Here is a 72,089-nt window from a genome sequence, read left to right on the forward strand (position 1 = left end):
TGTTGCATAGAAGAATCCATAAATCTCCTAGGAAGATACTTCTGTGGAGCGCACAGAGTACTACGCTCATGAGTCAAGAGATATCGGTTCAAATCAGAATTCTTGAGGTAGCTTAGCTATATGATCATAATTAAATCTCTTATCTCTGAGGCTCAGTCTCCACATCTACAAGAACGGGAGAATAAGACTCACATTTTCTACTTCATAGAAGCTTTCTATACATATGTGAAAGTGAGATGGCGCAAATCCTTGCTAAGAATGACAATTGATATCCAGCAGAGAGTTTTGAAAGCATGTTAAAATTCTGTACACACTATATATTATAGGTGTTAAATAAAAGCAGAGTCATTAAATTTTACTTAGGGACCCTTATATGTAGCATATTGATTTAGAAAACCACATATTAATTTTATTTTGTTCTATTTTATTTAGGTGGTACAGTGGAAAGAGCACTAGGTTTAGAGTCAGAAAGAACTGAGTTCAAATCCAGCCTCATACATTTAACTAGCTGAGTAAGCCTGTGCAAGTCACTTAAACCTGTTTGCTTCAGTTTCCTCACCTGTAAAATGAACTTGAGAAAGAAAGACAAACTGTTCTAGTATCTTTTCCACGCAAACCCCAAATTATGGAGAATTAAACATGACTGAAACAACTGAACAACAAAAACAATTTCTTACTTTTATTTATTTCATATATCCCCCAAAATTTTAATTTAGTTTCTACTGCACTCAGGAAAATGAAGATGATAAGGTCACATGTTTGACACTCCACTTTGCATTATGTATAGTCAATAAGTAAGGGATAATATTTATATCTGGATTGTTTACCAACCTGGGCCAAATGTTCAAGTATAATTGTTTCTTTGACCAAAAGTTGAAAGGCATGCATAGTAGAAAAAGTGCTGACTTTGGACTCAAAAAAGCTGGTTTTAAAATCCATCTCAGATGTTTGTTACCTGTATATGATCTTGAGCAAATCAATTTGGTTTTATGAACCTCAGTTTCCTCATTTGTAAAATGAAGGGTCAAGATCAGGAGATAAGATTTGAGGCCTCCTTTCAATTCTCTTTATCTATGATCCATGATTCTATGCTCCCTTGAAAGAATAGGGGCTGTTCATTCTAGAGCTGCTTGGTGATGCCATAGTGCATAAAGTTTGGGTCCTGGAGCCTTGGAGATACATCTTCCTGAGTTCCAATCCTATCTCAAACACTTATTGGCTCTGTTATCCTGGACAAGTCACTTAACCCTGTTTCTCTCAGTTTCCTCAAATATAAAATGACCTGGAGAAGGAAATTGTAAACCCTTCCAAGATCTTTGCATGAAAACCCCAAATGGGTTTAAAAAGAACTAGACATGACTGAAAAGTAAGATATTCATTCCATTAGAATTCTGCCTCTGAGTGCTGAGAATTGGTCAGGTCTATTGTAAGAATACCATGGAGTTTGAGAGGATGGAGTGAAATAAAATGGAACTGAACTTTCTTGAAATAGTGTTATAGAAGAGACAGAGTCCAGAGAGGGAAGAACTATTCATTTACAAATTTCTAAGTTCTATTCTATATTCTATATCTCTACCCTGTTGTGGTACCATACTGGAATATAATTTTCTGAAAAGTTTTATTCTGCATTTCTATATCACTAACCTGTTGTGGTATCAAAGCAGAATATAATTTGCTGAAAATTAAGGTTTCAGACCATCAGTCATTTACTAAGTACCTATTATATACCAGGCATTACAGAAGCAAAGGAGGGCAAACGATAATACCTACTCTTATGGAATTTACAGTATTATGGGGGGAGTCAGCATGCAAACAAATATGGATATATAAGATAGAAACAGGGTAAATAGGAAATAATCTAAAAATAAGGGCACAAAAATTAAAGGGGGGATCTGGGGGGAAAAAACTTCTTGTATAAGGTAGGATTTTAGCTGGTATTTCAAAGAAATCAAGAGATGGAAAAAAGGAAGGAAAACATTTCAAGAACGGGAGACAGAAATCAAAAATTTCCAGAGAGAGGAACTGTAATGTCAAATCAAAAAATTTCAAGGACATCAATGGATCAGAGTACATGAGGAAAGGGATGATGTAAAAAGACTGGAAATATGGGAGATTATAATATAGCTTGTGACTAATGAAATAAAAAAGAATTATCAAATATATTAAATCTACCATACACTGGTATTTTCCCATACGTCCCCTCAGATTCTGATAGACCTTAGCCAGTTTATAGGCATGGACCAAATCATCTTTTTTTTTTTCTGTTCCTAAACTAGACATTTACATTTTGACCTTCCCATCTGTGGTTCCCACTAGAAGATAGATAATAAACATCTGTAGGTGCTCTTGTAGAGTTAACAAGTCTAGTGCTGGACTTAGCATAGATTCTCTTGTCAAATTTTAAAGCCATGATCTTCTGGAGAGTCAAAGTCCAGCTAATTGTGTGATTCAGGTTCTAGGTAACCCAAATGATCTCTCTTTCTCAAGGTCTTAAGGGTAGGTACCAGCCTCAATTTGGTTGCTGATTTCCCTCTGAGTTAGTTCCATCTCCTGACTGTCCTGCTTCAGTTTTGCCTCCAGTCTGTCATCCCTCTTTGTCTACTTCATAAGATTGCTATCACCTATCATAGTCTCATTACAGGAAGAAAAAATACAGTAGGTTCAAGAAGCAGGTTTTCTATGTGATCAGAGAATTGTGAATTCTCTTTACTATTGCTTGTTTTTAAGTCCATGCACTAGTCCTTGACTAGCTCATTTCCACTCCACTCCTCTGGTTCTTTTCACATTAGCCAAAACTTGTTGGGTTCATCTACCTTAAGAAGTTTTATGAGTGTTTGCTGAGATATAGATAAAATCTCTACCATGGAAGCTCAGCATGCTATGTGGAAAGTGGAAAGAATTGCAGTTTGGAGTTGGATACAGGAAGGTCTGGATTTAAATCCAACCTCAGACTCTAAATGTGCAAGTTGATTAAACTCCCTGTGCCTCTGTTTTTTCATCTGTAAAATGACAGTATATTTGATAGTTCCTAATATTCCTTCTACCTCTAAATATAAATCCTAAAGAGTAGATGAAGAATCAGGAGGATCTAGTCCTAATCCCAAATCTTCAACTTAACTATTCATATATGATCTTGTATATTTAATCTTTATGAGTCTCAGTTTCCTCCTTTATCAAAGGAGAGTTAAAATAAATGATTGCATACCAAGTTTTATGAGCTTTATGGTATATATTTGAGCACTACACCTGCATTTAGGAAATGCTGCTTTGGACCAGTATTTATCAGTATTCTACAAGATGCTGTATATATCAATTCATTTTAATAACCACAATTCATTAGGGATATACAACATTCAAGGCAACGTGTTTGGCATTGACCTTAAATTTGGCCATATGGTCTAAATAAATAAACACATTTTTGTCCTTCACTTTTTAATAGGTTTTTCATTACAATATTGAAAAAATTAAAAACAATAGTAATCTTATCCAGCAAGGTTCAAAGAAATAAATAACTAGTTACAATAACAATATTCTCCATCACAGTTAAAATTAGAGTTTAACTCATACATTTTTACCCTTTCCTTCATTCTGATTTATATCTTCAAGGAGAGAAATCTTTACTTAGTTGTTTCATGTAGAAACACTCTGAGTTTGTCCATGACTTAATGGCTTGAGGTCATCACTTTGAACTAAGAGTTTGAAAGCTTCCTTTCACAGATCTGACTTTTGCCTAATCTTTCAGTCTCAATCTCCCCATTAGTCCTTCACCAAAATCAGTGTAGAAGAATCAGATTGTACTTTTTTTATAGATCCCTATTCCCTTCAATTCATATATCAAAAACTGAAAAAGAAAAAAGAAATTCCATATATACTGTCTCTCATTTTAACCCAATAGATATTTGTTATCTGAATATGAGATATAAGATACTTTGTGGCAAGTTAGGAATGTGCTAATATGTAAAACATAGATTGTATTCTCATTTAACTTTCTAATTGAAAAGCTGACTAAACTCTTCTATTAAAATCTTTTTTTATTTTTTTTTTATTTAATAGCCTTTTATTTACAGGATATATGCATGGGTAACTTTACAGCATTAACAATTGCCAAACCTCTTGTTCCAATTTTTCACCTCTTACCCCCCACCCGCTCCCCCAGATGGCAGGATGACCAGTAGATGTTAAGTACATTAAAATATAAATTAGATACACAATAAGTATACATGACCAAAACGTTATTTTGCTGTACAAAAAGAATCAGACTCTGAAATATTGTACAATTAGCTAGTGAAGGAAATCAAAAATGCAGGTGGGCATAAATATAGGGATTGGGAATTCAATGTAATGGTTTTTAGTCATTTCCCAGAGTTCTTTCTCTGGGCATTATTAAAATCTTCTTTGAGAAGGTCACCACTATGTGGAAGCTACCCTAGTAGTGTACCAGTAATTGTTTAATAGCAAGATCCCTGGCCTCCTTTAAGTCCAAATTAAACTCTTCCTATACAATATAGGAAGACTATCTCAACCCCTCTTAAATCTCATACCTTCACTCTTTTAATTACTTACTATTTATTACTTAATTACTAAATAAGTTTTTACATATTTGTTTGCTTATTGCTTGCTCTATTAGACTGGGATGAGCTCCTAGAAGTCAAAGGAAGTCATCATCATTGTAGTTTTTTCTTTCTTCTTCTTTCTTCTTCTTCTTCTTCTTTCTTCTTCTTCCTTTTCTTCTTCTTTCTTCCTCTTCCTTCTTCTTTTCTTCTTCCTTTTTCCTTTTTGTTCTTGTTCTTCTTTGTCTTCCTCTTCTTCCTTCTTCTCTTCTTTTCTTCTTCCTTCTTTTCTTCTTGCACTTCTTTCTTCTTTTTCTTCTCTCCTCCTCCTTCTCTTCTTCTTCTTCTTCTTCTTCTTCTTCTTCTTCTTCTGCTTCTGCTTCTTCTTCTGCTTCTCTTCCTCTTCCCTCGCTCCCTCTCCTTCCATTTCTCCCTCCTCCTTTCCTCCTCTTCCCCTTTCTTACTCTCCTTCCCCTTCTCTTCCTCTGCTTCTTTCCTTTATCCTCTTTTCCTCTTCATTCCCCTCTTCTCATTCTCTTCCCTCTTCTTCTCCTTCTCCCTTTCCCCCTCCCTTTTCTCCTTTATCCTCCTTCTATTTTCTATTGTTCTTAGCCCAGCTGCTAGCATTTGGTGCTCAACCAATGTTTATTGACTGACTGAAAAAATAAGTGTATTCAAGATATATTTTTCAATTAAATCTATATTATTTTATTCTTCATCACTTTTTAAGGTCTAGATACTTAAAAATCGTAAGTAAAGCTGTGATCTTTATTTTTTCCTACTTCTGAAGTGTAAATGATCACATGAAAATTTAACAATCAGATTTCATGATCTGATTTGAGCTGGCTCCAGCATACCCCTATCCTGAGTTGTCAAAGCTTGTGCCAACAAAATCACAAATTTATTTTAAAGTATTACATTTTGGAGTGTCAGAATTGTGTATAGTGACTGGAATCTAGCCTTTGATTCAAAGGATCCAAGTTTAATCCCTTCCTCATATACATTAGATTTGTGGCCATGGGCAACTCATTTTCTCTCTCAATTTCTTAAGACTGCACAGTGAAGATATCAATCTAGATGAGGAAGGTAAAATTATCCGTACTAACAAAATTCATTATTGAAATTCCTCCTCCAAATATGAAAAGCATCCTCTCAATTAAAAAAAAAAAAACAACACTTATACTTGAAGTAAATTCTTTTCATTTGTAAAATCAATATACTGAGACTAGAAGAGATTTTACAAGTCCCATTCAGCTTCAAATCTATATTTCTATAGCCCTAAAAAGTCCTATAATCTATAATAATAAAATTGATATTTACATAGAATTTTATAATATGATCTCATTATTTCATCAAAATAACACTTGTGAGATAGGAACTATTTTCTTCACAGATATGGAAAATGAGATTGAAAGAAATTAAGTGATTTGACAAGGGTTATATAGTTGGTATGCAAGATTCAAGGTCAGGTCATCCTGGTTCCAAATCCAATGTTCTGTTTACTCATTCACATTCAATTGAGATTTCAGTAGGATTTTTCTTTTGGTTCTATTCTATGAAATATTATATATATATATATATATAGGTATATGTATATATTTATATAGTTCTCTCCCTCTCTCTCCCCCTATCTCTCTCTGTGTCTCTCTCTGTCTCTATCTCTGTTTGTCTGTCACTGTCTGTCTGTCTGAATATATACAACTAACATTAAGCAAGCACTGACAACAAAAGAAAAAGCAGAAAAAATCCCAGTGGATCAAAAATGAAAAACACTAAAACCAGTCTGGCAAACTATTTAATGTTCCATATCTTTTGTTCCCAGCCATACCTAAGCAAAGAAGAAGGTTTATTGTCTGAACTTCTCTCTAGGGCTCTGCTTGGCCTTGATAATTGCATGATGCTTGGTTTTCTTTTTGTTATTCTTCCATATGTATGATAAAATTTTTTCATTGTGCATCTGTTTTTTTGTTTCTGCTCATTTCCTTTTTCATCAGTTCACATAAATTCTCTTGTATTTCTTTGGACTATTTATAATTGTTAGTATTTCTTGAGTCTATTATAAAATGGGGGCTTCAGGGATAAAAGATAAGTCAGTCTCTACTCTCAAAAAGCTCATAAAGACATCAGGTCTCAGTTTCTTGCATAAAATGAGGATAATATTTTTTGTACTAATTCTTACATAGAATTGGGAAGAAAATGCTTTTTTTAAACCTTAAAAGATTATGTAAAAAAAAAAAAAAGGGCTAGGTGGCAATATCACCCCTTAAAGGATATGGGTATTCTGAGAGTTTTATTGGAATCTCTTCCCTATTGCCATTGGTTAAAGCTCCAGTTATTAGGGAGCCAAAAAGTAATACTCCATTATAAGTTAACCTCTTAGCATTAATTAGCTTTTACAAAAATATATTTACTTCAAATGTATAGTGAGAACAAAGTGCAGATATTTATCTAATACTTTGAAGACTTAATCTCTTCTATGCCCCCTCATTTCAGATAATACAGTCTTATGCCTTAATTTGGATCCTATAGAACACTGGTAACACTAAGGTCAGGTCTAGATGTGTCCTAATTTCTGAATGAGGTATCCCATTGGGTCAAGATTCTAAAGGTCCCACCTGATAATTATTCCTTGTTCTTTAGAATATTGATATATTGCTACTTGCAAAACTTAAGCTGGATTCTAACTTCTAGATTTCTACAGCTTGTTCTTCTAAATTTTGATATTCCCAAGTAAGATTTGTTCACTGAAATGAACAAATGAAAAGACCCAAGGTAAAATAATTGTTTTTTGGGGGGTCATATGACTTATTTGGGGAGAAATTCCATATTACCATTTTGGTCTAACTATCTTTCTTATTACAGCCTGCTCTCTAATCAGACTTACCTGAGCAAAGGAACTACCAAACAATAATAGCTTAATAAGTGAATGAGACTAAAGAAGCACATAAAAACCAGTAAAGTGTTTTGAATAACTCAGAAGTCAAACAAAAAGCCTTCTTTTCAATATGTGGTTTAGTGATCAGAACCATTTACAAATATCCACAAATGTATCATAATTTTTCCAAGGCACTTCCTTAGAGTCCTCCAACTAGAGAGGTTGTATCGGCCAAGTAAACCCATGAACATGTACCTGGAGCCCAGGGTATGTTATATACATGTGAGCTGTTATTCTTATGAACATTTTTCATCAATTTATATTTAAGAGAGCTGAGTAGAAGTTGTCAAACATTTATTAAATTATGTATGTATGTATTATGTTCTAGTTATGTTAAAGGAGCATCCACATGGTTGGCAGGATACGGTCAGATTGTAAATAAAATTCTCTTTTTGAAACTTGAAAGCACATATAAGATTAATGAATGAATAATATATGAGATAATACATAATTGAGTTGATTAAGAAAAAAATCCTTACTAGAGCTAGTTTCACCACAAAAAAAGTCATCAAACATATATCACTGACATCACCCTACTTAACTCTTGGCTATATTTGGGATAGCTATGATTGCTGGGTAGGTGTTATCTGTATATATGTTTTTCTGAAGACTAGGTTATTTTTACAGTGGTGTGATATAGAGGAGAATAAGACCTATGAATGCAGAGTAGTTAGGGAAAAGTTTAGGTAGGAAGGGGTCTTTCCCTAGGACTTCCGGAAAAAAAAATACACATTAGTATTTGGAGACATAGAAGAGAAACAGGGATATATCCTGGGAAGGTGAAAGAATCTGATTGAATGCTCATCTCAAACATTATCCACTAAAAAGAGATGTTGCTCCCCCCCAGCTCTATCCAGTGCTCTGTTTTCAACTTTTAATATACTTCTTATGAAATATGTATTTTAGTTATATGGTATTGTCATAATGCCTTACTACTAGATTATAAGCTCTGTGGAGTCAACAATTTTATAATTTAAACTTATGTGCTGTTGGTATTTAATAAATATTTGTTAAAATATAAAGAATTATAATTACAGTTCTTTACATTTCTAAGATATAGACCTTTTTATATCATTATCATAGTACTCATTTCATACCTTATTTAAAACTCTTCAAATATGATAACATATTCATATTTTCTTGAAATGTACTTGAAATGATAGAGGTCTTATAACATGCTCTTTATGGTGCTTTTTGGAATTTCCTTGGGTTCAAAAACTAGATACCAATTTGATTATTTTACCTACCTCAGGTGAGGATCAGGTAACCAACTCCTATCTGCAGTTACCTTACTGGAAAGCTGTCATGTCATTCATTTATCATCTGCCATCTATTATCTGATTTAAAATAAAACAAACAAATACACAAAAAAAAGGCTTATCCACATCACCATTTTGGTCTATCTGCCTGTACTTCCTCCAGGGCTAGCTGGATTAGCTTCTTCTCAGCCTTGCATTAATTTGAGCCATTCTTTTCAAACATGTGTATAACACTCCCCAAAGTATTATTGGTTTATAAATTACACTTGTTGTTTCAGGGCGATAAACGGAATGATGAATGCGTGCTTTGTTCAATCACCTTTTTATTCATGAAAGGCAAAACCAAGGATTCTAAAAACATTTATCTACATCAGGAATAAGCCATAAACCTTTCAAAAACACTTCAAGTAATCCAGGAAGGAACTACTGATTACTGTCATAACAAAGAAGAATCAATGATGCTAATGATTCATGGAATCCCAAATGTGAGAGCTGAAAACGACCTTAGAGATCCTCTGGTCCATCCTCCTTGTTTAACAGATGAGCAAATGAAAGCACAGAGATGAAATGACTGGGTCTAGATCCCATAAGTGGCTGGCTTCCATCTAAATCAAAACCCAGGTCTCCAAATTCCTAGACTAATTTACATTTGCACAATCTTTAATAAATGGATAGTAGCTACTAAATATAAGAACAATTTACCCTTTCATTAATAGTGAATACAACTCTCTAGTGAAAACAAAAACTAGTCCTTGGAATTCTCATGCTCAGGAGGATTTGGTTGAAAGAGCAAATAGTACAGAGTACGAATGATGAGTGCAATCGCTCTAGTAGAGTTTCCTCCTCCAAAAATTCTTGAGTTAGCCTCTGTTCTTGCAACATGGCTAATGATCACCAAGTCTTCCCAGTTAGGTCACTATGCTAGGTGCTGGGGATATTAAATATTAAAATCCTCCCAAAATATCTCTGTTCTGAAGGAGTGTACATTCTTCCTACATTCAGGAAATGTAATGTGCTATAATGGAAAGTATCATAGTCAGATTCAGGAAACCTGAATTCAAATACCTTCTCTATCTCTTACAAGATCTACAAATTATCTAACCTTATTGATTTTACTTCTTTGTCTATAAAATAATGTTTGTTTTGGATACCTCAAAAAGATGTTGAGAGAAAAGCAAAAATCGTTATTATTCATTTAATTTCTGTAATCTCATATTCTTTATGAAGGCTTCCCTAAGGAATTAGAAAGCAGTAGTTAATACCTCTAGAATTCTCACCCTATATGAAATGGAAAACATAGTAATTACCTTACAGGATATATATATATATATATATATATACATATACATACACCCTTATATTTAGATACAAAATGGATAAAATGGATGGAGAATAAGGACCATCAACTTAGCCTGAGGTGTACACCTGAGATCTTTCTGGGAGGTCTTTAAGAAGACACATGCTATCTGTTTAATAGTATATGAGGACACCAGAATAACCTCACTCTGTACAAAAATACATTTTTCTTTAGCCTGATTTAGTGTTTAAAATTCCATTTTAGCATAATTCCCTTTGTTTAGGGCTGTGACTCTGTTAGCTTACAACTGCCCTTAAGAAGAATAATATCTGAGTGAGAATTACTCTATTAGGGTCTTTTTGAGAGAAAGGAGAGGAGCCTTTCTAAGGGAAAGGAAGAGAAGAATGAGATAAAGAGATTGAGAAGGAAGTAGGTCTGAAGCAAAGGCCAAATCAAAGTGTGAGAAGACTGGAACCTGACTTATAGCTCCTGACACTCCATAAAGGCTTTTAATGATGGTGATTTTGTTGCAGGAACAATTTCACTCTTTCATTTATAGACTGTGCCTTGAAAGGTGAGGGCACAATAATAAATGGAAAAGTTTCATGAATAAAACTATCTTTGGAATTGCCTACTTTGTCCATGTGAATACACTCAGTGAAATTATGATGATTAATGGTATTATGATGAAAGCCAAAGCGCATAATAATGATTTGCTACCTATTATAAAGTATTGCCAATATTTTGTACACCCAAGCGGCACAATATGCAAGAAATCCAATGAAACTCTCTTAAACAAACCATAGGGAAATGGATGCATGAATCAGGCCAACAACATACACCATCCCTGAGGAGAGAAAGAGGCTGAGGACCTGGAATCTCCATTTTATCACAAATATGCTGACTTAGCACCCATGAAAGGTAATGGGGCATAGACAGTACTGTGTGCATAGACACAGCTGTCTGGAAGCAGAGAATGCATGCATGCATGAATAAATGAATGAATGAATGAAAGAAACAGAAAATCACTTTAAGTGCTTATTATGTGCCATGGACTATGCTAAGTCCTGTGGATATAAACAGAAAAAGTGAAGCCATCCTTACTCTCAAGGTTACAAAGTGTTAGAGAGACAACACATTAAATATAGTTCAGCTACATGGCAGAAGAAAGGTCTAGGGTGTTTTCATAAAGTGGGAAATAAGGTCCATAGGTTCTTAGGTTATATAAACAGAACAAATGACAATGTTTTTGGATGACAATTTAAATGATAATATATGGACTGCAATGGTTCTCCATCTTATCAGAAGGAAAGAAAAATTCTTAACTTGCACCAGCTAAGTGGTAATAGAGCTAAGGGCCTGAAGACAGGAAGACCTGAATTCAGTCCTAGCCTCAGACATTTATTTACTATGTGATCCTCAGCAAATCAATTAACCTCTCTTTGCTCCAGTTTCCTCATCTGTAAAATGGTGAATAATAATAGCATCTACCTTGCAGTGTTTTGTGAGGATCAGATGAAATAATAATTGTAAAGTGTTTAGCACTTTGCCTGGCACAAAGTAAGTCTCCATAACTTTTAGCTACTATTATTATCAATTATTATTGCTTCATCAGCACTTAAGGAGCCTGAGTTTAGAGGGAAGAGATGGTGCTGAAAACTCCCAACAATACAAATGAATCTTCTTTCTACTCTCTCAAGCCCAATATGGGTTCTGAGATACCTAGAAAAAAAGAGGAAAGGATGAGAGAAGAGATTGTCCTAAGGAGTAGACAAGTCAAATACAAACTACATTGGTGAATAAAGATAGTTACTGATAGAGAGAACTATCAATTTGTTCTCTCCCTCTCTCTTTCTCTTCTATCTGTTTGTCTGTCTGTCTCTCTTTGTCTGTCAATCTGTCTCTATCTCTCTGTCTCTGTCTCTCTCTCTCCCTCTTTCTGTCTCTGTTTCACTCTTCTCTCTCTGTCTTTCTGTCTCTCTGTCTAGCTCTGTCTCTTTCCCTCTCTCCCTCTCCCTCTCTCTCTCTCTGTGTCTGTCTCTGTATCTCTGCCTCTGTCTCTGTCTTTCTGTCTCTGTCTGTCTGTCTGTCTGTCTCTGTCTCTCTCCCCATTCTTTCAGTTACTAAAAACATCATTCCGCATTTAACTAGTTTTGAACTAAAGCTAGAAACCAATAAGGCATTTTGAAGCAATTAGAAAAAAATTCTTGCTTAATAAAGGTTTATTAAATTGAATTCTTTGGATCACAAGGCAAAAACCAAGGTATTATCTTTTTACCATTCTTACTCTAAATAGATTAATCTCCTCACTCATACATTTTGCTCTTCCACCTCTACTCTTTTGCATATTCCTTAGAGCAATGAATTGACCTTTTGAATCTTCTTTACCAGGGTTTCTCAAAAAATTAACCTCATCCAGTCAGTCTTCCCTAAATTCATGTACTATGATAGCTTTCTTTAGTATTCTTTAGTTACTATGTATGCTTTCGTATTGTTCAGTGTGATGGAGGATGATCCCCATCCCTTCTTTTTGTTTTTTATTTAATTAATAGTAAAATGAAGAAATTGAACTACCCAATCCCTAATGTTCCTCCCAGATCTATTATTCTAGAATAATGGAATTATTTCATGTAATTATTTCACTTCCTCAGTTTGAAGATATATTACTTAAAGGCACATAATATGTATTACCTACAATGCCTAGTATAGTGAGTAATAGGTCTTCCCTTGACATATAACAGATACCGATGACTGGCTCTGGCTGCCTATTTGGGGGTGGGATATATAAGACATAATGCTGGTAACTGAATAATAAGATGGGATTGAATGCCAACAAAAGGGAAGTGACTGTCAGCTAGTTAAAAAAAAAAAAAAAAAAAAAAGCAAGATCAAGGTCATGACCATCTCATCAAGCCAACAAATTCCGCCCTTTCTTCTAAATTCACACCCCAAACTGCCCTTCTAATGCAGGCAGAATGATTTCTCTCAGGCTTCTATTCCCTTGGGAAGTCTCTGGTATTGGCACATAAAGGATGTACTTTATAAGTGCTTATTGAGTGATTAAGCAATGAAGACTGGAAATATCATGAGATTTGTTCCTCTTAAAGCCATTCCCTGAAAAGTATTTATTGCCTGTAACAAATTCATGTTTGAAGTGCTTCCCTTGAGAGTCTTGCATTCTTTAAATGAGGTCAGTTATGATTTATTTATTACTCACAATAGAGTAGGTACTGTGCATATACCTATTTAAATAAAGCTAGTTCTTAGTAATATTATGAAGGAAGCAAAATTTGACTTTGATTCTCAACCAGGTTGTATAACAGATGATTACAAGGGCAAGTAATAGAGGACAAGAGTCACATTGTCAATTAAAGATAGGATATCCAAAAAGCTAATAACCTAGCTAAAATATTAATTTTAAAGAGGTTTTTTTTTAAGTTTAGTTGGGATCAAGAAATAGATCAACAAATGGATAATCTTTTTAGCATGGTTAAGAAGAGGATAATAGAGAAGGAAGAATTACTCAATTCTATTTTCTTGAAACTTTCTGTGTACAGTTTAATGATGCTCAAAACAAGAAAGGTAAAACAAAACTTTTTGATAGGTAATTGAAACCCAAATTAAATGAATAAGAAAGAGCACCTAACTGGTGTGGAATTCAAGTCATCTGATTTTTTTTTTTATTTACTACATAGTAAAGTAGTATACAGACATTACTCATGAAACATAAAAGATAACCTTTAAAGAACAGTAGAAAACAGAAAAAATATCATTGGATTAGAAACAGTCAGATTGAAACTGATTTTTGAAGAGTAGAAAAAGGTAAATACTTTTGACTAGAAGTAGTAAAGTTGATATTGGTTACAGAATGAATTATTTGAAAGGTAGTTAATGAGAACTCAAAAATAGAAATTTTAATTTATATAAGAACTATTTTATATCCAAGAAGACCAAGTCATGTAACAAAACCTCATTATTTTCAGATAGCATTATTTATTCACCTATTCTTTACTGGTAGTCTTCTGCTTTTATTTATTTATTTTGCTACCACAGAGTTTCTTTCTGAATATTTCAATTTGTAGGAAATCATTAACTCCCTACCCCCAATGACCTCACTGGAATGTATTGCCAGTTAAATACTATAAAAGGATATGAAGAACTTCATGACTTTTCATGCTTGATTTTCAAGTGTGATTGAACCAAGTCAGAACCTCATCAATAGTCTATTTATGTGCCTATTTCTCTACAATCATTTTAAAAATTTTAACAGTTAAAATCTCTACAGCCAATTTTTACCAAGTACATTAAGGTGATAGATCTGAGATGAAACATGAAGTTGCTTTAATTTAGATTTCTCTTATTAGTTTTTTGGATCATTTTTATATGCTTGCTGATAGTTTGCATTTCCTCTTTTTTTGAATGATTTATTCACATTACTTATTATTATCATCACTTATTTAGTAGAAAATGCTTCTTCTGGTTTTGTATTTGTCATTTCCTTATAGTTTTTAAATGCCATAATTTTATTAGAGGTATTCTATATAAGCATTGTTTTTCCTAGTCAAGTAGCAGTTTTATTTTTATTGTAGTTAAATTTTTATTCAACAAATTTGAGCAATTTATGGGAAAGAATTTATGAAACCTGGAAAGATTTTATTAACTGATAAAGATCAAAGGGGATAGAAGCAATGCCAGTCGTTCTGTAAAGGGGAATAATTCTAAAATATTTCCAAACTGAGATTAAAGACTATGAACAATTTTGGTTGTGGAGAAAAGAAGAAATATACCACCCACTCATCCCCACCTCCCACCAATTAATGAAGTGAAGGACTATTGCTAGAGAATGTCATATCTAAAACCAGATGTGATCACTTCATTAGCTGAAATTTGCTCACTTTTTTCTTTTATTATAAAAGAAAGATATGAGTGGTAGGGAAATGAGTCTAAAGCATTTTTTGGAAATGCATAAATAAACACTATTATTGTGAAAAAAAATCTTATGGGATTAACTTCATTTCTCACTTTAAACTACTAATCTAATAGATCAAAGCACTGATGTAGCCATGGTTTATCTGGATTTCAGTAAATTATTTGACTGTATTTCATAAATTCCTTATAAATATGGTGAATCCAATTAGCAGAATTATACCATAGTTTAATAAATTTGGCACAGTTTAACTTGTAATACCCAAATATATTGATTAATAGATTGCTATGAATGTGGACCAGGGTCTTAAATGCAGCATTTTGGGGTTCACTCTACTCTTATTTTATTTAATATTGTCAACAATGTCTTCCAGACCATAATCATCTAGATGGCTTGCTTATTGAATCTGTCAGCAACACAAAGCAAATATGAATAGTTAACATATTGGATGACAACATCCATCAGGATCCAAAATATTTTTGAGAAGTTATAACAATGGGTGGATGCTTACCTGATTAAATTTAATAAGACAATGTACAACCATGCCCGTGTATGTGCTAAAGAAATAAATTTCAGAAGTACAGAATGATAAAAACATATCTAGAAAGCAATTAAGGTGAAACAATCCTAAGGATTCTAGTGAACTTCAATCTCAAGGTATCAGTAGCATCAGTAGCAGCTAAAATAAAAAAAAAAAAAAAAATCAGTGCACCTGGGCTCAGAAACTCACAGGAACACAAAATCCAAGAGAGGAAGCAATGATAAAAGCAATGTCCTCTGCAGTGTAGAGACAGAGTATGTATAACAGAGAGTGCACATTTACCCTCTACTTTCTTGTCCTGTGGTCTTTCCCAGGTACTCTACCAAACCACAAATTGGGAAAGGAAAAAGTCACTCTAATTTTTCTTCCCTGTGGTATATGTCAAGGTACTCTGTTTTCTATGTTAAAGCCGATAATATGTGAATCTGGGGTTCCAGTTGGTCTAAGGAAAAAGGCAAAAACAGGTAAAAGATTTACATTTGAAAAAGATTTGTATTTTGTCCATGATTCTTAAACTCTACTGCAGGCTTTTAAGGAAGGGGGTGGGGGAGCTACAAGATCACGGTCCAGTTGGTTTTTCATCTAAGAAGATGAAGCTAGAAAGATTGTTGCATGTTTTATTACAAGGGGAAGAGTTGATTAAAAGGATCCCATTGCAAAGTTTGTATTTTTTTAAGTAGAGTTGAGTTGTTAATTTAAAAATAAATAGCAGATTCACTTAAGTTACATTTTCTTTAACTTGATGAATAAAATAATATCCTTTGTAATTGAATATTCAATTTATGTTCATCCTGAAAAATAAAATAAAATTCCCTATGTGTATTCTCTAATGAGATGAGCTGTTGCACAGGCCTGTGCCTGTCATGGAAGCATGATATAATAGTGACAGGGGACTTCAATTATCTGGACATCTGCTGAAGCTTCTCTCTGCCAAAAGCAAAGAATATAATAATGTCTTGGCTTGCTTAATGATAATTTCATCCTTCAAAAGGTGGAGAAAGCAATGAGAAGAACATTTATTCTGGACCTGAATCTCATCAAGCAGAAGAAAGAAGAAGGGGAAAGAGAGAAGAGAGAGAGAGAAAGAGAGAGAGAGAGGGAGAGAGAGAGAAAGAGAGAGAGAGGGAGAGAGAGAGAGAGAAGCTAAATAGAAAAGATAATCAGACACAAACAGACACATAAAAGAAAGAGATAGACGTTAAAGAAATACTTTCATAATGAAGAAAAGGAGGAGTCACTTAGGGAGAATGATGCAAATACAGAATAAATAACAAATCAACTCAATTTTTTTTTATAAAAGACGGAGGGAAGGGTAGGAAAAGAGAGAAAGAGAGGCTTATAGAGAGATAAAAATGTGCATCAGCTTAGAACTGATGTTATGCGATGAAGGATCAATTTTTAAATTTTGTGATAGCTCAGTAAGAAGAGAAAACATAAAACTAAAGCTAAGAATGAGCTGGCAAGAAAAACTAAGGAGAACAAAAATAGAGGTAGAGACCTGGGGAGTAGCATTGAGATGACAATTATCACTAGTTTGGAAAGGAAAGAAGAAAAATGGTTTATTAAAGGGCATATATCCATAATAGGAAAGGGAAAATTGAGGAACCTTTAAAATTCACTAATGAACACAAATATTTAGGTCCAGATAAACTATGTCCTAGTGTACATTAAAAAAAAAAAACAAAAACAAAACAAAAACTGGTGAATGAAATTGTTGAGCCAGTGCCAATGAACTTTGAAAGCCGGAGTAGAATGGGAGAGATATCATATGTGAAGAAGAATAAGTAGCTAAGTATAACCACACCATAGAGTATGTGGAAATATGGTGTCAAAAGATTGAAAAATGAAATAGAAAAGTCAAATTATAAGGCTTTACATACCAAAAATAAGTTGTATATCTCTCTGAAGACATTAGAGAGCTACTGGTACTTATTGAATAGGAAGAGGACCTGGGTAGAGATGCTTTTTGAAAAGTCACTTAGGCAACCATATAAAGGAACATGAATTGGAATGAGGAAAGTCAAGGCAGGGACAAGAAATGGATAGTCATTTCAATAGCAGAGGCATAACGTAAAAAGAGCCTGTCCAAGGATGATTGTAATTGCAGAGTTGGGAGGAACCTCCTAGGTTTTCAGATGCAACTTATTTCACCTTAAAATAAAGGAAGTTGAGAATCAAACTAAACAAACCAAGATTTGAACCCAATCTCTTTAACTACACAAATAACATCTTATACCTACTCTAAATTATTTTAATAGATTTCATTTTTATCAGCTAATACATCTCTTTTCACAAGGATAATTGAGTACTTCTCTTTCTTCTCTATTTGTATTTCTCAGAAATTATCACTTTATTTCTAATATATATTATTAATACCAAGAATAACATTTATGCCAAATATGATCCCCTTTGTTGCTCACAAAAACCAGTTAGATAAAGCTGCATTTATTAACCCCATATTTCCTAGACCAGGACCTGAGATCTACAGAGGTTAAGTGATTTTTATAAAGTAATGACAGTAAGAGGCATATATGATTGATTATATAACATGAATTTTGATTCAAAGTCTACAACTTCTTGACTTAGTGGATAGAGAGAGGTGTGAGTGAGAACTGGACTTGGAGCACTGGGTCAATCTAGAATCAAATACTAGCTATATCATCCAGGACAAGTCATTTAACCTCTGCCTCAGTTTCTCAACTATAAAATCAGAAAAATAATAGTACCTACCTTCCAGAGTTGCTGTGAGGATTAAATGAAACAGTATTTGTAATAATATTTAGCACAAATTCCAATAGATTATGATAGAAAGCGTTGTCTACATTCAGAGAGAGAATTATAGAGACTGAAAGTGGATTAAAGCATAGTATTTCCCTTTTTTGTTGCTGTTGTTTGTTTGCTTGATTTTTTTTCTTTCTCATGTTTTTCCCTTTTGATCTGATTTTTCTTTTGAAGCATGACAAGAAATTTAGAAAACAAGGTTTTGCAAAAGTGAATGTTGAAAACAATGGTATTTGGAAAAATAAAATACTAAAAAAAAAAATAATAATATATTGCTTGGTACATAGTAGGCCCTAAATAAATCTTTATTTCCTTCACCTTTTCTTCATTGACACAGGGAATTCCAAGGTAAAAATACTCAGATGACAGTTCTAAAAACCAAACAAATCAGACAAGAGACTTGAACAAAATTGAGTAGCTTATCTCATATCCATTTTACTGACTTTGGCTTTAGTGGGGATCAGGGTTCATGGGGAAATTCAGGTTGGATTTGCTTCAGGGAGATGGGAAGCAGGAGAACAAAGAAAAGGATGGAACTGGTAGTACTAGGAATTGAGGACAGAAGAGAGAATGAAGAGCTTTGCCATCCCCATGGAAAAAGGTGTGTGACATGATAAAATGAAACATGTCAGAGTGACCTAAGGGAGCAAACAAAGCCGCTTTGCCAATGTCAAGTAAAGCTGATGGCAACAGTAGACAGATCGCCTGTCTTCCTCCCCATAGAACAGAATGAAAAAGGTTTCTCATCCTTTCTGAGATTAGAGGCTATTGGGTTGAGCCAGCCCCAGGCGAAATTGTAAAGTGGACCAAGTTTCCCCTTTCCTGTGTGTTTGTCACTCAGTTTTTCAGTCTTCCTGTTTAGCTAGACAACATTTATGCTCTCTCTTGCTCACCAGAAACCCCAGTTCACTGTCCCTCCCAGACATACCCAGCTTAGGCTACACTCTTTGGCTCAAAAATTATCCTTCCCTAACTTGACTTTTATAGAAATGTTTTACATAATTTCACATGGTTTTTGAATTATGAATGGGGATAAGGGAGAGAACCTGGAACTCAAAAAATTTAAAAACAAATGTAAATTTTTAAAAATATAACTGGGGGGAAATATTAAATAAATAAATCAAACATATATATATATATCCTTTCCTTCTCTACTTTCCCCCAAAACAAAACTCCCACAATCTCAGGGTCTTGTTCTTAGCTAGTCATTATCACAGCACATAATTAATAAATGAAATCAAATAAAGGTAATCATGTTATTTTTGTATTAAAAAAATTCCAGTACTTCTGCCAGCCTTTTTGCTATCAGATAAAATATGAACTTTTTGTCATAAAGTATAAAACCTCATATTTCTTGGCTCCAAACTATTACAATTCCTCTCAATTCAAATCCATGTATTTAGTGTCTTTAAAGTATAAACTATTATGCTGGATGCTAGTGATAAAAAAAGAAAAAAAGAAAGAATAATCCCTTCCCTTATATTATGCTGAAATAGGACAAATATAAAACATGTACACACTTAGAAAGTGATGAAATGTATTTCAAAAGACAACAAGTGAGAATTACTTATGGAACCAATAAAGGTTTCATATAGATACTGACCTACCCTATATTATTTAGCTTTGAAGGGATTACTTAAAGGAATTCTACAAAAAATAAGTAGTTTATTACAAGAGAGGGAAATCCCTTGTGTTAGGGTACAGAGCTTGCAGATCAAATATTTAGTCAAGAGAATTCAATAGGTTGTAGGCCAGTTTGGCTGGAATGAAAATTATGGGAAGATGAGTAACATAAAATGACTGGAAAGGTAAGCAGGAGCTAAGTGAGACTTAATTTTAAAAAACTTTAAATGTGAAGATTCTTATTGTTCGGAAGTACACAATTCTTTGTGACCCCATTAGGCATTTTCTTGGCAAAGATACCAGACTAGTTTGCAATTTCTGCCTCCAGCTTGTTTTAAAGATGATGAAAGTGAGGGTCACCCAGCTAGTGTCTCAAATCAGATTTGAACTCAGGAAGAAGACTGTAGGAATGTCACCCTATTTCTGCACTACTTAGCTGCTCAAATGGCAGCATATGTTTGTCTTTTATCCTAGAGATAATAATGATTCATAAACAATTTAATTTTTCTTGGGGAAAAGGGGTGATGTGCCTGGTGTGTATTTTAGGAATATCAATTTGGCATTTATGTGGAGGATTAATTAGAAACAACGGATAAAAAGAAGAAGAAGAATAACAACAAACAACAGCAAAAACAAGAACAAGAATAGTAATAAGAACAAGAACAAGAAGAGCAAGAACAGAAATAAGAACAAGAACAATAGAAACAATGAGAAAGACAAGAAGAAGAGGAAAAAGAAAGAAGAAGAAGGAGGAGGAGGAGGAGGAGGAGGAGAAAGAAGACAAAAGGAGGAGAAGGGAAGAGATGGGAAAGGAAAGGAAGAAAGGAGAGGAGAGGGAGAGGTAGGAAGAGGAGGATGGGAAGGAAGAAGAAAGTATTTGCGCCCAGATCTTTGGACTGCAATTTCAGAAGTCTCTTTACTAATACCATACTACCTCTCATCATTTATATAATAATTGATTAATAAATGATTATGAAAGGAATGAAAGAAAAGTATGAATGTCTAAAAACAACCTCAGGGCATTTGAAATTTAGAGGAGGTCTTTGGGAACACAGCAAAATTTTCAATTTTTAATTTTACCGAAGATCTAGCCTTGTTCTCACTTTTCTCTACATATTACCTCTTAGTATGATATTTTTAACCAGCATTTTTACCTATACGACACTCAGATTATCTTGAGCTTCCATTTATCTCCTTTGAACAATAAAAAAAATCACAAAACATAATCAGAGTCATAAGTTTTTGTTTTTATTACTGAATGTGCAAGTTTATGTGTCTTTCCATTGATCATCTCACTTTTCGGGGTATGTTTTCTCATCTGTAAAATGCAGGAGTTGAATCTGATTATCCATAAGATATCTTCCAGTTTAAATGCAATAATACCCTGTGATTTTCTAGTAGCTTTTTTTTCCTAGTAATCCAATTCAGTTCAATTCAATAAACATTTATTAAACAGGTACTGTTTGCAAGGTACTGTACAAAAAAATAGGAAACACAAATAAAAAGTGAAGCATTTTTGATTCTCAAAGATTCAATATATTTGATGCAAAGGCATAATATTTGATGCAAGTGTATAATGTCTTAATATGCAAATAGAATATAATTTCAAGAAAGGAAGAGATTTAACTACTTTGTAGGGTAAGGAAGGACTTCATGCAAAAGACAGCACTTGAGCTGACTCGTGAAGGAGGTTAGGGATTATTAAACATAGAGATGAAGAGGAACTTCAGGAAAATCTTGGGAAAATTGTTTGTCCAATTTCATGGATAAAGGAGTTAGAATGTCAAAGTCAGAGTACATGACCTTGCATGGTAGTACCCAGGATGTTTGGATCACAGCGTCCATAAAAGGAAGTAATATGAATTGTATAGAAAGCTATGCAGGAAACAAATTGTGGAGAGCCTGGCTATTGAGTTTGTATTTTTCTCAATAGATAACTGGGAAAAAATAAAATTTGTTCTAAGAAATTGACAAAATCAGACAAAATTACTACAACTACTATGTTGTAGTAATAATTAATTGGTACTTGTGCTAAAATATATTATAGCTAAATAAATGAATGAGCATTTATTAATCACTTGTTATATGCAAAGCACTGGGCTAAGTGCTGGAGTTAGAAGAGCTAGTCAGTGTCTGTTCTTAAGAATCTAAGATTCTAACAAGTATAGGCAAGCCACATAGATTTCAGTTTCAAATCACATGGAAAGGCCCCATGGTCCTTAGGGTGCAATGACAAAAAAGATGACATAGTCTGTTCTTTAATGTTATTTCCACTGCTAAAACCCCATTTATTTCTGATGTTAAACCATTTGAAAGGACTTTAACATATGACTTTCTTTTTCAGTTCTTTAGTGGTATGATATCTGAGGAGGCAAGGTCTGTAGAAACTATAGAAGCACTAGCTTAGTTTCATCTCTAAAAAGATTGATTGGCTAGATTATGGCTGTGGTGGCAGAGTAGGAAAGGGGGACAGAAAGCTGTCTCCTTGGATTAGAAATAAGTACCCTGGAAACAGCTATTTATGCCCTACTCAAAACTATCATATACTCTTTCTGTGTCTCTGTTTCTCTGTCTCTGTTTCGCTCTGTCTCTCTTTGTCTCTGTGACTCTTTTTCTCTCTTGGTCTCTGTCTATTGATCTCTATTTCTCTCTCTGTCTCTGTTTCTCCCTGTCTCTCTTTGTGTCTCTCTTTTTCTCTCTCTTTGTCTCTCTGTCTCTTGATCTCTATTTATCTCTCTGTCTCTGTTTTTTTCTCTGTCTCTCTCCATACATTTTTTGGAGTTCTGGATCATAGAAGTTGTAGATGAGAGAAAAATTATGGTCATTTCTGTGGAAGACTGAGATGAAGTAAAGACCTGACATGGTCAGGGTCATGGAACCTGACAACACTGATGAACTAGGAATCTATATTGTTTTTTTAAAAGTCAGCAAAGGAAAATTCTACTTACACTTCCTTTTGACCCAGGGTGTCAGAGATGTGTGAGAAGGATCAGCCATGACAAGGGAAGGTAGCTAATGTTTTCCAGAGAGAGAGAGAGATCTCTTCTAATTAGCATCAAAAGGTGGAAAGTATGAGAGGTAATGTATGAGGTAGAGGAATTTCAGAAAATACCATGGAGTGATAGTAGAAAAGAGGATAAGAGTATGGAGAGAGGGCTGTGATGAACAGGAATGAATAGGAGGAGGAGCAGACTAAAGTAATTTTCATTTAGCTATACATCAAATCTGAATCACAGAAATAGGAATGGGAGTTGGAATTTTACTTGTTGTAAAATCAATTAGCCCCCCTCCTCCCCCCCCCTTTTTTTTTTTTTGCTGAGGCATTTGGGGTTAAGTGACTTGCCTAGGGTCACACAACTAGGAAGTGTTAAATGTCTGAGGCCAGATTTGAACTCAGAACTTCCTGACTGCTGGGTTGGTGCTGCATCTACTGTGCCACCCAGCTGCTCCTTCTTTCCCATTATTCCCCAGACTCTTTCCAATGAAATAGGAAAGACTCAGTACAAGGGCAGCATCATTTTTCAGAGATGTTTACTTCAAAAAGAGGGGAATTTAAGAGAGTGGGTGAAACTGGTAAGGAGTCTATTTGAGCATCAGATCTATAAAGAATAGATCTACCTAGAGAAATGCAAATTAAGACAACTCCCAAGTATCATTACACACCTCTCAGATGAACTAAAATGGCAGGAACTGATAATGATAAATGTTAGAGACAATGTAGGAAAATTGAGACACTGATGCATTGTTGGTGGAGTTGTGAACTGATCCAACCATTCTGGAGAGCAATCTGGAACTATGCCCAAAAGGCTATCAAACTGTGCACACCCTTTGATTCAGTAGTATCTCTACTGCACCTTTATCCCAAAGAGATAATAAATGAGGGAATAGGACCCACATAAGCAAGAATGTTTATAAGCAGCCCTTTTTGTAGTGGCAAGAAACTGGATACCAAATGAAAGAGCATTCAGCATTTCTGATACAACTAAGTCTTTTGAGAAACCCTGTTGCTTCAGAGAATGGATACCATCAGCACTTCATTTTGCTTTCTATGCTGTTTATCTTTCTCCTTACCCAAGTCCTCATGTTTCTCCATATAACTTCTTGAAAGCAATTCTATTGAGTCTCACTGAAGTAGGTAAAGTCTATCTATAACCTTTTCCATTTTTTTCCACTAATGCTTTTTATTTTCAAAACATGAATAGTTTTCAGCATTCACCCCTACAAAAATCTGTGTTCCAAATTTTTTCTCCCTCCCTTCCCTTACCCTCTCCTTTAGATGACAAGTAATCCAATATGTGCAAAACATATCCAATTCTTCTATAGATATTTCCGATTATCTTGCTGCACAAGAAAAATCAAATCAAAAAAGGAAGAAATGAGAAAGAAAATAAAAACCAAGCATATAACAAAAAAAGTGAAAATACTATGTTATGATCCACACTTAGTCTCCACAGTTGTCTCTTTGGAGGCAGATGGCTCTCTCTATCACAAGTCCACTGGAACTGGCCTGATTCATCTCATACAATAGTAGTTCTTAATCACTTCTTGTTGCTGTTGTTGTCCTGGGCCCCTTTGATAATCTGATTAAACATATAGATTCCTCAGAATAAAATTTTTAAATAAATAAGATAAAATACATAAGATTATAAAGAAAATTACGGACCTTCTGACATCCCCTTTCAGAACATTTAGGGGTCTTCTTAATTCAGGTTAATAACCTCTGGTCTATGGCAATCCTAAATTTCTCTTATCGGTACTTACCCACTCACAGACACAATATTTCTATTTTTCCCCTGGGTCTTCTATTAAAATTCCCCAAATTGTTTCCCTGTCATTAACACTGGATGTTGCAGAAACTGCCGAATGGCACAGTAAAGTGTAGGACCCAGAGTCAGGAAAACCTGAATTATAATCCATCTGCAGGATGTGACCCTGGGCTAACCACTTAAAATCTACTTGTCTCATATTGCTCATCTGTAAAAGGGGTATAATAATGGTACCTATCCTCCAGAGATGTTGTAAAGATAAAATGAAGTATCACAAAAAAAAAAAAAAAAAACTAGTTATTGTTGGTATTGGTATTTTCATTGGATTAGAATTCATTTCATTTGGGTTGTGGTTTTATCCTCCTGCTCAGTTTTGACCCTTATCACTAAAATAGTCACCATTGATTCAAATCTTTTCCAAACTCAATCATACTCACTCAGCAGTGTTCTAATCTTTTTGGAGTAGAAAATCTGATCAAAAGTTTAAAGCTATGGTATTAATACCTGGTATGAATACTTTTTATCATTCCTTTGGAAGATGAATTGAACCTTCTTTTCACTTCAACACAAACCTATTGCATTCCAATTGTTGATTAATTGGATTAACATTGATATTAAAATAAAAATTAGGAGAGAGACCCAAACTATTTTAATAGTATCATATATGAATATTTCTCAAACCACAATCATGATTTGTGATTGGGAGACTAGGAAAGCATTGAGTACTAGATATGGCTTTAATATTGGTTAACATCTTCTCAAGGCTGATCACAGATTCATTTCCTGAAGGAGAATTTTGTATAGAAATGTCCACTGTCAAAGCAATAACATCTCATTCAACTGTACAAAACACTTTTTTGAGGACAAGTTTTCATGTAGTTATTTGGAATTTTGGTAATGCATGTAAGAGAACTAAGATCTAAAGAAATAATGCAACAACCACCCTGTAATTAAGTTGGGCAAATCCTGTGTCTACAAAACCAGTGCTTATTCTACTATCCAAAGGCTTTAATAATCTAATTCAACCATCACTGAATAACTATTTAATACAATACATAGGATAATAAAAGAGTGCTAGAATGCATAGTGAAGATTATATGATTATACAGTGAGAACTAAATGGAACTTTGGGGATCATCAACTCTAGTCCCCTCTTTTTTCTGATATGGAAACCAAGAATCAGAGGAGTGATTTGCCTAAGATCCCATAAGTAATAAAGAATAAGACCAAAATTTGAACCCTTATTCCCTGACTTCAAATATAGATGGTTCTACTACATCATGTTTCTTGTAGCTCTGGTTTCTAGCCTTGATTCTGTCATAGTAGGCATTTGATTGTGAGTAGTTTTAAGTTATGACTATTTGTGAGGTAGTCAAAGTGTCATTGAGTCTTGGTTTCTCTATCTGAAAAATGAGGAGTTGGAAGTTATCCAGCCTTAACATCCTATGAATCTCTAATAGTTTCTTCTATCAACTTTATGTGGCTAAGTTTGGCTTTTCTGCCCAGGAAGTGGTAGTTTGGGTACTCAAAAATAAAAGATAGAAAAGGATTTTTTTTTAAAAATTGGTAAAAAACAATTTCTTCCAGTTTAAACAGGTCTTCCTTCTCCATTCTTTTCCCTATCACCACAGAGCATATCTCATTGCCTTGGCCCACACATGTGACAATGATAAAAAGGCCTGTGCTGGGAACAATATAGTGAGTAATAAATCAAGATTGGGAGGGGAAAACTTACAGGATGGATGGGGGGCTGAAATTGTGAATAATCAATGCAACAAACTCTAAAAGAACATAGTAAAACATCTTATTTAATATGCTTAATAAAGCTGGTGAAAAGAAGGCAGCAGGAATGTTCAATCAGACCCTTTAGATTTTAGGAGAGCCTTGTAGAGGCCTCCATAGAATGAAAAAAATGGGTAGGGACTATTACCAAAGTTCCTCACAAACTCCTACCCTTTCTGGGCTCCTAGCCAGGATTTTTTACTCAGGCATATTTTGCTATCTGTAGTGTCATGCTAGTAAAGAGAACAACTGCTTAAAACTATGGGTGATTCCAGAAACCTGGAATGTCATACTGTATAATAACGGTCACCACTCTTCACTCTGAATCAGCATATAAAAAGAAACATTAAAAGCTAGGATCTGGAGCCATGATGATGGAGTAAGCAGTGAATCACTGTAACTCTTCCATGTTCACTTAAGACAACCATAAAATAGCATCCCAAGACAGATCTTTCAGCACTGTGAAGGAGAAAATGAAAGAATCTTTTAGCCCAGAAATTTGAAGGATCAGTAGAGGGGTTCCATCTTACTCAGGTAAGGTAGCGTGGGGAGGTGCAGAACAAGACATGAAGCTTCCCCGGGGAGGCAGCCGCAAGTTCTACCTCAGCAAACCAACAGATCCTGAGCCCTAGTGAGGTGAAACAAGCAAAAATCAACACCAGGGCACCCCTCAGCTTCTTCCCTCTGCCTTGGCAATACCAGGGGAGTTGATGTATTCCAACTTTGGGAATCAGCATATGCTTCATAGTAACTAAGCCAAAAGGTATCCATCCTCCAGAGGCCAGCATAGCCCCCGGCAAATAGGCATCCATTATAACCAGACTTCCACGTGCCTCAGCACAGGACAGACACTACTATTAGGATTCTCTCTCAGCTCCAGGTAAAGTACCACATCCCTACAACCATCACCAGCCATCCAGCTATCCCAGCCTCTCAGCTAGCACCACATGCAAAATGTGCATCAGGGCAACAGCAGTACAAGACCAGATAAACAGCTAGGACCTGTAGAGATTGCCACAAGGAGGCTGAGGCAGTAGTACTTCCATTCTGGCAGCAGAGCTCAAATATAAAAGAAAGGGACAAGGTGAAAGGGGGAAAGAGAGAGACAGACAGAGAGAGAGACAGAGACAGAGAGAGAGAGAGAGAGAGACAGAAAAGGAAGCAAAGAGACAGAGAGAAACAGAAAAAGAGAGAGACAGAGAGAGAAAGAGAGAGACAGAGAGACAGACAGAGAGACAGACAGAGAGAGAGAGAGAGAGAGAGAGAGAGAGAAACAGAGGACAAAGAGAGACAGACAGACAGACAGATAGTATGACAGAGACAGAGAGTGTGTGTGTATAAAAACCATCAACAACAATCACACAAAAAAAAAAAAACTGATCATAGAAAGTTATTATGTTAACAGGGAAAACTGAGACACAAATTCAAAAAAGATTAACCATGTCAAAACATCTATGGGTAAAACTGCAAAGATAAGCAGGGAGTGATCTCAAGGCCAGAAAAAACTCATGGAAGAGCTAAAAATCATATTCTTGAGGTAGGGGGAAAATGGGAAAATAAATGAGAGTGATACAAGAGAATTATGAAAAAGAGTCAATACCTTGAAAATTTGTTTTAAAAAGTGGAATTGGTCAAATGGAAAAGAAAAATATAAAAATCCATTAGGGAAAATAATAATTCCTTAAAAAGTACACTACAAATTTTAAAAGTTTGCTCTAGAAGATAATTACTTTCCCTCACTGAAGGTCTTTGAGTAAATTCTGGATGGCCACATGTTGGGGATATTATAGATGATGTTCCTTATTGGCTATAGATTAGACTAGGATGATTCCTTAGGCAACTTACTTTAGAGATTTTATTATCTGTAACCACTACCTTTTAGTATCTGCCCAGCATTTTATAGACATTGCATATGATATGTCCCTTCACCAATTCATATATCTTCACCTATCCCATTTTATCCTTTCTATAAAACTAAAATAAAACATCTTTTTGGAAAAAAAAAAAAAAAAAAAAAAACTCTCCTTGATCCACTAGTTGTACTAACCCCGCACACTGGAGCTCACATAGTACTTTGCACACATCTCTCATGCACTCAGTTATTTCTTATGTAAATGCTTTATTTCTTCACAAATTTGTAAGCTTCATATGAGGGGTAGGAATTGCATGTTATCTAAATGTTGTGTCTTCTTCTGATTTTTAGGAAAATGCTTTGCAATTCATCAGTTCATGAGTATATATTGTGCCTACTATATGCCAAGAAACATATTCTAGGATCTGAAACATGGGCCAGATGTACTAAATCCACACTCAGAGGCCATTCCACTACTCCAGTCCACATGTGAGGCTCTGAAAATGGCTGGCAATAGTGAAAAATAGAAAGTAGAAACCACAATATTCCAGAAAATGGATAGTCAGTGAATTATGGAATGGAGTAGAGACAGAGACAGAGAGAGATAGAGAGAGACAGAGAGAAAGACAGAAAGAGAGACAGAGAAAAACAGAGAGGGTTAGAGACAGAAAGACAGAAAGAGAGACAGAGAGAAAGAGAGAAAATCAAACACATATACCAGAGAAAGAAACCCTATTATAATAACATCTTGTCCCCACGACAGCTTTGGAATAAGTGTGTTATTGTTAAATTAGGTAGTACCATCTTAGCAAGGAAAACAGAAATGTAATGTTTGCTAATTGAACTATAAAAATAATAATTACCTTTGATGTAGAGGAACGCAAAGTCACTCAGCAGTGAGCTCTGATTGTATAAATTGAAGCAGTTATCATCATAGCCCAAACTAGATTAGAAGTGAGCCACTCCAATTACATTTGGATGATGTCTAACGTACGCTAGGCACGGAATGTTTGCTGGCTGTACGTGGGAGTTTTTCACTGGGTTTTGCAAGGGATTGAGTGAGAAACAAACACAGACACACATGCATACGTATACCACAGAAGTGACCTGTATCAGAGCAAGAAGCTGTAAATCTCTTTAACCAGTTCTTCATCCCTATAGCCAGAGGGTGTCAAATGAACTGCTTCCCAGAGGCCTTGCTGCCCCTAATCACAAGTGGCTGCCTAGGTAGTATGATTTAGGAAGTACAGAAAAGGCCCCCAAATACCTCCCCTTCAGGCCTGGCTCAGTGCCCAGAATTCCACCATTTGCGATAAAGAGTAGGATAGTAGGAAGAAGACCAGACAGGGAATTAAAAGATCTAAGTTCCTATCTTCTCTTCTGTTACCTGACTAGCTATATGTATGACATTGAAAAGTCACAATCTCTGTAAGCCTCAGTTGTTGTTTTTTTTCTTTTTTTTTATCAATTAAATAAGACTTGTGGACATTATAAACTCCAAAATCTCTTCTAGCTTTGTAGTCTGTTCCTCTGGGATTGCCTTCTCCAACCTCTCTAAAATGGAAACAACCACCAAGGAAAGGAGAGAGGTACTTAAATTATATCCTCAATAGCTCAGTGGGAATATTTTTTGTTTGTTTATTTGTCTGGTTGTTTTTGCTGAGGCAATTGGGGTTAACTGACTTGCCCATGGTCACACAGCAAGGAAGTGTTAAGTGTCTGAGATCAGATTTGAACTCAGGTCATCCTCCTGACTTCAGGTCTGGTGCTCTATCCACTGCACCACCTAGGTGCCTGGGGATGATTTGTTTCTTCTGTGACTTGGATCTTATGAAAGATCTTAAGGGCACAGAAAGGAGAAAAAAGAGAGAGAAGTACTAGAATGCAACCTTCATATCCTTCTATCTAACTTCTTCCCTCCCCCAATCAAGTCTTACATTACAATTTGTTTTGCAATTCTCTGATGTTCTTCCTAGATATTATTTTCTCTAATGGTTATTTGCATGACATATTTCTCTCTTTTGAGAGGGAATCCATAGGGTGGGAAATAAGCTTTGGTAACAAAAAGACTTAGATTCTAATCCAGACAACAACACACACTGCCTATGTGACTCTGGGGAGATGAGATAGCCTTCGTGGCTCAGAAATTTTTGTTTTTACCTGTTATTTCATGCATGTGACTCTTCCCCAAAGGTGGGAATGATGTCTCTGTTCCCCTGCTCCCCCACAACACCAAGCAGGAGGTGCAACACACATAAAGTGTTCAGCAAATAGGAATGGGTAAATTTGGGGCATTTTTTTTTGGTAGCAGCTAGTCTTTTCCAACTGCTCACACAAGCTGAATGGAGGGTGAGAACTATTTTCTCAATCAAAACAGAGAGATGAGTGAGAGTCCTGCATATTCTTGGTTTAGAAATTTTTCAATAAACATTTCATATTAAAAATGAATTTACTTTGGAGGATTCTGTTTCCTCACTTCCAGTTTATACCTAGCTTCCTGTCTGAGCATACCCTATGTTACAATGCACCCCCTTCATCCTCTTTTTTTTCCCCTCATTCCCTCCCAACTCAATTCTACCAATTTTTTTTTTCCTGCTTGCAAAATATAGAAACAGGCATCTGTTTAGGCAAAAAGCAGTTTTTACTTGTGAAAAGGAGGCTTTGAAAAAACATCATCAGCAAGAAAAAATGTCAAAGAATAAAACTGCTTTCTTCATAATAAAACTCCCACTCATGAGTTAGATCTGAGGTCAAGAATTAAAGGGTTAGAGTGCCAAATTCTCTTCTTGTTCTGACCACTAATTTGACATTTTCATGGGATCATACATTTAGAGAAGAAAGAAACATCATTCAATCTGATTGATATTCATTTTACAGATGAGGAAATTGAGGCCCATGGAAGTTAATCAACTTGCACAATCTTATACAGGTAGTAAAACAGTCAGAATTTTCCATTCCATCTCTTTGGATGCCATTTCTGAAGTTTTTTTTCACTACATTGCACCAAATTGGTTAGGAATTAGCCTTCACCCTTATAACCTAAGGAACTGGATATAATATTATTCAATATCTGTGCAATTTTTAAAGTATAGATTGCAGGGACAAAAGCATAAATGCTCAAGGCTTTTTACTTTCTGGACAGGTTTCTGAAAGTCATTTTTTAGGAAGGAAGGAAGGAAAGCAGGCAGGCAGGCAAGAAAGAAGGAAGGAAGGAAAGGAGAGAGAAAGGGAAGAAAGGAGAGAAGGAAAGAGAAAGGTAGGAAGGAGAGAAGGAAGGAAAGAAGGAAGAAAGGAAGGAGAGAAGGAAGGAAGCAAGCAACATATAAGATAACTATGAAATAAGAATGATAAATAAATAAAAGGAAGAAGGTAAAAAAAGACAACACCAATATTTATTAGTATAAGTAAACCCTGTGTTCCTTCATCCAAGCCCCTGTCATATAGATAGAGTAGGAAGGAAGGAAGGAAGGAAGGTAGGAGGGAAGGAAGGTAGGAAGGAAGGAAGGAAGGAAGGAAGGAAGGAAGGAAAGAAAGAGAAAGAAAGGAAGGAAAGAAGGAAGGAAGAAAAAGAAACAAGGAAGGAAGAAAAAGAAACAAGGAAGGATGAGAGGAAGGGAAGAAGGAAGAAAGGAAGGAAGTAGGGAAGGAGGAAGGGAGAGAGGAAGAAAGGAAGAACATTTAGGTATAAGTCTTTGTCTGGATTGGATCAATCACCCCAATTTGCCCTCTACTATTTCTAAAGAAGGAACACCACATAACCATGACTCAAACTCAATGATTTACAAGTAATTCTGTTATAGCAATAATGCATAACTATTACTCACAGCTACAGCTCCTAGGCCCCCATTAATGTGCTTCTAATTTACACAAAATCAAGTGAAAAGAAAAATTACCAAAACAGCTATATAATGGAAAGGCATTAATAATCATAGTCCACATATAAGCATGGATAACATTCTCCTGACAATGCATGCTGTATCTAGGGGGAAGACTAGGAACATACTTATAGAGGCCTAGCAGGGAAGCACATGAATGACGAAATCCATGTGCTGAGGGCAATGCATAACTCTAGAATGCATGCCTTAATGTCCTTCAGGAACAATCTGCACCACATCAACCTATTCCTCCACAAGCTGCTCCCCTTATGGTTCATACTCCCCTACTGGGAAATTCTTCTTTTCTTCTGCCCTCAAACTGATGAAGTGGTGACAAGCTCTTTTAACTCACAATCAGCTTGGGGGATCATCTCTCTTTATTTATGTTCTAAGGATCTGATCCAATTCAGTTCAATCATTTATTAAGTACCTACCTACATATGAAAAGTGTTTTGTAAAAACAGAGAGCTGTGCATAAATCAACTGTCTCTATTATTCTAACCCAGAGTGACCTCTCTCCACTGTGAATTCATATGTTGTTAACAACTATTCAAAAGGCATATACTATAGGTTCATAGACTGAGAACTGATAGGAATATTTAAGTTCATCTATTCCAACTTTTCACTGGACAGACATGCAAGTGGCCCACATCCAGTCACACAGGCAAGAATTCATAGAGGAGGAACCTGAACAAATGCTCTCTGATTCTGAATTCAATATTCTCTCCATTGCACTATCCTGCCTCACCTCAACAGATTTATACTGGTGTTTTCTGTTTTCATATGCATGGGAAAAAGAATTGTTAAGAGCTAATTCCTGCCAGTTAAATAGTGATTAAAAGGTTAAAAGCATTTTAGGGAGTGGTGACTGAATTATATAAGCTCCTTTGTATCCCTCACAGCATCTAGCACATTTTAGGCATTCAATCAATATTAATCAATATCAGGGCAGGGGCCCTTCCCAGAAGGCAGGAAACCACACCTACTCCACCTATATGAGGGCAGCTTGGATGAAGGAACATAAGGTTTACTTATGCTGATAAGTATTGGAGGTGTCTTTTTTTTTACCTTCTTCCTTTTATTTACTTATCATTCTTATTTAATAGCTACCTTATATGCTGCTTTAGAGTTTGAAAAGGCTTTAAAAATATGCTATTTTATCTTCACAACAACCCTGGGAGGTAAATGTTGTTATTACCCATATTTTAGCATTGAGGAAACTGAGGCAGATAAAAGTCAAGTGATTTGCCCAGAATCAGACAGCTAAAAAGCATCAAAGACCAGAGTTAAATTCAATTGTGTGCTCTGTCTGCTGTACAGCCTGCAAAATGGGAATGTTCTCTTATGTAATTATATTTGTCACAAAGCTGTGTGGTACATCAGCAGCACACTGATAACCTGCCACCCTCCCACAGGTGAAGGGATTTCAGGGAAGAAGAAACAGGGAGGAGAAACATAGTGTCAAAAGGGAAAGGAATAGTGATGGTATAGCAATATAGCAAGGAATAGCAATGGTATCCTTTTTAGGTGAACACAATTGAGGGGAAGTGGAACAGAGCTACATTGAAAAACATTGCCTGTGATTAGTTACTCACTAAGCAGCAGCATCTTATTTATTAGGAAGGCTCTTACTTATGCTTCATATTACTTACCCCAGTACTTTCTTTTAAAAATCCTACCTACTTGCTGCCTTGTTCCTTTTCTTCCATTCTCACTTTCTAACTTCTCTTCATATGTTGTCTTTCTCTACTGAAATGTAAGGTCTTTGGGGATAGAAACTATTCATTTCTTTTATTTGTATCCCTAGCACTTGGCAAAAGACCTGGTAAATAGTAAGCACATAATTAATACTCCAATTTTCTATCCTTTTATCCAGCTATTCATCTGATTATCTAGGTTGGTACAGTGGATAGGTCCTGGAGTCAGAAATAATAGAGTTCAAATATGATGTCAGACACTTACTAAATATATGATCCTGTGCAAATGATTTAACCTTTGCCTAAACTCTAAAAAGGGATAATAATAGGACCCACCTTCCACAATTCTAGGAGATAACAGTAAGTGCTATATGAATGTTCGCTGCTATTATTTTTATTATTTTAGCTACTATTATTTATTCATCCATTCGTATTATTTATTTATTTACTTATCTAGGTATCTATCATCTATCTGTCGTAAACTTTGACTTCTAACTTTTATTGTCCAGTGGCCCCATGTATGTCCTTTTTTTTTTTCATTTGTTTTTGTTAAGTTTTTTTATTATTATTTTTTTAAATACACATTGCTTTATGAATCATGTTGGGAAAGAAAAATCAGAACAAAAGAGAAAAACCATGGGAAAGAAGAAAAAAAAAAACAGAAAAAAGAAGTAAACATAGCATGTGTTGATTTACATTCAATCTCCATAGTTCTTTTTTCTGCATGCAAATGGTGTTTTCTACCCAAAGTTCATTGGGATTGACTTGTATCACTGAACTGCTAAGAATCACCAAGCCTTTCACAGATGATTATCACACATTGTTACTGTTATTGTGTACAATGTATTCCTGGTTCTGCTCAGCATCAATTCATGTAAATTTTTCCAGACCTTTCTAAAATCAGCTTGTTCATCATTTTTTATAGAATAATAATATTCCATTACCTTCATATACCACAACTTATTCAGCCATTCCTCAATTGATCGGCAAATACTTATTTTCCAATTCTTTGCCACCACAAAAAAGAGCTGCTACAAACATTTTTGCACATGTGGGTCTTTCTCCCACCTTTATGATTTCCTTGGGATACAGAGCCAGTAATAACACTGCTGGGCCAAAGGGTATGCACAGTTTTGTAGCCTTTTGGGCATGGTTCCAAATTGTTCTCCAGAACAATCTGATCATTTCACAACTCCACCAACAATGATTAGTATCCCAGGTTCCCCACATCCCCTTCAACACTAAACATTACCTTTTAATTAAATAATACTTTAATTCTTTTGCCTTCCAGCCTCCTCATTCTTTAAATACCTCTTGAATCTTTAGACTCTTGGTTTTTTGTTTATTTGTTTGTTTGTTTTTTGTTCTTTAATGCATGCTGTTTCTTTTCTTTGTCTTACCATGGAATCATAGATTTAGGATTCAAAGGGATCTTAGGGACTATTAAGTCCAACCATCTTATTTCACATTTAATTAGTGTTTGAGATAGGATATGAAGTAGATCTTTTTAAATCTCACTACAGTGCTTTATTTATTCCATACTGCCACTCAATACCTTATACTTTATTTCAATACTTAGTCTTGATAATTTTATTTATATACTTTTGTTAGTTTCTCATATTTGGGATGTTTCAAGTTGAATGTTCTATTTGTTTTGAGTTTTTGTTTTGTTTTTATTTTTTGTCAGAATTCTTCAAATGCTTGAAACAATTAACAGCTTTAACAAAGTTGCAGGAGGATATAAAATAAACCCACACAAATCTTCAGCATTTTGTATGTTAACAACAAAACTCAGTAGCAAGAGTTAGAAAGAGAAATTCGATTTAAAATAACTGTAGACCAAATAAAATATTTGGGTATCTACATGCCAAGACAAACCCAGGAACTACATGAACACAATTAGAGAACACTTTTCACACAAATAAAATCAGATTTAAACAACTAGAAAAATAGCAGTTGCTCATTGGTAGGCTGAGCTCATATAATAAAAATGACAATTCTACCTAAATTGGTCTACATGTTCAGTGCCATACCAATCAACCTACTAAACAATTATGGAGCTAGAAAAAATAACAAAACTCATCTGGAAGTACAAAAGCTCAAGAAAATCAGGAGAATTGATGAAAAAAAAAAATGCACAAAGAATGGTTGCCCAGAAGTATCAGACCTAAAACTCTATTATAAAGCAGCATTAATCAAAAACATATAGTACTGGCTAAAAGTAGTAGATCAGTAGAATTGATTAAATGTGCATGACACAATTATCAATGATTTTAGTAATCTAGTATTTGATAAACCTCCAAACTCCAGCTTCTGGGATAAGAAATCACTATTTCACAAAAATTTCTGGGAAAATTAGAAAATAATATGTCAAAAACTTGGCATTGACCTACATCTCACACCCCATACCAAAATGATGCCAAAATGGATACATGATTTAGGTGTAAAGAGTGACACTATAAGCAAATTAGGAGAGTGAGGCATAGTTTACCTATCAGATCTTTGGAGAAAGGAGGAATTTATGGTCAAAGAAGAACTAGAGAATATTACAAAATGCAAAAGGGACAACTTTAATTACGTCAAAGCTTTTGCAAAAACAAAATCGGCACAGCCAAAATTAGAAGAGAAGCAAAAAGCTGGGAAGAAATTTTTACAGCCAATGTTTCTGATAAAGATCTCATTTCTAAAATATATAAAGAACAGTGTCAAATTTATAAGAATACAAGTCATTACTTAACTGATAAATGGTCAAACGATAAGAAAAATTTTCAGATGAAAAAATTAAAACCATCTAGAGTCATATGAAAAAATGTTCTAAATCACTATTGATTATAGAAATTCTGAAGTAACATTTCATACCTCTCAAATTGGCTAAAGTGAAAGGAAAAGATAAGGATAAATGTTGGAGGGGACGTAGAAAAACTGAGGCACTAATGTATTGTTGGTGGAGTTGTGAAATGATCCAACCTTCTGGAGAACAATTTGGAACTATGCTCAAAGTGCTATAAAACTCTGAATGCCCTTTGAACCAGCAGTGACACTTTTGGGTCTGTATCCAAAGAAATCATAAAGGAGAGAAAAGGACCCACATGAGCAAAAATGTATGTAGTAGTTGTTTTTCTAATGGCAAAGAATTCGAAAATGAGTAGATGCCTTGGGGAATGGCTGTATAAGTTATGATATATTAATATTGGAATATTCTAATTCTATTAAAAATGAGGAACAAGATGATTTTAGAAAGGCATGATTTGAATGAATCGATGCTGAGCAAAATAAGCAGAATGAGGAATACATTGAATACAGTAACAGCAAGATTGTGGGATAATTAACTATGACAGACTTGTGTTCTCAGCAATTCAATTATCCAAGGCAATCTCAATAAATTTTGGATGGAAAACACCATCTTCATCCAGAGAGGAAACTATGGAGATTAAAAGTAAATCAACACTGTTTTATTTTTTTCTTGTATTTTTTCCACTTTTGTTCTTATTTTTTTCTCCCAATAGGATTCATAAGGAAATATGAAAAAGTGCACATGTATAATCAAAAACCAAACATATTATTTTTAAAAAGTCTACTAAAAAAGGCATGCTTCATATGATTCTTTTTATTAAAGGTACATATATTTTTTTAAGAAACAGGATAAGGTTTGTTTAATTTTGGTTTGTAACTTGAGATTCTTTGCTTTTCAGTATGAAGAGGGATAGAGATACTCAAGTTTATCTACTTTGATCTCCCATGGACATGAAAGTGGCCCATGGTTAGTCACACAGGTAATAATTCAAAGAAGAGGAATGGGAAGAAATATCCTCTGATTCTGAATCTTTTTCTCTTCTTTTCTGTTTGGTACTTTGTTTTGGTACTTTGACTTTCTATTAAATTAACCCTCGATTTCTGGCGTAAATCCATCCATCATGGCTAGAGTACATGATCTTTGGATATTTAATTGTAATTCACTAACATTTCATTTAAAATGTTTATATCAGCATACATTATAGATATTGGTCTATACATTCCTTTTATTTTATTCTTCTCCCTGTTTTAGCAATCAAGAGTATATTTGAATCATAGAATGAATTTGTAGAATTTTTTCATTTTCTATTTTTGAAAGCACTCTGTGTAATATAGGAAATAACCAAATATGGAACCAAGATGGTGAAGTAAAGGCATTGATTAGCCTGAGCTCTTCCAAATTCCCCTCTAAACAACATTAAATAATACTTCAAATGAACTCTGAAGAAGCAGATCCAACAAAAGAATGGGGTGAAATAATATTACGGCCCAATTTAACTTAAAATGTTAGCGAGAAATGTCTGCCTCATTATGGTGAGAGTGAAGTAAAATGCAATGGGGAATTCTGCCATCCCAGGCTACAACTCATTAAACTAACAATAGGCCTTGGGGGAAACTCATTTAACTGTGAAATCTCAGCTTCTAGTGCTCTCAGCCCACAGATGGTGAGAAAACTGCTCAGAAGGAGATTACAGGAGATCTTTTGCTTACCCAGGTTACAGGATTTTGTTACATTGCCCATATGTGATTCTGGATCATAGCCCCAGGGCAAGATAAAGCCTTATCTAGAGCAAGGACCTTGGTCACAGTTCCAGGGTAAAAAAGAATGCTTTTGGTGGTTCAAATGATCATAGGCTAGGACAGCATTGACCACATCTTTCTAAATGAGGCCACCTTGATAAAACTGAAAGTTATAGAAACACCCTCCTATGAAAAACCTGAAGTTTCTGACACCTCCACTCTGGGAACAAAGTCTAACTTTAACATAAAGTTAAAAGTTAATAAAAAAAAAAGCTGGAAAAGAAGCAAATATAAAAAAGGAGATTCTGATCATAGAAAATTACTATGGGTGTAATGAAGATCAAAACACAGATTTGTAAGAGATAATAAGATCAAAGCAGGTACTTGCAAAGCCTCAAAGAGAAATGTAAATTGGTCTCACAGCTTGGAAGAGCTCAAAAGAGATTTTTAAAATCAAGTAAGAGCAGCTGAAAAATGGGGAGAATAAATGAAAATGCTGAAAGTCAACAGCTTTGTAAAAGGGACAAAAAGATGTTGAAGAAAATAACATCTTAAAAATTAAAATGTACTAAAAGTTAAAAGAGGCACAAAAATTCATTGAAGAGAAGAATTCCTTGGTAAGGAAAATAGGCCAACTGGATAAAGATATACAAAAATTCACAGAAGAATATACGCCTTAAAAAGAAGAGTTGACTAAATGTGAAAGAATGTATAAAGGCTCATTGAAGAAAATAATTCTTTAAAAATTGGAATTCAACAACTATAAGCTAATTAGTCCATAGGACATAAAAATATAAACAATTTTAAATGAAGAAAATGTTAAATAGCTTATCAGAAAAACAACTGAAAAAGAAAGTAGATTGAGAAAAAATAAATTTTAAATGACTGGACTACCTGAAAGCCATACTTAATAAAAGGGAGCCTAACCACCTTATTTTAAGATATTGTCAAGGAAAACTGTCCTAACATCGTAAAATAACAAGGTAACATAGAAATGGAAATAATCCTCTGCTTATCTTCTAAAAGAAATCCCAAATGAGAACTCCTAGGAATACAATGGCCAAATTACAGAACTTCTACCTCAGGAGAACATAATACTTAGCAGTTTCTACATTAAAAGACTAGAGGTCTTGAGATATGATAATCTAGAGGCCAAAAAAGGTAGGATTATAACAAAAAATCACTTGAGTATAATCTTTTGAGGAAAAATGGATATTAAATGAAATTGAGGGTATTCCAGTAGTCCTTCTGACCACAATAAATAGAAAATTTGACATTAAAACATAATGCTCAAGAGAAGCATAAAAAGATAAACAGGAAAGAAAAATCATAAGCAATTTAATAGGTTAAATTGTTTAAATCCTACATGAAATGATGATAGTTATAACTCCTAAGAACCATTTTTCTTATTTGTTTATTATTATTTTCCTTTATTTTTTATTACAGCTTTTTATTTTCAAAAAAAAATATGCATGGATAATTTTTCAATACTGGTCCTTGCAAAACCATGTGTTCCAAATTTTTCTCTCCCTTCCCCACATCCCCTCCCCTAGATGGCAAGTAATTGAATACATATTAAACATGTTAAAATATAAATTTAATACATGTGTACATATTTATACAATTATCATATTCTACAAGAAAAATCAGATCAAAAAGAAAAAAAAAAAGAGAGAAAGAAAACAAAATGCAAGCAAGCAATAAAAAGAGTGAAAATTCTATGCTATGATCCACACTCATTTACCACAAGTCCTCTGTCTGGGTGTTGATGGCTCTCTTCATCACAAGATCATGGGAACTCGCCTCAATCATCTCATTGTTAAAAAGAATCATGTCCATCAGAATTGATCTTCAAATAATCTTGTTGTTGCTCTGTACAACGCTCATTTCACTTACAATCAATTCATGTAAGTCTCTCCAGGCCTCTCTGAATCATTTCTTATAGACCAAAATATTCCATAACATTCATATACCATAACTTATTCAGCCATTCTCCAATTGATGGGCATCTAGTTTCTTGCCAGTACAAAAAAGGCTGCCACAAACATTTTTGCACATGTGGGACCCTTTCTCTCCTTTATGATCTCTTTGGGATATAAGCTCAGTAGAAACATTGCTGGATCAAAGGGTATGCATATTTTGATAGACTTTTGGACATAAGAACTATTTTTTTCTTTACTTGTCAAGGCAATTAGAAGGAGTGTACATAGACAGAGGACCTAGATGTGAGTTGGCTAGGATGGGATGATATATGAAAAAAAAATAAAATTAAGGGGTGAGAAAAAAGGAAGAGATAGATATTTTACCCCAAAAACAGAAAGGAAAAGGAGGGAGAGAAAGGAAGTAGAGACAAAGAGAAAATGGAGAGAGAGAGAGAGAGAGAGAGAGAGAAAGGAAGAAAGGAAAGGAGGGACAGAGGAAGGGAGAGAGAAGGAAATATGGAGAGAAGGAGGGTGAAAGAGAAAGTGAAGGAGGGAAGGAAGGAGAGAAAGAAAGAAGGAGGAAGGGAGAGAGGGAAGCAGAGAGGGATCAAGGAAGAAAAAGAAAAGAAAGGGGAAAAAAGAACAGAAAAAAAACAAAGCAATTCGAGTAAAAATCTGTATACATTAAGTATCCTATGACTGGTGCTTCAGGAACTCAGGAATCTTATTTGTCTTCAGTAATGGATTGAAAGTAAATCGGAGTTGTAAAATTCCAATGAATAATGTGAATCATTTAGTTCAACCTCTATTTTACTGATAATTATTATTGTCTTTGTATTCTTCAGTAGTTAGCATAGGAATGTGAAAACAGTAGGCACTTAATAACTGATTGTCAAATGAATATTTAATAAATGGCTGGGTCAATAAATAAATAAGTAGATATATTTATGATTGATTTAATAAGCATTGTTTGGAAGCCTTGAAAATAATCTTACTAGAAACTTTGTAATATAACATTCTTGTAACATGATGTATTTTTCACTTCTTGGCTATCATTATCATTAGTACTATAAATGTGAGACAATTTCCTTCAGGGATAATGAAAATCTTCATGGAACTAATGATTTAAAGAAAACAAAATAGGATATATTGCTAAGATTTAATATATGACCATAGATTCAGAATTTGAAGGAAAAAGAGAAGGCACCTAGTCCAACCACTTCATGTTAAAAATGAAGAAATTAATACCAAAATAGGTTGAACAACTTCCCCAAATCATATAGGTAATAAATGGCAGAGATGGAATATGAGTCAGTCTTCTGATCCTAATGTCATTGCCTTGCACTGTGCCAGTTTTCAAAATGACCATTTCAATGATACTTTTTGTATCTTTTTTCCCTGAACAAGATAAAGTGGGGGAAACAATGGGGAGGTTTTTAATCACATTTTATTCACAAAATTAATGTCCCAATATCCCTAATATATTTTAATCAATTCAGTTCAAATAAATGTGATTCAAATAAACTTGACAAGAGTATTTTAAGCTCTTACTGTGGGCCCTCTCTGGTGTTTGATATGAGTTGAAACCTTAGAAAGAAGATACAGTCACTTACTTTGAAAAATTTACCGAATAGTTTGGGAGAGATGATGTACTCATGTACACCCTCCCATATACACACACATATCATGCACAAATGTATAGAACTGATGGTAAATCAGAGGATATCAGAAGAAAGTGATATGTATAGGCTAAAGTACTTAGAGAAAGCTTTATGTAAGAGATATGATTTTAAATTGATCTTCAAGAGGCAGTACAATTTAAAAATTAGAATAAGAGAAATGGCCTTTAAGTGGAATGGATGATATGAGTAAACAGAATAGAGAGGTTAAAAGAAGAATGTAATGTATTAGGAAATAGAATAGTGTTATAAGAAACATGAAAGTTATTGTAGATAAGTTTTAATTCAAGGCAGAATAATGCTTCAGTTTCAGAAGTGGAATGGGATGAAAAAATTGTAGCCTATCTAATAGTTAAGAAATGTGCTATTTAGCCATAAATGTAAAGGAAACTCAACACTTATAGTAATTTTGATTCTTTTGAGCACAGCTTCTTTAAATCTTTGATGGTTATTCTAATCTAAGGTATTTGTCAAGCCTAAACGAGAACAATTTCTGCCTCTTTTTTATTTTTTTACTTAGGTGCTCATGAATCTATGACAATATCTGGATCCTTGTCTTCTGAGCCTGCAGTTCCAAGAATTATTTCAATACCATTTAAAGACAACAAAAAACAAGCTAGCAAACAAAATCAACAGTCTAGAGTATAGATAAAAATCTATAGCTCTAACATATTCAACCCATTGGTGGTCACATCCTAAAAGTCTTCTTCACAACCTTCGACCATTCCAATAGCTTTTGGAGCATTATAGAAAAACCCTCAATTCTGGCGATTCAAGGAACCTGGCTCAAGTAACATTGCAGCAGTGATAGAAAATGGCAACCTTATGCCTCTGAAAGGTACAAATAACAACAACAATATGATAGAATCTGGAGAACAAAATTTAAAAATTCTAGGTATCATTTCTCTACACATTCCCATTTTGAAAGGACTGAGGTCTATATTTAAATTATCTGATCCACGTGGTAGTTGATGCTATATTTCTTTACTTCATGGTGGGGATACTGATATAAAACAGTAATAAGGAAGAAGAGCATCCTTAGGAATATTAGAGATATATCATATGATACTTTTGGTATAGTCATTGATACTCAGCCCAGGTCAATGACATTTAATAATATACTTTATAGAACATTATCCATGATTTAGGCTGCTGCAATCCACTGGTAGGTTTAACAATAATGGATCAGAGTCTTATATTTTTGAAGCCAGGAATATTTAGTCTACTTGTTTTTTTTCTTTGAAAGATGGTCTCCTTCTCTTGCCCAGACTGGAAGTACAATGGCCCCTCAGAGTTTCAATCTCATCACTGATCAGCATGAGAACTTATAATTGTTACATTTCTGACCTAAGCCAGTTTGTTCCTCTATAAGCAAAATGGTGTGCCACACATCTCCTTTCCCACTATTAGGGGCTTAATGTATTAGTGCCAGAATTAATACTAATATCCAGTTAGCTTTAGCCCACTACAGCACAGAAGTATTGAGATCAAGAGACCCACCAGCCTCAGCTCCCCCAATTGCAGGCATTATGTGTATGTATGCTACTATACCTAACTTATCCTCCTCTTTTAGAAATAAGGAAATTTAGGCTCTGACAAAGAAAGAAACTTACTCAAAGACATAAAGTTTGTATGTAGTGGAGTCATATTTGAACTCAAGTCCTCTGCAAGTCTAGCATTCCTGTCAGTGTTCCATGTTTGAAGGCTTTGTGTTCCCATGTGATGACAGTGAGAGTAATATATATATTCAAGATGAAAGAATTACAACTTAAACCTCATTTTCTCATAAGGAAATTTCCTTGACTATTCTGATTTATACTAATCTTTTTCTTCTATGATATCCCACAATATTTTTAATGAGATAAGATGGTTCACTGAAAATAATACTGGATATAGGCACAGAAGTTGTGGATTCCAATCCTAACTTTATCACTTTCTTTTTACCTGTCTGGCTTTTGGATAAATGATTTCTCTGAAACTAAGTATGTTTATATATGAAATTGGACTAAACGTTATATTTTTATGCTCAGAAAACCCTTTCTCACAGGATTGTTGTGAGGACCAAACGAAATCATGAAAAATGCTTTGTAAAATTTAAAGTACTATATAAATGTCAGCTGTAATCATATAAGTGTCAGCAATTAGAAAATAGAAAGACAAAAAGAGATTTACTTCCCTTGCACAAATTTGCAAATCACTGAACAAGTTTGACTATTCCCTCCTCTACTCTCCCAAAGACAATTGACATTCAAAGTCTAACAGGCAGTAATTCACAAAACTGGGACTTGAACCCCAGCCTCCTGATGCTCAAAACATTATTTTTACTGCTATGTAATACTTTTTCTGATTGCTTTGTATCTAATTGCTTTGTTGTGCAATCAGATCTACTTTGAGAAAATCAATTTTTCTTTTGCCATTTCTTGCTTTAAAAATCTATCTTGCCAACAATACAGCTGTGCTTTACATCATAGGCCACTGTTGATTTGCATGTATATTTCATAATTTCCCTATTTGTAAAATGAAGCTAGTAATAGTTTCTTCTTAGTGGGGGTGTTGTGGAATTTTCCTTAGTGTGTTCACTGCCATGAATATCTTTGCAATTGTTATTCTAACTGCAGCCCCTCCATTCACGTAGTCACTCAAGGGATTGGATAGAATATTCTTCCAGACTTCAACTTTATGGAAAGGCCAACTGGTTTTGGAAAGTAAATAAATTAAATTGAATCAAAGCTCAAACATGTATTGTTGAAGAACAGCTGGTTGAGGTGCCTGGTGTGTGGATCTGAAAGTGAAATTATGAAGAAAGTTCAATAAGACTTTATAGTGAATGCAAGTCACCCTCACTTCTCCAGTCTAAGCTCCTCCCTGCTTCACCCCAGTTTCCTGTGATAGAGAAACTGTACTTTATTCTCAGAGGAAATCTTCCCCAAATATAATTACAAAACATTAGGTGAAACAATGTCCAATATTGCTCAGACAATATTGCTGAAGTCAATAAATGTCATCATCTATGGAACCATAATCTCCACTAAAATCCTCTGAAGAAGTAATATGGCATAGAGGGGATTTTTAATTCATTGTATACAGGGGAATACAAAATCTGGTACCCTCTTTCTTGCCAGGCTAGAAAGAACAAAGGGCAGTTAGATTGCACAATATATAGAGTGCAAGCCCTGGACTGAGGAAAACTCATATTCCAGAGTTCAAATCGGACCTCAAATACTTATGAGCTGTGTGATTTAACTCTGTTTTCTCATCTGCAAAATGATCTAAATAAGGAAAATCAAACAACTTCAATATTTTGGCCAAGAAAAATGGGGTAAAGAAGAATTGGACATGACTGAAATGATTGAACAACATCAACTAGGAGAAAGACTAAAAAATACAAAGAATTTTGTGGGGTTTTTTTCATCTTGATAGAATGTAAACTTTTTGACATCATCATTTCACTTTTATCATTGTATTTCTAGTACTTAACACAGTGCTTGGCATGTACTGAGCATTTAATGCTTGCTGTTTGACTAGCAGCTGAGAAATGCTAATAAATGTAGATCATAGATAGTTGGCCATCAGGTGCTAAATATGGTAACTCATAAAACCATCTATTGTGTAGAGAGGGGAGTCCAAGTTTGTATCAGAGAGGGGAATATCCACCCTGATAAAATTATGTCTCTTTCAAAGAATGTATTCATAAATGTGAAGGCAAAAATGAATCAAGTGATTAACCAATTTAACTCAACAAAGATTTATTAAATATCTGCTATATTCTAAATATACTCCTAAGGATCCAAAGGATCCAAAGAAGCAATATTGGAACTATCATATAGGGTGTTTTCCTCAAAATAGCTTTTAAAATTAATTTTTTACCAATTTATAAAATTTTGATATCAATCCACTAGTTTTTGTGTCCCAGAAATTATCCTTAAAGCACTATGTGACAGTTAAATATTCATTTTTATTATGTTCTTATTTTCATATTTACATATTGTCTAAAACTAAAAATAAGTCAATAAGTTCCTTTTGTACCCATATCAGTTTTATTACACAACCCTTGCATTTTATCCTCATCTTCCTCTTTGTGTCTTCTATATTTCATTCTTGAAAGCTTCCCATGCCTTTTAGTCGGATTTTCCCTGTTAAACTGAATGAGTTTTTACTTGTTTTTCCTTTTCTATTAAAAAATCTAAAATGAATTTTAGTGAAAACCCCCTCCAACAATTCTTATCATTTCTGCCCCAGGAACAAGTTGATTCTTGTTGTATGAAATTACACCAGTTCTTCTAGTTGTTTTCTTTATATTAAAAATTAATAATGTTTAATTTTTATCGTGTCTAGATGTTTTACCATATTCTTCCTTCTATCTCCTCCTCCATTATAATTAATAATGAAGAAAAAAGAAAAAAATCATCAAAACTTACCAGCATATCTAGAAAAACACTGTTATATTCAATTTTTCTTACCATCCCTTACACACACACATCTGTGGGGGGAAATGGGAGAAGTGATTTCTCATATCTCCTATTTGAGGCTAAACTTGATTATATACTTGTTTCAGAATTTGATTGTGACTCATTTTATTTTGCTGGTGGTAATTTTCTTGTATTTACAATGTTGTGTTCTTTATGTGTGTTGTTATATACATAACTTGGTTCTGTTTATTTCACAATTGGTTCATGGTACTCTTCTATGTTTCTTTATATTTATCACTTCTTGTACAACATTTTTCCATTGAATTCCTATTTTATACATTGTTTATCCATTGCCAAGTGCATCTATTTTGACTTTTTATTTCATTTCTAATTGTAACCACAAAAAATTCATCTACAAATATTATAAACAATTAATCTTTTTTGAAATACATATCTTGCAGTGAAATCTTTTAATCAAAGAGGATGAACATTTTAGTTACTCCAATCACATTATTATATATGCTCTCCAGAATGGTTGGAGTAATCCACAGATCTAGTAGATACATATTTGTAGAATTTCAGTTATTTTTTGAAGAATGAATTAATTATTAATACAAACCAAGAAATTACTTATTATTCCACTTTTGACAGAAAGCTTTTTGGATGGAGAGTGTTAAGCTTGGAATCAAGAAGGCTTAGATTCAAATCCTGCCTTAGATACTTTCAAACATGTGACCTTAGCAAGTCACTTAACTAAACTAAGAAAATTTCTTCATCTGTAAAATGGGGATGACATTAGAATCTGCCTCACTAGGTTGTGTTGGAAATCAAATGAAATAATCCACAAAAAACAAACGTTAAAGTGTTATACAGATATGAGTGAGGATAATGATGATGATGATGATGGTGGTGGTTATGGCAACATTCCAATAATTGAAACCCCCTATTCTTATATCATGCCTCTGTCTCAGGCTTGTGATTTATTTCTTGAATTATTCATTTCTCCTTTCTAACTAGGTGTATAGTATATTAAGGTGAAATTCTCATTTCTGTTTATACCTTCATTCTGTATACACATCTTTACCCATTTTCCACATTCTGTTTCCTGGATTGACTTAACAAGTCAGTCATCTTAACCAAGCCATGAGTATGTCTTATCAATATATTATGTTATTTTCACATCATCCCATAATCACAATACTATTACCTATTCTCTTCCTTTTAAATAAGACATATTCCTTTTAAAGTTGTTTTCCTTTCATGCTTCTCATCCCATTGGTATAATTATATACATGAAATCAACTTTGTCTTCCTTATTCAGGACCTCTAGATCCTCTTGACTGTTACCCTGCCTTCATCTATTTATATATATAGTTAACTAAATTTAAAACTTTTATCATTTGCTCCTTTCTTAAATTTTGCCTCCAACAAATCTCTAGGCATTTCACTGGCTATTTCCTCCTTATATTGCATCTATGTTCTGTAGTATCTAACTCAGTGAATACACAGTCACTTTCTTACTCCTTTCTTTTCAGTTTAAAGTCATTTTCATTAGTTTTCAAGTTTCTAGCAATAGGTTGATAGATATATACATATATATGCACAGATTTTTATATATATTAATATACACACATATATGTAATTATATATGTGTGAGAGAGAGAGAAAGAGAGAGATTTACAAGTCCAGAATAGCTCCATGGCCAAGGATCTATAAATTTTATATTTTAAATTATATTTTAAAAATCTAAATTTCATTATCAGAGTCCCATCTCTTATCCAGCTATTTACTTCCCACAATCCTGTCTTTCTCTTATGAAATGCTTTACTTCTTTTGTCAGCAGTTAGGAAAATACCACTTGTCCTTTAAGGTGTTTAGTTTCTTCCCCAAGTCTTAGTAATTCTTAAGTTTATTGAGCACTTACTTTTATGCCATGCAACTGCAGAATCTGTCACTCTGAAAGGAGTTATGAATGAATCATACTGATCCTTTTTTTTTGGTAAATACTGCCTTTAATTCACTATGTCTTTGCAAATAATTTTATGGAAATTCAAATTTAATTTTTATATTTAATATTTTCAAGATGATTACTAAACAACTAATTGATTAACCAAATAGTCAAATTGATATGCATAAAAATTATTGTCCAATCACATCTGGTATGAATCTTAGCCTTCTAGTATACAGATAAGGAAACAAACCCAAGGGCACACAGCTAGCTAGAATGAGACTAAAACAGCCTGATTTTAAGAGGATAACAATACATTTATTACACATTTACCACATTCAGAATATATCACCCTTAATCTTGAAGAGTTTATAATCTGTTTAGAAAGACAAGGTATATGCACATGAGAATATAAATGCCAAAAGGCAGTATATAAATGTTGATTGGATAATACAAAAAATAAGTCATTGGAAAAGAGATTATTTTAAATTGCTACAGTCAAAGGAAGGTTTTATGGACAAGATGGACTTTGAATAAGGTCTTGAAGAGTAGATAAAATTTTGTTAGGAAGGAGTTACAATAAATAAAGAATGGCCTGAGCAAAGGCATGGAGGCAGGAAAATAAAAGGAATGTTCAAGGATCATTGTATTGGGAACAGGTAACGCATGCAGGGGCTCTGTGACATCAAATTAAGAATTTGGCAACTGAACTCATGTCTCCATGTTTGGCTATTATGTGTCTCACAAGGAAACAAATGACTTGATGAGAGACTGTTATGATCAGCTAGCTGGATAGAGGTGTAAACTAGGAAAGAGCTGCTGACTTCATCCGTATGACTTACTGCTGGGAATTTTTGATGCAGCTGTACTGCTATATGGGGGCTTTGGGGGAGGGGAAATTAATAAGTAGGATCCAGAAACTAGTTAATCACCAGGGGAAAAAATAACAGAACTAGTGGCTATCTTCGTGCCAAGCAATTGCAGTGCTGCAGGGTTTTGGCACAGATTTGCCCTTGTGGTACATAAATAGCCATCAGCTTCCACGACTAATAAGCAAGCCCAGCAAATGACAGGCATTACCTAATGAAAATGACAACTGTCAGTTTGTGACTTAACAGCTTTGGCTCCAATTTCTTATGGAATTGATGCCTTGATCCTAGTGGAATTTGTGGAGTTCTGATGGGGAGACTCAGACCTGATGAATGTCAAGTATTTCTTTTAAATCCTTTTCCTTCCATCTTTGATTTCTGTTCCTCTTTCCACATTGTGTTACTGATTGAATAATTGCATTCTATGCCTTTCTTGAGGGTCGGTGGGGAGAAAAAGGAATTCAGAATCCTTTATTGAACAACTTGCCCCCTAACACAGTAATCAACATGTTGGTAGAAAAAAAAATTAAAAAAGAAAGGAAAGGCTTTAAAATTGACTCAATGGGTCAATATTTATTCTAAATATATAGCTATTTTGACCAATCACTGAATTCACCTTCTGAGTTTTGTTCATCACCCAAATGCAAAAGCACAACATGTGCCTATCGATCAGGGCTTCTACATACTCCATGTTGCCTCTGGTTTTGACCTAATTGGCACTTAAATAGATTTGGACTCAGATGGCTGCTTCCCACAACAGAGTTCTCCCCATAGCCCTTCTCAAGCAGTCAGGATGGGCTCAGTCAGCTAACCCAAGTCTAGATGGTGACAGCACAGACAGCTCACTTGTCTCCTTTAATTAAGATTTAGCCAATGTGGTCTGAACATTTTTCTGCCATACCCCAACTTCAATCACACATATTTTGTTCAAACCAGCACCCCTTTCCTCAACTATAGAGCTCAGAGTTGGAAGGGACCTTAAAGTCCCCAAGTGAATAGTTCTAAAATCAATGTATTCTATTATTATATCCTTTTTCTTGAAATGGAAATTTATTGTAACATATTTTGAATCCTCTTTTATATTCTGTTGTACACATGCCAATCTTTTTTTTCTTCTGTTTCTGCTTTTTTTCTTTTTTCTATTTGTATTTAAATTTTAAATAAATCAATACATTTAAAAAAGAGAAGTCCCCAGGTATTATTTATAGTCCAAGGATTCAATGCCCTCTACCAAAAATTCTTAGTTCAAGTCTACCATTCACATTTATGTAATGTTTCATATCTTTCAAAGCATTTTTATCAAAATATGAATATGTAAAATAATAGGATAGATATTGTCTTCATTTTACACATAAATGATTGTCTTCATTTTACAGATATAAAAGAAGCCAGAACTGAGACTCAGAAAGTAGGCTAGACCAAGACTAAATTGTGATTTAATGAGAGAACATGAATCAGGACTCAGATGTTTGACTCCCATATCAGTGTTCTGTCCACATCCTTGGAATGCCACTAATCCTGACTATTTCTTTACTACAAAAACTTACTTCTTCCACTGTAATCACCCAACCACAAAACACTAGATTTCTCAAGTCAAATATTTTAAAATCATAGATTTTTATAATTAAAACATCCCTTTAAGACTGTCAGTTGCACAGTAAGGACATCTCATCAAAGTTGCTCATACCAATAAAATTGCAGGTCTAGTTTCTCCTAAAAAATAAATAAAATGTTGATAGTGACAATGATAAAAGACAATCTTGGAAAATGGATAAAGAGTTAGGCTAGATTTAAATTTGTCTCTGACACACTAGCATGTGAGATCCATGGGTTGCCTAACCTCAATACCTCAGATAACATACCAAGACTTTTCTGCGCTGCCACAGGGAGGTTTCTCTAGCAGTGTCCTATACCAATCCTATATAAAAACTATCCAATAACAATGGAATTAAATGTCTGAACCAAACTAGTAATGACCACAGCACATCATATTTATAGAAAGTTTTACAGCTTGTGAAGCAATGTATATAACTTACCTCATCTTATCAAATAAAGTATTAGTCTATGATCTATGTAAGTAGGTGATATGATGTGATGGAAAGAAGTAAGGAAAACCTGACTTCAAATCTGGCTTCTGAAATGTACTTGCTGTGTGAACTGAGAAATTTGCTTAACCTCAATCAATCTCCATTTCCTCAACTACAAAATGGGGATAACTACAGTAGCTTCTTATAAGACAGTGAGAATAAAATGGCTTTATGATTATCATTATTATTATTATCTAGCCCTCCCCCCCCCATTTTTGCAAAGAAATGAAATGAGACTCAGAGAGATTAAATGTTTTACCCATGTCACATAGGAAAACAACACTAGCTAGATCAGGAACCACAGTCCCCTGACTCTGATTCTCGGGTTAATCCTGTAAGACCAGGTTATTGCTCGGTTGTGAAAGAAAGCATAGGGAGAAAGTGGAGTGTAGAGAATCTGTGGTCTTGAAGTAAACAGGCCTTTGAGAATGACCCAAGTATATTGCTTAACCAAAGTCAACTAAACAGTGGAGCTAGTTAGCTCTTCCTCTGAAGATTCTTCAGCAATCTTCTGGGGTGGTAGAAATGCAAAATCCTCCAAAATGTTTAAAGTCAAATAAAATAAGCTTTTGGCTTTTTAGGGAAAAGTCATTTCCAGAACCTGAAGCCCCCATGGTTGTCATGTAGGAATGTGTGGAGTGTATGCAGTCATCCATCGAGGCCACTGGCTAACAACAGCTGACTTTTCAGGAGTGGTATCTGCATCTACCCTGAGGGGGGCCGGAGCCCACAGACAGCTGGGCCATCTGTTCAGATAATACCACATTACTCTCTAAACTCCATAATGAAGGCTCCTGAGTAATCTTTCATCAGAATGACTTCACGGCATTAAAAATGCATTTCAATACAGAGCTTGTTTAAATATTTAACCCTCTTCGGCTTTGAGAGATTGATTCGGAGCTGCAGTGTTTATATGGGCAGGAAACATTGATTTTCATATGCATGCGTGCATTAATTCATGAAGACTTGGGCACACACCAAAGGTTTTGATAAATGGATCTTTAAATCTCGGACTTTAATGGAGAATATTGGTTTGCAGCCCAGATACCTCTCTTTGCCAATATTCAAATATTTTCAATTCTCATTCCCCAAAAGAGAGTATTTAGAGGTGAGTTATTTTGGATAAGTTGAATTTTGGGAGATTATATATGTATATGTGTGTGTAAATACACACACATATGTATACACACACACACACATATATATGTGTGTATATTATAATCTCCCAACATTGATCTACCTATGTTGATTCTTGCTCCCAAGTAGGCATAATTCTGAAACCGAGTGTTCTACCATTTATTAAATCTATCAACAATTCAACTTTTCCTGAAATCTTGTCAATAAACTCTGAAAATGTCACTTTATGTTCAACACACACAAACGCTGAGGTGAAAAGCCTAGTTGCCCATTTTGACACCTGGTGACATCTCTTAAACATTGTCCCATACAATAGGCTTACCTTCTCCTTTGCTCCACCTCTCAACTCCCTCCTGCATTATGACATTCTCCAAGTTAACATCTACTTACTGTGCAGACTTCAGAAGACTTTCTAGGGAAAAAAAGCTGTTATCTCCTCATAAAGAGTTCAGGATGTAAGACCAATAATGAATGGTCAGTTTTTATTTTCTAGAAATTGTGTGAAAAGGATAAAATTAGGGCACAAGTATGGAGAAGTAAAAAATCATAAATCCATAAGAATTTTAAATAAATTCCCTTATGCCCAGCTCCTACCAAAGCTTTCTTTTATAAAAAGACAGGATTTTGGACTTTCCAATTCACTATTCACTTTCCATCTTCAACTCTGCTGGATTTCACATCCAGAGAATGACAGTCCCTCCATAGATCCCCAGGGATCTGTCCCTGGCCCCCCTCACTACACAAACACACACACACACACACACACACACACACACACACACAAACACACAGTTCCCTTTATGTGTTGTCTTCCCTATTGAATTCTAAGCTCCTTGAGGGTAGGGAGCATCTTTCTTTTTCCTGTTTGCATCTTTAGGGCTTAGCACATTGCCTGACAAATAGTGGTAATTAATAAATATTTATTGATTGAATGACTATCCAATCCATCTTCCCCAGAGCTGATAAGATTAGATCTCTAAAGCACAGATCTTTCTAAGGTACTTATTTAAAAGGTTTCTGGGGCTTTCTACTGCTGTTCATTATTGCCATTTGCTATGGAAAGCATTTTCCAATATACTTCCAATTTCTCCTTCTAGACTTTGTTCCCATGACCCTTCTGTAATATGTGCTCTGCCCATACTTCCTCACTTTACCCCATTATAATATTCTGTCTTCTTTCTCAATGTTTCTATCTACAATGTTCTCCCTCCTTCATTTGCTACTTAGAATCTCAAGCTCTCTCCAAGACTTAATTTGGGTTTGCCTCCCATCTGGAGGCACCTCACAGCTTTTCTATCCTCAGTGCCTGGTACCAAGTGCCGCCTATGCTTAATGATGTTTGTTGAGTAATTTTGTCTCCTTGATTGGACTAAATGAACTTCATGGTTCCTGTTAAAATTCCAGTGATCTCATAATTATTACATCATTTGAAAAGATTCTGGATTCTTCCTTGTATATTTTTCTCTGTAAAATGGAAACACTGAGGATTCGCATGTGCAAAATCCTAATTATCCCGAGTTCTTATCCCTCCTCATAGTCTGAGTTTCCTCCTCTTTCTCTTTTTCCTCTTTTTTCTTGGTTTCTTTGTCCCCTCTACCATGAGATCCTCTTTTTTTCTCGCTCTTTTCTTCTTCTTTTCCAATTTTTTGAGAGCTATTGCTGAAGCTCTTCTGTCTACTGGAGAACAGTATATTTAGTCATTGAATCTAATGATCCATATTTTCAAGGTCATCAAAAGTTAACTATCTGGGATACAGAGAATTAAGCAATGCCATTAAACTATATTTTGTATTATAACACAAAATAAATAATGCTTTTAAACTATATTTTGTATTATAATAAATACAAGAACTTCAATTTATGTAATGCTTCAACATTTGCAAAGCATTTACCATAGAACAACACTGCAAGGTAGATAATATAAGTCAGGGGTCCTCAAACTATGGCCCCTGGGCCAGATGCGGCAGCTGAGGATGTTTATCCCCCTCACCCAGGGCTATGAAGTTTCTTTATTTAAAGGCCCACAAAACAAAATGTTTGTTTTTACTATAGTCCTGCCCTCCAACAGTCTGAGGGACAGTGAACTGCCCCCTATTTAAAAAATTTGAGGACTCCTGTAAGTGATATTTACCTTATTTTACAGATAAGGAAACTGAGGCTCAGACAGATGAATTAATTTACCTAGATGCATTAATATATTATGCAGATGATTCTGTAAGCCCACATTTTTTGTTAGAAAGGACTACTGAGGTGGGTTCAACAGTGGCAATGGCCTGTACTTAGCCATCTGCTGTACTTAGGTTTCTCTTGTAAGATGTCTCTTGAAAACACAGCAGATGTTTATGAGTGAGATAGCACCAATAGTATTGATTAGAGTTCAACTGGTGACTTGGGCTAGCTATCAGTTTCTGGCTGTTCTTGAAGTTCTGTAAGGTTTCTGTGTCTGGTATTATAGTTAATCTATGTCTGAATTGGGCTAAATTCATGATCAGTCCACGATCAAGTGATTTGTCATTTCCTGTCAATTCTTGTCTGAGAAGAACTAATGAAGTAGGCTTCCTCAGCACACAGTCTTAATCACTAACCAACCAATGACAAATACCACATTGTCACGTCATTTATTGTAAGAGAAGAAAAGGTATTATTGCATTGGAAATTAGGAGACCCCACTTTCAGTCCTTGCCCTACTTCTTTTTATGGCTGCATAACTTTGTGTCATTCTAACTGGTAAAAATGAGGAAATTAGATTAGGTGTTCTACAAAGTCTCTTCTGAGTGGCTTGGTGGTGGAGTAGATAGAGCTCTGGTCCTGGAGTCAGGTAGACTGGAATTCAAACCTGGCTTCAGATACTTCCTAGCTGTGTGTCCCTGAACAGATCACTGTTTGCCACAGTTTCCTCATCTGTAAAATGATCTGGAGAAGGAAACAGTCTTTATTCTTCAGAATATCCTTATAGGTATCCTTGTCTGACCAGGCAGTGTCATAAGAAAAGATTTTAATAAATTTGTGCTAAAATGAATTGAAGTCAATTGGAATGAAATAAATTAAGAAAATCCCAAATGAGGTCACAAAGAAGTGGACAAGACTAAAAATGACTCACTATAAATAAAAAAGGTCTCTTCTAGCTCTAACATTCTGTGATTCCAAGAAAATGTGCATGTATATGATTAGGCCAAAGTAATTTATATGTGAGGATTTGGGGTGGAGATAGAGCATGGATATAGGTATCATGGTAACTATTTCATAAACCAGCATATTAGGTGATACTTCATTACTATTTTGAGTAACTATTTCTAATTTTTCTTCCTGGTATAACCTCACCTTTTAATATTCTCAAACATCCCTTCTATACCTAATTTCTGTGTTTATCAAATTCTAAATTTAAAAGTTGAAGTACAATTTTATTTTGTTTTGTTTTTTATTGGCTTCAAGTTGTAATGAAGCTCTGAGGATCTTTTTTCTGCCCACTTAATTTCCATTCATGTTCACTTTCCCTCATCAAAATCTGTGCCCGCAACCAGAGACTGAAGTTCATAGCTTATGCTGCCATGCATCTTTCCACAAATATCACATGCAAGTCTCATTCTTTCCAATAAAATATAAGCATTCTGAGGGCAGGGGGATTTTAGATCTCCTGTCACCCATGTAGTGCCCTATACAGGATAAAACATAGCTGCAGCTCAAGAAATAAATGTTCATTTGATTGGTGATGCTTGCTCAGGAAATAAATGTCTGTTTGTGCTATATAAATTAATCTTTTCTCCCCTCATTTATTCCTCATATGCTTGGCCATTAGCATGATGGTCGATACTCTCCATACTGATCCCATTGTCTCTTTCATATTCCTAAGTTACTAGCTGAAGCATGCTGTTATTTAGTACCATCCTTCCCTTGCACAACAGATAATATCATATTGATGACCAGTCATGACCTGGAAGAAGAAATAGAATAGCTATACTTTTAATTACTTCACTACCTAGGATACTCAAATTCCAACTTGTAGTTAGGTTTTTCTTGACTATCATTTTCCTTAACTGAATCTGAATAAATGGGTGAGTGATTTTGATTATGAGTGTTCATGTGGATCAGTAAAGGCAAAGATTCTCTGGGATTACAAGCAGTCTGAGTAGGCTTTATGGAGAAGGGAGGAAATATAACTTTAAGAGGCTGAGATTTAGGTTAAGCAGAGAAGTTGGGAGAGGATATGAAAACACGATATAAAGCTAAAGGGAGAGAATTGTTTACAGAACAGTGAGTAAACCAAGGAGTTTGAAGGGGTAGTTATCCAATGAACAACCTTTAGGAAATAGTCATACCTCTTATTTTCTCTCAGACCCAGGATAGAATATAAACTGGACTATAACCTACTGCTAGAGGGGGCACCTAATGCAACCTATTAAACAGGTCAGTGGAAAGCCCATGGAGTTGCAAGGAAAACCTCTAAAGATTCAATGCCATCTTTACAGGTAAGCAGCAGCTCTAGGAAGTCTCTCTTAGTACGGCCCAAGCTCAGTTTTAATTTAGCTCTCCTTCCTTTCTCCTCCTCTTTTTTTTTCTCCACATTGCCTAAGTGCTAATAATAATAATTCAATTTAATAACATCAATCCTTACCGAGTACTCAAGCCCATCCAATCCTCAAGGACACCTAACCCTTCCTGTGCTCACCTCATAGCTTCTTTATCACACTTGCAGCACCTCATAAACTACATCTTCCCCAGACCTTGTCATAAAGGGCGAGGTCGACATCACAAGAATGAAGTCAGAAAAATACAACCTTGAACTATTTTATATCTTTTCCTCCTCGCTGGTCTCCTCTTCCCCTCCCCACCCTGCACCCCAACCACACTATTTTTTTTTCCCTCTCTTTTTTGACCTGTCCCTGTTCTGCAGCCACTTATATATCCAGGGGAGCTTGCCAGAAAGACCCAGTTTCTATTCAGTAACCAAATTCTTATATCTTAGCAGAGGTGATCTCCTCAGAAGTCATGTAACTTATTAAGGATTATTAATTCTGATATTGTGGGTTAGGATGGAGACACTCCCTGCTTTATGAAGGAAAAAAAATGGGGACCCTGAGAAATTGTGATTCCTGAATAGTCTTAGGGATGGACATAATTAAATAATATCTCACATATCTGGAAGTGATTCTCAGAGTCTATGATTCAGCTATTTGGCAACTTCAGCTATGTGAAATCCAGCCAAGAATGAAGAAATAAGGCAGAAAAAGGTTGCTCAGTAGACAAGACTTTTGTCCCTAAATCCATAGATCAAAATTCATGTACTTTATTAATAAGCAAGACATGTGAGCTTTCACAAAGATCCTATTTACTCTCATTTTACACGAAGTTCTAAATTCTTTGGCTACCTGGTTTCCTAGTAATTAGCAGGGTGAAAGTAAAAATATCAATTGACAACAGGGCAGTGAGGACAGAGATAAAGATCAAATCAACTCCTCTCCCCCCACTACACACATATAAACTATGAAGACCCAAGACACAGCATAGCAACCTAGAGTCATTGTGAAACAGCCTTAGACATTTCACTGTCCCTTATAGGTATTCTTATCTAACAAGGCAATGTCATAAGAAAAGATTTTTAATAAATGTGTGCTGAAATGAATTGAAGTCAATTGGAATGAAATAAATTAATCATTCTTTGTGATGATCATTCATTCATCTTAAGTTATATGCAGTATCTTCTGTTTTAAAAGACAGAGAAAAGTAATGCATTTTAAAAATATTTCCAATCTAAGTTATTAAAATAAAATGTAAAATAGTCTCCAGTTGGTGTGTGTGTGTGGGGGGAGTCTTCAGTTATCTAATAAATTTAACAATATGGAGGTTATAGATAATCAAAAACTTCCCATAATTTTCATTTTCACCATCAGCATTACCCTGAAACTTGCAATTGCATATTTTGCTTCTAGTTAAGGCATTCTATATCTTGGATAATTACTTATTTTAAAAAATGGCACCACCATTCACATGCTATGAGTGAGTCTCTTTCTAATTGCTATATGTTAGTAAAATCCAAAAATCAATTTTTAAATTCAATTTTATTTTGTTTTCAATTCTAATTCTCTCTTTTCTCCTTTTTCTTGCCCTACCTATTGAAAGGACAAGACAAACAAAGACTATTAAAATATGTATTGTCCTATTAAAGCAAAACAAAACAACTCCCACATTGGCCATATTGAGAGAGAGAGAGAGAGAGAGAGAGAAGAAAGGAGAGAGGGAGGGAGGGAAGGAGAGAGGGAAGAAGGAAGGAAGGAAAGAAGGAAAGAAAGAAGCAAGGAAGGAAGGAAGGAAGGAAGGAAGGAAGGAAGGAAGGAAGGAAGGGGAGAGAGGAAGAGAAGGAAGGAGGGAAGGAGGGAGGGAGGGAGGGAAGGAGGAAAGAAGGGAGAGAGGGAGGAAGGGAGGGAGGGAAGGAGAGAGGGAGAGTCTATCAGTTCTCTTTCTAAAGAGATATAGTATATTTCATCATGAGCAATCTGGAATCATGGTTAGTCCTTGTGTTGATCAAAATTCCTAAGTTTTTCACACTTGTTTATCTTTAAAATAATCTTGCTATTATATAAATTATTCTCCTTATCATACTAACTTCATTTGTCTTCAGAAACACACAATTCTAGAAGGAAAACCTAAAAGTTCAAACTATCATTTTCTAATTCAAATAAGTTAAGTTACTAAGGGTAGAAAGCCTTTATTTTGGGAGCAAAACTGGGAACTTTGTGTATATATTATTAGCATAACAAGGAAGAGAATACATATGAGCCACAGAAGCAACATGGGAACATGTACAATCACTGAATAATTTTCTTTTCCATATTAGAGCTGGATTCAATGAGTAGTTCTTGTTTGTCATTCATTTTCAAATATCACCAGTCACATCATAGGGAGATTATCTTAACTTGTGTATAAACTGGATTTAAGCAAGATGGCGTTATACAAATTTGTAAGCCTCATTCTGTCTTCCAGAGTCATCAGACTCCAGTGGCAAAACAAAAATCAAGATGACTGACCCAGGATACTGTGGATGACCTTGGTGTCTTTAATGTCTGACCAAATTCTAAGAATTTTATAGTATTCATTATGCCCTCATGGTCATTGAAACATCTTGTTCTCATCTGCTCATTCTGTTAAGGGAACTCTTCACATATTTGGAGTAGATATCCTTCTAATTCACTAATTAAGTTTCAGTCCTATTGATTACCTTTAATCTGTTTTAGTCTATTTACTAAGATAGTTTATGGGGACATGGCTGCTGTGTAGAAGCAAAAGCTTCCTGGAGGCACAGGTAAGACCTGAGTGGCACATAGATATCAAAAGTGGGTGAGCAGATCTGAAAATGTGTTTGCTAATCCCTAGGTTCCATTCAATCCTAGAAAGTACATTCCAGTAGAAAGAAGCAACATAAATATTATTTTCTATAAAAACACTTATTATGCATAAATATTTAGTCTCAAACTTGATCTTAAAGAATCAACTCTGTAAATAAAAAGCTATTAAAAAAAAAAAGAATCAACTGCTCACATTTAGTATGAAGTAGAGCTGGCTATATAACAGTTCATATACAATATCCTAAGCCCATAGTGACTACAAATTTACTCTAAGTAAAGAGTGAACATGACAATCCAAAGTGGCTAATAGACTGCATTAACAGAGACAATGACTAGAGCAAGGGAGGAGATTGCTCAAGTGAATTCTACCCAGTTAGACTGCAATTGGGTTCTTGCATTCCATTTGGGACATTTCATTTTAGGAAGTACTTTAAAGCACTGGGACATATCCAGAGAAGTCCAGCCAATATGGTGAGGATCTGGAGACTTTTTTGCATAAGGAATAATCAATCTATCTAACAGCTATATTTAAATACTTTGAAAATTATCAAGACTTGATTATTAAACTTGTTTTGTTTGAACCCAGAGGGAAGACCTATAGAATGATTGGTGAAAGTTATATATTTCCAGCTTTCAATAGGTGGAGAAGTGCTTGCTTTTGATGTTTGTTTTTTTTTTTGTTTTTGTTTTTTTTTATTTAATAGCCTTTTATTTACAGGATATATACATGGGTAACTTTACAGCATTAACAATTGCCAAACGTCTTGTTCCAATTTTTCACCTCTTACCCCCCCACCCCCTCCCCTAGATGGCAGGATGACCAGTAGATGTTAAATATATTAAAATATAAATTAGATACACAATAAGTATATGAATATTATGGAATATTACTGTTCTGTAAGAAATGACCAACAGTGGAGTTGTGAACGAATCCAACCATTTTGGAGAGTAGTTTGGAACTATGCTCAAAAAGTTATCAAACTGTGCATACCCTTTGATCCAGCAGTGTTACTACTGGGATTATATCCCAAAGAGATTATAAAGAAGGGAAAGGGACCTGTATGTGCACGAATGTTTGTGGCAGCCCTTTTGTAGTGGCTAGAAACTGAAACTGAATGGATGTCCATCAATTGAGAATGGCTGAATAAATTGTGGTATATGAAAATTATGGAATATTACTGTTCTGTAAGAAATGACCAACAGGATGATTTCAGAAAGGCCTGGAGAGACTTACACGAACTGATGCTGAGTGAAATGAGCAGGACCAGGAGATCATTATAATACTTCAACAACAATACTAGATGATGACCAGTTCTGATGGACCTGGCCATCCTCAGCAATGAGATCAACCAAATCATTTCTAATGGAGCAGTAATGAACTGAACTAGCTATGCCCAGAAAAATAACTCTGGGAGATGACTAAAAACCATTACATTAAATTCCCAATCCCTATATTTATGCACACATGCATTTTTGATTTCCTTCACAAGCTAATTGTACAATAATTCAGAGTCTGATTCTTTTTGTACAGCAAAATAATGTTTTGGTCATGTATATTTATTGTGTATCTAAGTTATATTTTAATATATTTAACATCTACTGGTCATCCTGCCATCTAGGGAGGGGTGGGGGTAAGAGGGAAAATTGAACAAGAGGTTTGGCAATTGTTAATGCTGTAAAGTTACCCATGTATATATCCTGTAAATAAAAGGCTATTAAATAAAAAAAATAAAAAATAAAAAAAAAAAAAAAAGAAATGACCAACAGGATAATTTCAGAAAGGCCTGGAGAGACTTACACGAACTGATGCTGAGTGAAATGAGCAGGACCAGGAGATCATTATATACTTCAACAACAATACTATATGATGACCAGTTCTGATGGACCTGGCCATCCTCAGCAACAAGATCAACCAAATCATTTCCAATGGAGCAGTAATGAACTGAACCAGCTACGCCCAGCGAAAGAACTCTGGGTGATGACTAAAAACCATTACATTGAATTCCCAATCCCTATATTTATGATGTTTGGTTTTTAATGAGCTATCTTAAAAGTAGTAAATTACTCAACATTAGATTTTTTCCTCTACAAGCTGGATGATCATGTGTCAGAGATATTGTAAAGAAGAGGCTATTCAATTCAATTCCACAGATTTTTGTTAGGTTCTCACCATGTTCAAGGCAAAATATAAATGATGGAAATACAAAAACAAAAAAAATAAATCTCACTTCTCTCAAGAGTTTATATTCTGGTATCCATACTAGTGGGGGTGAAGAAATATTATATAAGCATATGAAATATAGAATGTATATAAATTACATACAATATACTGGCATGTGATTTAGAGGTTAGACAATTGGCCTCCAAATAAGGAATACATGAATTTGAGTCTTATACTATGTCTGTGGCCTTGGGCACATGACTTAACCTCTCAGTGTTCTAGATAGTTTTATAATACTATTAATTAGAAAGACTGAATCATAAAGTAAGTTTCATGAGGTCCTTCTCATGAACCTGAGGATAATTCAGGGTAATAACCAAAATAAAACTAAGGAATTTCAAGGAGAAGAGAGTGCTATGCTGGGAATACCAAGAATGACCTTTTAAAAGAAGAGTCGTCTGAGCTATGTTTTGAAGGAAGCCAGGAATTTCCCAGACATTATAGAAAGAGAAATGCACGTTTAAAAGCATAGAAATAGAAAGTAGGATGGCATTGGAATAGCAGCAGTCAACTTTGCTGAAATGAAGAATGTGTGAAGAAGAGTAATATGATGTAAGACTGTAAGATAGTAAGATGGAGATGGTGAAGGGATTTGAATGCTAGACAAAAGAGTTCCTATTTATTCATGGGAAAACAGGAAGACACTAAAAATTCTTGAACAAGGCCTGATCTGATCTAAGTTTTAGCAGCATCAAGTGGCACTTGTGTGAAGAATAGATGGCAGAGAAAGGAAAGACTAGAGGCAGAGAGACTCAGTAGACTTGCAGCAAACCATGTGAGGGGTGATGTAGGTCTTAATTATAATAAAGGCTGAATAAAAATTTAAAAATAAAATAGTTATAAGATGTTAGAAAAGTAGGATGAGGAAGATTTGGCAAATAACCATATGTGAGTCTTGAGAGAAAGAAAAGAACAAAGAATGGCTCCAACTCTCTGAAATATAAAGAATGGATGGATGGAGATACCATCAAAATATAAAAATATGAGGTTGGACTAAGGAATCTATGATGGCTCTTCTAAATCTGGGATTATATGATTGTATTGTTTTAACCAGTGTTTCTTATTTAAATGTTAAATGATGAATTGTTATTTTGTTTGTTTCTTTAATTGTTGGTCAGTAATGTCTGACTCTTCAAGATACCATTTGGGTTTTCCTGGAAGAGATAGCAGAATGATTTGCCATTTCCTTTGACAGTTCATTTTACAGATAAGGAAACTGAGGCAAATAAGGTTAAATGACTTGCCCAAAGTCACAAAATTAGCAGTGATATAAAAAAAAGTCACATTTGAACTTTAATCTTTCTGATTCTAGGCCTGGCACTCTAACAACTACACCAATTAGCTTCCCATTAGTGAAGAATATAGTAAACTCTCAGAGATTTAAGGTCAGGATTATTATTATTTTTTTAAATTTACTTTTTACTTGCTTCCTCCTCCTAGAAGTAATTATGCAATCTAGTGGAATATCTATAAATATTCCTATGAAAGAATCCAAGTGTGAAAGGACAGCATTTTGCACCTGTATGGGTGTGTGGAGACAGAAGAGGAGTTGTTAAAAAATTTCAAAGGAGAGAATTGGGAAAGTTTAGGACCAATTATGAGTAAAAGTATACATTTTAGAAAAATAGTTTTTCATATCTTTCCCAAATGATTAGAGGAATTAAAGAATCATAGTGATCATAGATCTAAAACTTGTGAGGACTCTGTCTCTCCCTATTTTTCTTTTTTTTTTTTCCTCTGTGTCTGTTTCTCTCTCTCTCTCTCTCTCTCTCTCTCTCTCTCTCTCTCTCTCTTTCTCTCTCCATCTCTTTCTTTCTATATATCTGTCTCTGTCTCTCTTTTTCTACCTATCTTTTTATCTCTGTCTTTCTCTCTTTTTCTATCTATCTATCTATCTATCTCATTTTCTTTCTCTCTCCATTATCTCTCATTTATATCCATCAAAATTTAGTGGTTCAGATAAAAAAAGAACTTATGAGGCAATGTCTTCCCAAGCATTATTGTCTAATGATTCTTTACTCTGTGACCTGTAGATAGGGACAAAGACATCTAGACATCAGAATATTGTGTTTTAGTAAAGAAAGCTCAAGAAACTTTGGTGGTCCCTCATTGTCTTTAGGATAAAATAAAAATAACTTGGCTTTTAAATTCCTTAGCTTGGCAAAGATCTTCAAAATCTTTCTCCCAATTACTTTTCTGATTTTCCAACCAGCAAAATTAATCTTAAGTATATCATTTCAACCATCAGTTACAGGCCAAGGAGAGATACTTTGGAGCAAGGAACAAAACGCTATTGAAGTCCCTCAAATTATCCCATATATACTTATTCTTGTTAGGCACAGGGAAATGGAAGGGAAGGAGTCTGTTCCCTCAGAATTGGGAACAGGACAAAAATGTTAGTGATTTGATAGTAGGGAGGATAAGAGCAGGGGCTTTAAGCTTCTTCCTATCCAATAGTTACCCAAACACCCTGAGTCTGACCACCCCATATCTTTTCCCTGATGTAGTATGATTCCAGCCTGAGATGTTAACCAAACCCCTCCATTTTTCACATGGGATGCTTGCTATTTGCAGGTATCTGATTGAATTTTCAGCAGCTGCTTAGCGGGTCATTTCATTTGTCAGGTAGACGCAGGTAATGAGAATTTATCAGCGCCCAGTTCAGATTCACAGCCGATCCGTCACCCATGCATTTCTATAAATATTGCTCTTATTTACTCAGGATGCATTTTGAATTAGTAGGTTATTTTTTTTCTCCTTTAACATATGCAGACTAAACAGCCAGACCAGTGTTTATAACTCCATTCTCCTGAGTGCCAGCATGAAACCAGATAGCCAGGCTGCTGGTTCCTCAATTGACGTCAACAATGATAATTGCATTAATATTGAGGCTGTGCAGCTTGGTAGGAAATCCACTCAGGACCCCCCAGTGTGGGAGTTGAATGCCATTGTTCTATAAAAAAAAAGCACCCTATAATTTCCCTGAAAGCGGAAGGGCACCAAAATGATATTGTTTAGAAACTGCTCAAAGTAATAGCCACCATGTCAGCCACCTTGTCAGCTATCCTGTCAGCAATGGAATGCTGCAGGCAAAGAGAAGAAATAGGCTCTCTCCTCATCCAAGCAGGAAGACAATTAAAACATTTCAGTCTAAAAGGGATGTGGGATCTTAGGAAGAAAAGCCACGTAATGCACTTCCAAAGAACAGAAAAGCAGCAGCATGGTATGACAGGCAGAACATTGAATTTGAAGTCAAGAATCTGAGTTTGAATTCATCTCAAACTTTTAACAATTGTGTGACCTCAAATAAGTCATTTTATTTCTTCACACCTCTTCACACACTCCAAATGAAGCACTTATACTCTATGATGTCTTAAGTCTCATATAGTTGGAAATATGTAATTCCACAATTCCATTGTATAATTCTATGATGAGTGGATGTAAAGTTACATTTCTATTGCACTTTCCTCATAATAACTTTGTGAAGTTTGGTTGGCAGATATTGGACCCATTTTTCAGGTGAAAAAATTAAGGTTACAAAAAAATAAATAAATAAATAAAGTGATTTAACCAAACTTCAGGATCTATTGAATGAGAGAGCTAGGATTCAAACTTTGGTCTTTCAATTCTCAGTCTAGTTTTGATACAAGAACAAAAGTGTAAAATCATGGCCCCACCTTGATTGTATATTGATTCATTCAGTAGCAAATATTTATTGGGTTCTATTGTTTATTCATTCATTGAGCAAATACCTATTAAATTCTACTGTTCTCTTGAAGAATTGTGTTAGGCTTAAGAAAGATGCAAAAAGAAAATGAGAGAACAAATTTCTTTTCTCAAGGACTTCATAGTTTGTAGAGGTCATTGACTAGACATATACAGAGATTTATTCATTCTAGATTAGAATATGATAGTCTATAAGAGGACTATAATATACTAGGAGATCAGATGAGAGAGGATTCATTTTTTCCTGGAAGGATTAGAAAAAAGTTTTCCAGAGGAAGTGGTACCACAAAGTGGACCATGAATCATGGGAATAAAATGCTGGGACTTCCCCAAATGCTGTTTAAGATCCAGAAATAAGAGACTGAAAAGAGTTCCTGGTCCAGTAGGGGAGAAAGGATATATTTTCATGAAGTAATAATAAATGTGTTAAGGAAACTTATGAACCAAATGAGTAGGATAAAAGTGTGTTGGGCATGCTGAGAAGAAATCACTGAGGTCTTCAAGTGGCTTTCAGGGACACAGGATGTAAATTCAGAATGAATAGCTGCTGTGAAGAAATTAGAGAACTAACTAGATATGAAAATGTCAAATGGGCTGCAGTAGATTAAACCAAACCAATGATCAGGTAAAGACTTTGCTTGTTTTCATAAATTCTCAAAATTCATAGAACTTCAGTAATCAAGTAATTATAGAGCTAGAAGTGACCATGAAGATCACTTCTTGGGCATTTTTTTTTTTATTTCACAGAGGAAAGTGGATCAGAGGGGTAAATGACTCGTTCAGAGTCACACAGATGATAAATAGTAGATGCCAAAAATCAAATCAGCGTTTTCTGATCTCAAATTGTCCTTTGTCAGTTCACTTATCTTTGGTAAGAACATAGTGCTAATGAGTCAAGAGAAAGAAATTCAGTTCAAACAGAGTTCAGACACAGAATCATAAAATTTCAATGTGTGAAGAGAACTCAGAAGCATTTTAATCCAATCTACCCACATGTAGCATAGATAAATAGATGATAGATATAGAAAAAAAAAACAAAAAAGGAAAGACAATATTTGGTGACTTCCAAGGAATGGAAATCCATTACTTCCCAAGACTGTACATTCCACATTTGCAAATGTAGAATGTTTTTTCTTTAGTTGTATTAGAATGTTTTTTTTTTTTTAAGTTTATCTCTTTGGAACTGCCTACAATTACGCATTTTTTCTTTCCCAAAACCAAATAAAGCTATTCAAATTACTCTCTCACATTACCACTTTTCAAATACTTGATGACCACTATTATTTTTTCTACAACCTAAGTCTTTTCTTCTCCAGACTCAAAGTTTCGAGTTCTGTCAACCAGTTCTCTTATGGAATGGATTCAAGGCCCTTCCCCATTCTCATTTTTTCCTTTAATTGTTCTCCAGCTTATCAATGTCTTAGAAACAGCTAAGTGGCACAATACATAAAGTGTTGGGCTTAAAGTCAAGAAGACTTGAGTTTAAATCTTAATGCAGACATTTGTCAGTTGTGTGACTTCTGTTTGGCTTGTTTTCCTCATTCTGTAAAATGGAGCTAACAATGACATTTATCTTCCAAGGAAAAAATGAGAAAATATTTGGACAGTGTTTTGCAAACTTTAAAATTCCATACAAATATTAGCTTTTATTATCATTATTATCCTACTATTTTACAACAATCTGAAAAGCACAGGGCCAAACACAGATCCTTGGGGACACTCTTCTCATATCCTATTTCCAAATTGATATTGAACTCTTAATGACTCTTCCTTGATTCTTGACATTCCACTAGATTTGAATTTACCTAATTGGACTATGGTCTACCTCACAATTCTTTGAATTTTCTACAAGGAGAGCATAAGATACTTTATCAAAGATCTTGCTAAAAATCCATGTAAACTATATCTGCAGCACCCTTCCTTCCTTATTAATTGAGTAAATCTTTCAAACAAGGAAATTAAGTTCATCTGGCATGACCTGTTCTTACTTAACCCATGCTCACTTTTTGCAATCATAATTTCCTCTTCTACAAGTTCACTAATCATTTCTATTATAATATGTTGAAGAGTTTTGCCAAAAATTCAAGTCAAGCTTGCTTCCTGCTCTTGGCAGACTATTCTTTTGCCTTTTTTTTTTTTTTTTTTTTTTTTAAATTGGAACATTTGCTCTCCTTAAATTTGCTGGCATCTCTCCAGTTCTCCACAATCTTTCCAATATAATTGACAATGAATCCATACTTACATCTACCATTTCTTTTATTACCCACAGGTATAGTTCATCTATATGTGGTGACTTGAACTGATTAGGGGCAGTGAAATGCCCTATTACCTACTTATTTATATTGACCTTCAGCTGCCTATCACTAATTTTTCTTTTCTTTCTGTTCAATAAGTCAAGTCAATAAGCAGTTATTAAATACTTACTATATGCCAGCAACTGTGCGAAGGGCAAAGATACTAAGAAATGCAAATATCATTCTCCTTGACTGAGAAACCAGAAGCAAAATATGTTTAGAGCATATGTTCAACTACACATGCCTTTCTTTCCTTTTCCAAACTTTAGGATATAGTAGGTCATTCCCTATCAATGTTCCTGTCATTTCCATACCAACAATCACGTATTTCCTGCTTCTGAGAATCATATCTAAAATAGAATTCCCACTGTTCATTCATCTAATTTTTGCAATTCTTTCTCCCCAAATCCAGGATGCGTGTTAAACTAACATGCTGCTGCTTCTTCTTCCCTGCCCCCCAATTTAAAAAGAAAAGCAAGGAGGCTAGAGTCACTTGATTAAACAGTATTGGAGAGAAGTAAAATGAAAGAAGTCTGGAAGGATAGGAGGGAGCCAAGTTATGATGGACTTTAAAAACCAAAGTGAAGATCTTGTAATTTAGTCTTGGAGATAATAGGGAGCCAATAGAGGTTACTGAGTAAAAGGGTGACAGAGATCTGCTATTCAGAAAGATCAGCTTCACAATTAAAAGGAGATAGACTAGAATAGAATGATGGACACCCACCAGAAGACTGTTTTAATAAATCAGCTGTGAAATAACACGCACTTGTACCAGTGTGGCAGTGCCAGAGAAGGGAAGAGAACATGAACAAGAGTTATGATAATGACAGAATCAACAGGATTTAACAGATTTGATGGGAAGGGCAAGAGAGAGAGAATCAGTTGTCAAACTTTTAGGAGGAATCCCCGCAATTTTACTCTTCCATCCTATTCTTTCTATTTATATGGTCACTTTCCTAGTACTGATCCTCATCACCTTTTGATTGAACTTTTTTATTGTAATAATTTCCTAATTAATTTTTCTTCTTGAAAGGTCTCTCATCATCTCTACTTTTTAGTAAGTAACACAATGTTTTACCCTCAGATTATGGGCTAGATCCATATTTTCCTTGGCAGGGAACTCCTTGATAAAGAAACTCCCTCCAGCAAAACAAATCCTATATCTCCTCTATGCATTAAATTTTTGACAGTATAGCAGTATAGCAGGACTAAAAAGAAACTTTTCCAAATGACCAATCATATGACCAATCATATGATTCATATGTACCAGAGATAAGATTTAAGTAAAGGTCTTCCTGCCTCCATGGCCAGGTGTCTATCCACTATGTCATGAGGCCCTTAATAATTGTCTGTTGAATTGAATTTATGGATGGATGGGTGAATAAATGAATGGATAATTTCAATCCCTACTGAACCAGTTTTCCCTTATTCCAGGGACTATATAAATACTAACCAATAAATTAGCATAAAATTGAACTATATCTATAACATTGCCCATTAAATGAATCCACAGCAGAAGTAGCAGTGGCACAAATAAGGACCTGTCATTCTCTGACTCTGTTGCAAGAATTATGTCAGTACCAAAGAAAGCCCCAGGCTCCCCTAGCTAAATGAATCGTTGCTAATTCATTTTGTAATGACACTGAGACAAATCTGATCATGTTCCCACCAGTCACAGACCTTGATTTGATCTAGATCTTGAGTAAGGTATCACCACCCACAAAATAATATGTATACATTCTATCTGGAAAGGACCAATATAAAGGAAGATTGAACTTTAGTTCATACCTCAAAGATGGAAAAAGAGAAATTTCCATACTTCCTCAGGGAAACTGTCTTAGCATTTAATCTGCACTAATCATACTCTTTTCTGATATATAAAATTTATTATTTATATATTATTTTCCAAATATCAAATTACTTTTTTTTATTGTCTCTCCACCCAATTCTAAGGCCCTTGATAGTAGGGTAACATATAATGTGACTTTTTTTGCATAATCAAATGACACAAAAATTCAGGAAAGAAAACAAGATAGTGGATCTAGTGGAAAAAAATTATGTGGACAGGCTTGTAGATCAGTGACAATGCTGGACCCAGAGGTGCTAGTACAAGTAAAGAATTCTCTCTGTTTATGCTCCTCAAACACCACACTCTCTCCTTATCTGAGGCTAATAAAACCTTTATCTGCTCCACCTGGATAACAATGATCTCCTATTCCCTTCAAGTTGTTATTGTTATTTTAAATCATGTTTTTTTCCGGTACTTTGTTCTTTATCATACTTGTTCCAGTCTTAATCCTCCTTTTAGATTGTAAATTTCTTGAGATCAGGAACTTGGTTATTTTTCATTTTTGTTTCCCTCTCCCCCAAGATCTTTCAAGAAATGAGGCCATTAACAGTCCTTTATTAAGTGCCTATTATGGACCAAATTCAGTGGCGAGTTCTGAAACTACCAAAAAAAGATAAAAATTAATCTGTGCTCTTGAGTTCACATTCTATTGGGGAGTCTGCATTGAGAGTGAAAAATTGTATAAAACAAGAAACATATGGTAAACATAATCAAGAAAGTAAAGACATTAGAATTAAAATGAATACAGGTAGGCTTCCTATAGAAGGATAGATTTTAAGAGAGATTTGAAAGATGTCAGAAAAGTAAGGCGGGGGAGATGAGGAAGAATAATATTCCAAGTATGGGAATTAGTTAGAGAAAATATCCAGAGTCAGTTGATGAAGTGTTTTGTGAAAGGAATAACAAGGAGGTCAGTGTCACTTGATTCCAGAGTATGTGAAGCTTAACATATAAAACACTTAAAAAACTTTGAATCTAATTTAATGTTTAGAACTTAATATGATCTTAGATTGCATTAACATAAATCCAGGACAAGGCAAGTTTTACTCCTTCTTTACTCTGACTTGATCAGAGTACATTAGAAATATCATTTACAACTAAAATTGTCAGTCTCAGAAAAGGTATCAATCAACAGCATATAATATTCTATGAGAAAGATGAAAAATTTGAAACTATACCACATGATAATCAATTTAAACAACTGAATGTTTAGCTTGATTAAAAAAAGAAAAAAAATAAGGTAATCAATAGGCTCCATTAATCAACCAACATTTAAGTGCTGGTTATGTGTGATGAACTGTGTTTAGAAGAGCAAGTACCACTATACCCTAAAGAAGCTTACAATATAATGATGATGGTGGTGGTGGTGGGGAGCATAGATAAATTAGAACAAACAGATTAAATATAGAATATATGCAAGTACCCTAAGATGATGGCACTAGAATTTAGGAAGACCAGGAGAGTTCTCTTGGAGGAAATTTATTTTGGGTTGAGTCTTAAAGAGTGTTAGGTATTCTAAGACTTAAACATTGAGAGAAAGAGCATTTTAGGCATGGTCAACAGTCAATCAACAAGTATTTATTAGGAAGTTACTACATCCAGATAAACTCTGGTAATCCAAATAAAGGGAAGAAGAAAAGCAATCTCAAGGAATTTACATTATAATAAAGAAAGATAACTCATAAATAGAAACTGAAAAGCAGGAGTAAAGGACTTGGAGAAGGACTTTGGAGTAGTCCAAAGAGTAAGGAGCCAGGGAAAGAGTGAAAGATTGATTATAGATAGCCTGGAGAGTTATTTAAAATGGAGATTCCAGGAACATTAGTCAATGAAAAGCCAGAGGATTAGGAGATGGAGTGGTATGTTCAAGGAACAACAACAAAAACAACAAAAGCCAGAAGGACTGAGCAATAGAGTTTATGGAGGGGAGTTGAATATATGATAGGAAAAAATATAGGAAGTAGCCAGGAAGGCTACATGAAAGCTACTTTCACGTATAGAAGAAAAATTTCATGCATTTTCCTTTGTCACAAAAGATACAACTACAACTTTCTAGAAGTTGAAGAAAAAAATTTCCATTTTGATATAAAACTTCCTATAATTTAAGCTGTGAAAACTTAGAATTGACATTCTCTATCACAAGCAAGAGGTTTCCAGTTACTCCTTACCTTTATGAAAAAGGGGAATCCC

Source organism: Sarcophilus harrisii, chromosome 1, assembly GCF_902635505.1.
Source record: "Sarcophilus harrisii chromosome 1, mSarHar1.11, whole genome shotgun sequence".
Lineage (NCBI taxonomy): Eukaryota > Metazoa > Chordata > Mammalia > Dasyuromorphia > Dasyuridae > Sarcophilus > Sarcophilus harrisii.